This window comes from Passer montanus, unplaced genomic scaffold (assembly GCF_014805655.1).
Source record: "Passer montanus isolate IOZ18808 unplaced genomic scaffold, ASM1480565v1 scaffold18, whole genome shotgun sequence".
In the NCBI taxonomy this organism is placed as follows: domain Eukaryota; kingdom Metazoa; phylum Chordata; class Aves; order Passeriformes; family Passeridae; genus Passer; species Passer montanus.
In genome coordinates, this window is record NW_024365381.1 from 15,136,300 (window position 1) to 15,208,388 (window position 72,089).

At 42.6% G+C, this 72,089-nt stretch overlaps 1 protein-coding gene across 1 annotated transcript; it reads right to left on the reverse strand.

Moving 5' to 3' along the window:
* Positions 1 to 50,747: 50,747 nt before the first annotated feature.
* NKX2-1 (NK2 homeobox 1) lies at positions 50,748 to 60,169 on the reverse strand. The gene is made up of 3 exons (XM_039705523.1): positions 59,963 to 60,169; positions 55,341 to 55,717; positions 50,748 to 54,593 (listed from the first exon to the last, which is right to left on the reverse strand). Exons 1-3 carry the CDS (start codon positions 60,013 to 60,015, stop codon positions 53,923 to 53,925), a joined length of 1,101 nt encoding a protein of 366 aa, XP_039561457.1. The 5' UTR covers positions 60,016 to 60,169; the 3' UTR covers positions 50,748 to 53,922.
* Positions 60,170 to 72,089: the final 11,920 nt, after the last annotated feature.

Sequence of the window (72,089 nt, forward strand, 5' to 3'; positions counted from 1 at the left end):
TTTGTAAGAAACTTGTTCATGATAACCAATGATAGAACAATGCTTTTAAAAATAGTGGTGAAGAAATTTCTTGCCTTAATTTCTCTATGCACAATTTTACAAAAATGTTAAGTGCGTTCAAAAACCTGAGCATATATTTGAAATATATAATTTTGTAAAAATGTGAAAAATTTGTTAATACAAATATGCATAGATTTTGAAAAAGTGTATGTAAATGTGCAATCTTAGGAACAGAAAGTTCTTCTCTTTTCAACTGCATGGACGTTCCTTATTATCACAGATCATTTTTTCATAAACCTGTATATTGACTTGCACATTTTTGTGAAAACAGTAAAATTCTTACTAGTAAGCATATAAAATGTAATGGCTGTTCTAGACTGATTTTTGTTTGTGTGAGTAGCGTTTTTATCTGTGATTCACAGATGTAATCTGCATTAGCTTTCATTTTTTTTTTATTAATTTGAAAGTATCCTTCACTTCTTATCCAGGAATCTGGAGTAAATTGCCTTATATTGTTATAATGTTTATTGCAACAATGATAAAGGTGACATGTAGGTATTTAGGACTCAGATACTCTGAAAACAGAAAGAAATACAGCCTTGCTTTTGTCCCGGGTAAATAGTGAAGGGTTTTTTTTTATGGTGGATGGTCATATCCTGTATCTTTGGAATATGGATTATAAATTTCCAGAGCTTTCAACTTCTGCCTTGGGCAAGAGAGCACACGTTTAAGAGATGTTCAAATAAGAATCTTTGCCCAGATGCCTAAAATCTCTCAGAAACTTTGTGGTAGTGTCAATCCTTCAAGTTGTTTGGAAGCTTCTATGAATTACTAAGTACCCTTCATTTCTATTGATTTCAGTGAACAGAGGGAAATTAAAAACAAATAAAACTGAAGACTTCAGAATACATGTGAAATCTTTCAAAGTGAGGGTTTGATGTTCTAAATTGGTGACCACTTTGGATTTGTTATGAGCTAATTTACTTTGATGTTTGTGGAGGTATTCTTTCCCTGTGTACTAGTTCAACATTATCTTCATTGTTTGTTAATTCAAAATATGCTTTTTTACTTCTAAAATTATGTTTTACTCTAATCACTGATCAATGCCTTCACTTCATCCTTTCTTATCTTTTTTTTTTTAATCAGATCTGTTTAATAGATTGCTTTTCCTGGTTGTTATTTTTGTTGCATGGCAGCACTACCCAAATTCCACCTCCTCTACACAGAGTTGCATGACCTTCCCAGTGCCACCACCATGGCTGACAGGTGTTCTTCCCAAAACTGATACCAGGGGCTATTGATGAAAAGCTGGTAGGTCAGTCCAGAGAAGCAATGCCCTCCCTGAAGATATGGGGGCCCTGCTATTAGATCCCTCCAAAGCTGTCTCTTTTTCAGGTTGAACAAGCCCCAGTGCCACAGCCTCTCCTTCCAGGGCAAATGCTCCAACCTCTGACCATTTCTGTGGCACTTTGCTGAACTCCCTCTGGGTGATCATTACCTTCCATGTTACTGGTGCTCCCTTAGCTGGACAGAGTGTCTAGATGTGGTCTCTGCAGGCTGAGTAGAGCCAGTCTACTCTGCAGTCTACTGGCTGTGCTCCTGTGCCCATTGCCCTGGATGTTCTCGCACAGGGTCACACACTGAGGGCTCACGTTCAGCTCACTGCTCACATGACCACCATCTCACCTGGAGAGCAGAGGGACTGCTTCAAGGTACTCTTTCTTCCCGGGGCAGGACTTCACACATGCCCATGCTGAATTTTATAATGTTGGCTTCTTCTTCCAGCCCATCTTGGGTCCCTTCAGGTGGCAGCCCTGCATCAAGAGGTCCTGATGGCTTGGTGTCACCTCACACCTAATGAGAGGGCACTCCACTGTCTGCTTGAGATCACTGACAGAAGTGGTTAACAGGACCGGTGCCTTGAGAGATCCCTGTCATACTCCATTTGTAACCAGCCTCCAGAGAGAGCAGGACTTACTAATCACTACCAGCTGAGCCTGGTCACCCAAACAGTTATTCACTCAGGCATTTGATCAACAATCTAGACTCTAACATTCCACCTCTAACACAGGAATGTTGTAGGGATTGTCCAAGGTCCTGATAAAGACAAGATAAATGACATCCACTGCATTCCCCTCATCAACAGATCCATCATCAAAAGCAATTTGGAAAAGCATGATTTTAACTACTGACTTTCCAATAACTGCTATCTTTCTACATCCATATATTCATTCAAGGAGGAGTGATTCTGTGATTGTCCTGGTGACTGACACAAGGCCTGTACTTTCTCAGATTGCCCCTGTTTTTAAGGTGGATTCAGCATTTGCCCTTCTTCAGTTTTCATGGACATCCCCCTGACCTCTATGACCTTTCAAAGATGACAAAGTGGCCTCACTATGATGCTGAGTATAATAAAGATTCCAACAGAGATGAGGAATCATGCCATAAAAGCTTTGAAAAAATATGATTTTTTTTGCTATTCAACCCCCAATTACATAGTACAAAATAATAAATAGTTTCAGTGTAGGGAATTATTTCAACAGGACAATTTGGGTGATTGTCATTGCCCTGTCAATAGCCTGGAAGAAGCCTTTTCAATAGCCTGAAAACAGCCTTTTATAAGGAGTGGAATTATATGAAAAGTGTTAAAGAGTAAAGTCTCTTTCTGAATGCTCTTTATTCTGTCTCTCTGGATTCTTCTTTACATATGTCCATTGAGACACTGAAGTAAGTTTTTTCACTATTGAGCCAGTGCCACTATGAGAGGATGAATCCCATCCCCTTTTTACTCATACATTATCAATATAACTGTTAGGCATGCATTGACTGGAACATGTGCAGCTCTATTAGGACCAGTTTGTTCTTGCATTGAGACATGCCTCATCACGGCATACATATGTATATGCATAGTCATTCTTCAGATTAGCCACAGCCACATCTTTGTAAAATGCTTAATTACCAGAACACAAAACACAGATTACATTTCCTTGCCTAATCAACTTCAAGATAGAGTGGATTCTGCCTTGGGGCTGGAAGATCAGTGTGAGGACATCTTGAGATCCCTTGTAGTCCTATTACCCTTGTAACAAACAGACAACAAAGAAATCCAATTGCTACCTATGTGTGCATTGCCAACCATGAATGAGAAAAGTGATACTTAGCTGTGACTGCTGTCTTAAACTGTACAAGTAAAGTCAGACAAAGATGACATATGCTTTGTTATTTGAAAATATTGTCCTCAGTTACTCTTAAATCCTCTACAGAAAATGTTTCTTTTGAAAGACAGAAAGATATTCCAGTTATATCCTCCCCAGCACCACTCTTAACCAAAAAAAAAAAAAGAAAGAAAAATCAGGGGTGCATTACTTTTCAAGCAAAACTGTAGTCTAATACCAAATCTTTGAGTCTAACTTAACATTATATAACACAAATGTGTGGATGATTTGTGGATATCATGTGCATTATCTGTTATTAATCTAAACATGAAATGCACTCATTGCACAGTGTGGGTCTCAATTATCTTAAGAGTGTCTGGAATTGCTTGACTGTCTTCTGTAGCTGCAAAACGACTGTAAAAGACTGGCAGGTCAGGTGCATCACTTTGAGGCAGCTTAATTGTGGTGGAATGAATCTTGTCTTTAAAAATAATGTGAAGTTTGAAGCTGAGAGCTGAAAGATTAAGATAAGGTAATCTGAGGCACAAATATATATTCAGTTCTGAAACATCTGATAGGGGGTGGTTACCTCTGGCACGCGAAGTGCAGTAGCTATATGTATAGGCCAAAAAGCATGAAGCAACCCTAAATATACTGCAGTCATTTCAACTTATCTATTACAGCTCTTAATAATGCACCTGTAATTGCAGAGCAAAAAGTGCTGGTTCCCACTCAAGTTTGTAAAATTGTTATAATATATTATTAAAAGAATAAGAAGAAACAGCAATAATTACCCTTAATGTTTGTGTGTGAGTGCTTTCCATATACAGTATGTTCATCACCTTGACCAATATATGCCTCTGCCCTTCTATATGACATACAGAGACTCCAAAGTGTCATCTGCTCAGAGGTTTTTGCAAGGTCTAAAGGCAATCCACTAGGTGTCAGGGCACTGCACATAGAAACATCCTCACAAGATCAAATACACAATGAGTTTTCCTGGTCTACACTTTGTTTGTCTGGAGTTTCCCAACAACCAGGTCATGGAGCCTGGGAAAGATAAAGGAACTCAGGACTGGACCTGCCAATAAGCAGGTCCCTCAGCCTGATGCCATGGCATGGAGACTGTTGGCAGATATTCTCAGGCCTTACCTCTAAATCTGTGCCAAACTGAGAAAGTCACAAAGCCACCTACTCAATTCCAAAACAGAGCAGTGCTAAAATCTAACAAATGTCTGAAATCTGATAAATACAAAAAAATACAGAGTTCACCTGTGAGGGATCCCACAAAAGGAAAAGGCACAATTGACTGTATGTGAAGTGGTTATTTTGCAACAGCCACATGATGATTGCATCTCAGTTACAAATGCTTAGATGTCTTTTGACTAGTTTCAGATTCTGTTGTGTTCCAAATGCTGGCAAAACAAGAAGAAACAGTTTAGGACATGTTTCAGGATGCCATACCTGCACACTAGAGTGCTGGTACATAGTCTTAAGTCATATAGGCTCTGATGAGATAAAAGGATATGAACTACATGTCCATTGTTTAGTGGCTACTTTTGTTTAAAAAAAAAAAAAGTAGGTGAACATATATTCAAGGTTTCCATCAAAGTAAGGGCATGAAAAATTGTCCTACTTTTATTGAAAATATTAAGGATATAAGTTAATAGGTGGTTAATTTTATATTCCTTAAATTCCTGATGCCTTTCATGACTCTCTAGTCTGTGCTCCAAGGAAAAGACTGGCCTTCAGAAATCCTAGAAGATACTGGAATACTTGGATGCAGTGGCCCCAACTATTTCAGACTGGATTTCCTGCTTGCTAGCCAAGTTGCAACCCTAAGCATTGCTTGTGTCTGTAATACCAGATCAAGCTCCAGCAGACAAAGCTCATCTACTTTGGGTCTGGGTAAAATGTTAGGAACAATGAGTCATCTCTGCATTTACAGCAAAACATCAAATATGCATATACGTGCAAATGCAAAGTACATATGGTAAAATATGGAACTGTGATTATTTGTTATATTTTTATGATTACTTCACTTACCTCCTACATTTCCATCTCCTGAGCAGCCCATGATGACCTCAAAAATAAGAGACAAATTTCCAGAAAAACTCCTCTCAAAATTAAAAATTATCCTCTCAAAATTAAAATATCATCTCACTAATACTCTCTGCAGTGGGAAAGAGTATTACACTACCAGAAAGGATAGCAAGACCCAGAAAGATAAAGTCTGGCAGGCCTGCAAGACTGAACTGAAGTTGAATATCTTCAGATAAATACTTACGGTCAGTTTTAACAGCTCCAGTTCTCTGTAACAGCAGCTGTTCTAAAAGTAATTAAATCAACTTGACACTAAATATAGACTCAAAATGTTTAAAGGCTTTCTAAAATAATTTTGAAGGGTTTTTTTATCTGTGGGAAATTAGAAATTACTTCAATTAATACAAAAATATACTCCAACTGAGGCTATAAATATATACATATATATTTAGGCTATATATGTATAGGCTATATATATTTAGGCTTTGTATATTTTTATATATGCTCATATATATACACTGAAGAGTTTACAAGGATTTTTATAGAAGAATGTCACATCCTTTAAGGTCAATAAACAATATAAAGGTTTCAAATCACGACCATTAAAAATAACCCTCTTGGCAAGGTGGTTACATTTACAGGCTAAAATTGTAGGGGGTTTAATCCCAAACATTTTGTTAGTGCACTCTCTTAACCCTAGGTGTACTTGACAGTGCAGTACATTGCCCCAGCTAGAGTAAAAAGGACGAAGACCCAACTAACTCTGGACCTGTTTTTAGATCCTAAAAACACCCTTGGTACCAACTGCTAAAGGTATGAAATATTCCTCTTGGCCTTTATTCACTGTAAGCGTTAGAAGTATATGTGCTACAAGCATGGCAAGGCATCTAGTTCCCTCTCCTGAAGGTGGTTTCCTGCCAAATGACCCCATTTTGGGTACATTCCTTTCATCTCAAAGATTTTTGTGCACCACAGCAGAGGAAAAGAAAAAAAAAATTCTTTCATGAGTTTTAGATTTGCAGGGAGGAAAAAGGAATAAATAGTAAAAACTTAAAAGCTTTAAAAAAATCTCTTGAGGCCCATATGTCTATGTTATTACCATATAACACTGAATAGAGCAGGAAACAAAATATCAAAATGTCCCTTTAAACCTGTAGTTAGGGTATTAGGGGCCTGATCCAATGCCAAGGGAAGACAATAGAGAGGGTTTGTATCAAATGCTGAATGCCCTCTGAGCCCATCAAAGGGATTATGGACCATTTAGCAAATCTGTATCATCCTGTGCTGGACCACGCTAATCTTATTGTGCCATTGCAATTGTGGTAAACATACAGCTGATGCAAACATATCGAGGACTTACTTTTTTCCAAATCCCAAAGGATTTATGGAAGGAAATATAAAAGTTTCCCTCATTTTTTGCATATTTTAGCATTGGAACTTACTGAAAGATACTAAGAATTCCAGAATTTCTTCATACAAAGTCTACATCTATTCCCTTACTTAGTTAACAATATCAAACTCAACCAAATCAAACCAGATACTTGATTCTTCCTTCAGAGAAAATATTTTACCCATTAATGAGAAGTTTTCTTATATAAAGGAATTCATTTTTTTTTTTGATTGGCGTTAGACTCACAGACAGACAGAAATAAGCTGCCATTCTTCCATTTGATAGCCAGACGCTGCCAGTTGTTGCTAGGGCAGTCATGCTGTTAAATTAGGTCTAATGAACGAGTAATTGCTTTAGGTATAGTGAACCATTTCAAAGAAAACAAGGATTCTAATTGATTTGCAATTTGTTTGGCACATTGCATTGTCTGGGGCTATTGATTAGTCTTCTGGATTTCACACTGCATGTGTTTCCCTTTATTAAGGGAATAACAGGTTACTGATTACTTTCCTTCTGGGTTTAATGTAGCGGTTAATGTCTACTTTGTTCTTGTGTCATGTCACAGGCAAGGAAGGAATAATATGCAAGTGGGTGGCCCTTTGCTAAGAAACTCCCCTGCTGCTTTGAGCTGTGTACTCTAAGACATGCTGAAAAGCAGATCAAGAGAAAGGGTTAGAATAGCAGGACTCACAAGTTACGGCCTGAGTCAGGCTAGACCCAGGCTGAAAACTTGGCTTTCCTTTACTATCAAAGCACAAAACAGCATAAAGTGGTTGGCAGTAGATTCGCTCTTGTTTGATTAGATGTCTCTATATAAAGAAACATAATTTTATGTGCCTTGGTTTATATACAGCAGCATCTTAAATAAGGAAGCATACAAAATATTTGTCCTTTTGCTGCAAGAGATTTCCTCCATACTATGCACATTCTGGAGACCATGCCAATTTGCCTTTTACATCTACCTTGGTTTACAAAAAAGTGAGTCCATTTAATTAACAGTGTTGTTCCTTTCAAAGGACAACTCCCTATAACATAGTTGATGTTATTAAATTATAATTAATTTCAAATGTCTTAACATTCTTAGCTAAAAAATATATATCTTATTATATCTTTAGTAGATCTTAGTATATGCATGTATGTAAATGTATATCTTAGTATATCTTTAACAGGTATGATGGTAAAATAAAATACACTTCATTGTTCTGTAATTGGTCTTGGTTCTGGAGATTATTTAGCTTTGTATTTTGTGCCGCTGTATTGAGACCCAGTAAAAATGAAATTAAATATAGGCATTTAGGTTACTTGCAGGGTCTAAGGAATCATGATTTCTTGTCCTTGATATGTGTCTTTCACAGAGAGATCAGCCACGTATCATTCATGTAACTGAAGATCTTGACCTAAGCCTGATCCAAAGCCTGTTGAAGCCAACAGTAAATCTCTTATTGATTTTCAGAAGCCTTCCCCTGTGAATCCATCAACTTTCTTGATTCATATCTTGGGAACCTATACTTTATTTCAACAAGAAACCAAAGTTTCATTGCCAGGCGAGCCATGCTTAGGTCCAAGTGTCCTAAAGCTTCGTGTTGCACCAGTGGCACCAAGTGATCTCAAAAATCTGTTTTGTCCCATGTGCCAGAATTTGAAATTTCTAATGCTCTATTGTATTTTTTGCTGACTTATTATAAAGATGTCTACGAGTAAATATCAGCAAATTGCATGACTATGATAATTTTTTTTTTTTAAAAGGACTATGATACAACAGTGGTCATATTCAGTTTAGTCCAAAGATCAATTTTAAACTTAATAGCTCATGATATTTCATGATCTAGAAATTGCTGATCTCAAAGTTTTTGCTGTGGGATATAGAACATTTGTGACTTATCTTTAATTCATTGTGAATTTCAGGTCATCCCAAATGTCCTCAAAATGAACATTTTTAAGCAGGAGTGCTCACAGAAAAATGTCAGTAGCTACTGAGAAGTAAGATTAGTGTCTGATGATACTCCAATTGCAACCATTTATATCAGATTGGACTAAATGTGAGTAGTATAAAAACAATTCTTCTAATATGATATTACTTGAACCCTCCTAATAGCATACAGTCCATCACTTGGACCACAGTGTGCTACTGAAGAAACTTGAGATGGCTTTAATGGGGATGATCTGATATATATCAATAAAGTATACACATAAAGGTATATTAATTTTAATTGAATTTTCCTCAATTCTGAGAAATCTTCTAAGTCCTATGTATGTCTATTATTGCTATGCAAGCTTAAGCTTTTCATTTCTCCTCCCTTGTCTCCCCCAAGACTGAGATATGGCATTTAGTTCTCAACAAAATTATGTGGAACATGACAATGAAAGAATGATCAGAAATTATGTCAGTTTTTCCCTTTATTAGTAGGGCTTGCTGTGGAACAAACTCCATGGGATAACATGGAGTAAAACAACTAAAAGATACTTCACTAATGAATTCAAGACCCAACATGCTATTGTCAGTAAGTTGATTATGTAGTCAGTGTGTTCCAGTGAAATCTTCTTTTCTGCTTACTTGGGGAACCTACAGAGGGAATAGTTTCCTAAATTTTCTTCTAAATCTTACTCCCTTGGGTTCAAATAACCAAGTTTTATGCTTTAGGTCCAAAGTTGTATATGCTGCAGAGTGGCCCAGGATTCTGGCTTCTTAGCGCCCAGTAAAGAACTTGCCAAGGGCCACACCTTCCTTTTGGCCACATGAAGGCCTCTGTACAAAAGACAGCTACATGTACTCAGATTTCCATGCACACAAGGAAGTCATCGAACCCACCAAAAGAAGTAGAGCCAATGTCCCTGTGGAAAGTGTTTCACTTTTAGAAAAGAACTGAAAGTGTGCTAGGACAGAGAGAAGGAAGGTGAGATGCATGACAACTGCACCTAGCACTCAGAGTAATTCCTCAAGCTGAAGAAGTCCTAAGTCCTCCATGACAGTACTTTTGTAGTTTATCCAACAGGTATAACTCACTGAAGAACTAAAAGTCTTATATTTTCTAAGAGTTAATTTAAGTTTCCTCATCTTCAGAAGCACCTGTGAAAATGCACACTGAACTTTTACCTATGGCAACCAAATTCAAGGGCCAGAATCTATTTGAAACTTTTTCTCTCTGACACATATTTCCTGTTGAACTAGACTGGGGAAAATTGTACCAGGGAGAAGATCTGTTGTGGGACAGTTTTCTACTTTGGTATCAGAGGCAGCAATAATAGGCGTGTATCAATTCCTCGGCTACCCAACACAGCACTCAGTATGTTAATAGAAGTCCTTCTCCTTTTGGTGGTGAAACTGAAATGTAAGTTTGTGAACTTTCATTAACCCTGACTAGCAGAGTTAAAATCACACTCTCCTGTGTGTTGCCCTTCGCCCCACAGAGGCTGCAGGTGGGATATACCTACGAAGCCACTGTGAAGCTCAGCTTACTACTACTTCTGCTTATCACTGACAGCAGAAAGATTCTTAGCAAGATAAAAACAGCAATCTAGATATGTACAGACTTTTTTCCAGTTAAAATTTAAATCACTTTAGCCATGGAGTGCCTGTGGCTTTAAGATATAAACTTGGATGACTGCCATCTTTGATTTAGATACTTAAACCACCCATGAGTGCTAATTCTTTCTGAGACTCTGGAGTTTTGTTTCTCATCTGAAATACATGAAAATATTTTCATTGATGGCCACAGAGGTTATGATCATCAAGAATATTACCTTCAATAACAGCTAGCTCCTCAGAAATGGTGTACATTTTCCATTCTCATTTTCATTAGTTGTTTTCTAACACTGTAATATTGCATGGAAGTCACAGAACTACTGAGCCTAGTGTGCTGGGTAGAGCTGAAATATGCCTGACTGAGATCCTGACTCTTGTAACTGATCCTTCTGCCTTTATTGTCTCAACTAAAAGCTTGGATGCCATAGCTTAGTTTCTCTCTCCTACCTCACTGTCTTCTTCAGGAAAATCACACTGATCTCAGAGAATGTTTTTGTTGCTGCTTTCTGATTCCATCTGTGTTCAGCTTTTTTACTGAAAACTAAGGCAAAAAACTACAGTTGCTGAGACATATTGATTCAGTCTAACATGACTTTGCTGGTTAGCATGCACAGGAGGAAATCACATTTTAAAATATTTTTGAAACATGGAAGAGCTTTAAAAAACTGTTTAAAAAGCTGCTCTTGGTTTGGTGCCAGATACAGATGCCACACTGATTACAGAAGATTACATAAATTCCCTGAGCCTTATTATCCTCTCACTTACACCTATAAAATTGAGAAGAATTCCACTGGAGTCCCTGGAATTATGCAGGTTCTGGTGAAGAATATATCCTTTCTGGTTAGCAAGCTATCAGTATTTTCAGTGGGTCCAGTTATCTCTACTCATCTACTACTAATACTAAAAAATCACAAAGCAACATAGGGTATCATCTGCCAATGCAAATATTTCAGCCTTCATTGATTTCAACTGAGTTGCACAGATTTATATGTGAATTTTGACCTGAATATGTAGGGGGAAAATGCAAGTCTTCAGCATCTTTGTTGCAACACATTACTGAGATTTTCATACAATTTGTGAAACAAAAGATGACTAGAACAGGTCAACCTGAAGTTCAATCTAGCTCTGGAAGCCTTTCTGTAACAATGGTTTAGAACAAGGCGTAAGATGTTCAAGAAAAAGCCTTGTATGTGTGGATGGAGCTTTCCTGAAATACCTGACAGATTCAGTGACTTTTGAGTAAATCATGGGTACTGCTTGGGACCTACCTACATTTGCTCTTTCAGCCATTTGCCCCAATGTCCTCCCAATGTGGCAAGGAGTTCCACAACTAATTATGCATCATAATAAAAAGTTATTTCTTTCAGCCTTTTAAACTGGATAATTTTATTTATGACCCTCAATTCAGTTGGATGCCTCCAAAACTATTTTTTAAGAAGACAAAATTAATTTCCTTCACTCACTTTCTCCACACCACCTGAAAAAGTTTAAGCCACTACTGTATCTCAGTCAGGAATATTTTTGACACTGCTCAGTCTGTTTAGTTTTCCCAATTCAAATGCCATTCCACACCATAGTTCATCCTTCTCAAGAATTTCTTTTCCATGTCTATTTTTACTCTCTTTTGAGATGGCCTGCAAGACCAACATGCAGCGTTCAAGATGAGGACATACCATAAGTTTGGGTTGAGGGTGTTGGTTGGGGTTCTTTTTATTTCTACAATGCGAAACACACACTAGTGATGACTCTGAAGAATTCCTAGTAGAATGTGAAGACGTTTGTAAATCAAAGAGCTCCAGGGACAACACAACTACATTTTCACATGAAAATCATTGAGAGGTTGGTATATCCTGTGATTGTTTTTGTATTATTTAGCAGACAGTAATAATTAAGAGAATTAGAACTCTGTGACCTGCCAAGTTTCCACAGACTGCCACCAACAGCTCCACAGACTGGTCACAAAGCAATGGTTGGAAACCAAGCTGCAGAGAATCATTCATACTAATTTTTCTGAAAAGTTGGGATAATCCTCTATGTTCTACCAGTGTAAAAAAGACTCAAGACCTTCACTGTGGTCCCAAGCTCTCAAATAAGATGAGAAGTTCTTACTCTACAAAAGAATTGTGTATTTCTTGAACAATACAAAGTTGAGAATAAAAACAAATTTGTTTCTTAGAAATTGCCTAGTGAAGCAGTTGTTTCATACTGCCTGTTGAACATTTGGGTAGACTGATTCAAATGTTAAAGCTGTGTTCAAACCAGAAAAAATAAAAATAATAAGCTGTCAGAATAATTACTAAGAACATACAAGGATTATACAAAGTAAACTGCAGCCTGCAAAAAGAGAATTGCATGTTAGCTAATTGTTAATTTTAGCAATTGCAATGGCTAATTACTGTGGCACACATTGACTATTAGCATGATGCCCCAGCACCTGCTTTCTCCAATGAACAGATTTCTTCATTGCTCGTGCAGGAGCAAAATGTGTAATTATTGGCCATCATTGGGGCGATTTTTCAGTGATTCTTTTGTGTGATGTGAATGACGCATAATGACATATTTTATTAGAGGGCAAATAGCTGTTTGTTAATGGAAATGATTCGAAATCCAAGAAACTAGGAGCTAGGAGCATGTTTTCAGTATCAGCATGAATTCAAATGTATTTTCTTTTAACTCTTTATAAAAGAAGCATAGAAATCAAATCTAAACTTAGTATAATATATTTAATGATATGTGCAAACACAGCATTGATTAATTGCCTCAAATGTTTTCAATGCTACACCATTTCATTTGTTACAGCAGTCTGCTAAATTTATGCATTTCTTATTTAAACTCTTCTTTCCTGGGCATATAGTGTTAGCAAGATTATGTGGCTTGTTCCTCATTTACTGGGAAAAAAATCATCTTTGTAACTTAAGCAACAATTACGGGCTTTATGAGGCACATTTTCATTGCACGCATTGTAGAACACAGTGCACTGACATTATTATTCCTGAAAGTACATGCTTGAATGTATCTATCAAGACCCAAATGTCAGCTACTGAATAGATTATGCATAGTTATCCAAAACAGAATATAGATACATAAAATATCAGCAACAGAATACTCAATTTCTGAGGAAAGATCTTTATTAGATAATCTGTGTGATACTTTGAAGAACAATGGAAATAAAAAAATCACATATGAACCTTAGACTATAATGGTGTTTAAAATAGCAAACTGCTTTGTCATTTTTGAAGGACAGGTTATGGCTAGAGTAAGAAAACTGGCCTTTTCAAATTTTGCTTTAATTTGAATAGTGTTCAAAGCTGAGGAAAAAGAGGAGTACTACGGAACATAGTTTGCTGAATTTCACTGAAGTAAATCCAGACTTACTTGATGGAAAATGATGAAGTTTGGATATCCAGGGAAAGCAGAAGTCTCATGAATTTCTTTAAAACTTTGAACAATAAGTAGGAAACCTAAGCATCTTCTAGACCTTTCAATGCTATCTTAGAGTATGGTAATAACAGATTTTTTTTTGCATGACTCTGATCTCATTCCATTTTGACAAAGATCCAGGTAATGAATTTTGATTATATTTGACTCAATTTATAAACACACAATTTAGATTAAATTCAGACCTAATGGATACATATTAAATGACTGACTGAAGCAAACTCAGTTTTAAAAGTATATTCAAATATATTAATACATAAATAAATCACAGATATAATAGGGGTAATCAGAAGATATAGCAAAGGATCATATCTTTTGTGTTTCTTCTACAATTGCATACGACAAACTTATTGCATTTTAAAATTGCAGCTTCAAAGACCACCATAAGAAATTAAACCAACAGTACATACACTGAAAATCTGGGTTGTCCCTTATACCCATAAGGTGTGAGTTATTTACAAACTTGAGGAAGAAACTATGAATGAGCACTTCCTCTTCTCACCCAGGGCCTATAGCTTCTCTGCTGTTGCAAGATTGTAGATAAGTTTGGTATTCAGGTTCACTGTTTGACCCATTAAACTGGTATTGAGGTATAATTTGTGTGTTTTCCCAGTACGGTTGCACATAGAATGGGATTCATTTCCACAAGTTTGAATAAATTTATCCAGTTCAGTGAACCTGTTGTTAAGCTTAGCAAAACTCAGTAGGTGGCTTTAAAGTCCTGTAATTAGCCCATTACATAAAATCTGTACTTTAGATTTTTGCACATTGGTTAATAAGTATAACATGCTTCGTATATATAAATAACATTACATTAAATGATGCAACATAAAGGAATTAAAGGCCAAAGTAGTTAAATAAAATACTTGAAGGAGATCTCAAATTAGCATGTTTAATTCCAACTCATTGAACAGGAAAAGGCTTTAGCCTTACTGTACCAGTTCTATACAATGTGCAGAATAGCAGATATTTAGTCTCCGTTTTACATAAGGTCGCTGTCATCTCTGACCTCTGTGTGACTTTGGAAAAATGTTCTAATTAGCTTGTTTCTTTTAAAATCTAATCATTACAATGTCTAAATATAGTAATGAATTACCAAGACAGCACTTGCCTCAACAATTTTTCGTAGTTTGTACATAGCTAATTAATTCTTGATCCTTAATTTTTGCTTTCCAAATGAAATATGTGAGGAAAATCAAGTTACAGCTAATTAACCCATGCAATGCTTACTGTTTCATAGCAAAAGCACTTATGTTAAAGTTCAGGGGCTTTACTAGATAAAAAAGAAAAACACAGCTATGAATCCTATTGTACTAAGTCAAAGTTCCACTTCAATCCAACAGATTATTCATTATTTTAATTTTTTTAACTGCATAACCAATATCCCAGACTTCAGTTTCTCTTCATGTCTATTGATGAATTCCATTAAATGAATTAATATATTAAAACATAGTGTTACGTATATAACCATTCTCTTTTTTTATTTTACATATATATATATAATGAATGCTATGTAACATATAACCCTCTTCAGGGATTCAGAGTTGTAATTGCATGAAAAAATATATTTTAATAATAGAAGTCTTGTATAAACGCACATATGGATTCACACATTATCTGTCTATCTATCTGTCTATCTATCTATCTATCTATCACACATATGTATTCACACATTATCTATCTGTCTATCTATCTATCTATCTATCTATCTATCTATCTATCCTTATATATGAGGAAACATAATAGTGTTTCAGAGTTATATGAAATAATCAGAGTTAATACTGCAGCCAAAGGAAACATGCCCAGATTTGATCTCATGAAAAACTCAATAGTCCTTAATAGTTCGTCACAATTCATAAACACACAGATTCTAGTGGATGAACGGGTCTCTGTTTAGATGTTTATACTGAATTATGGCAAATCAGTGGTTTACTTGGTCTCAACCTGAAGCCAAATCTCATTCAAAAAGCAGATCTCACTCATTTGCAATTTTAGGATTCATCTCCAAACTCACAGAAGAAGCCTGGATACCTTTATGATGCTCCACAAAAAGAAACAAGATTGAAAGGGACAACATTCACACCTCTTATGCTTATTTTGGCATGGCAAATAAAGCTACTCCAATTTTTAGTTTTATTCTGTTTATCTTTTGCCATTTTACATCATCATCTTTGAGTGCCTTTGACTTCTTTCCCATTTAATTTATTGCATGTATTGGATTTCAAGCATTGGCTCCTCTACTGCTCTGTAGTTGTTGCTTATTTTTTCATTTTACTAACAATTTTAGTTTAAAGCTAATGTGACTGCTGCTTTACATATATATATATCTATACCCCCACATTTATATGTTGTCATCTTTTTTCTTATAACCATTCTGACACCTGAAGGACTTTTGTCCTTCAACCAGACATATCCAGTCTTGGAGTTAATTCCATTCTCTGCCATACACATACATTTCCTGCTGGTTTCATACAGAGTTGACAACATAAAATTGGAGTAAAATTTGATCTCTGGTATAAGGAAGCATATTTCTCACAGAACAGCGTATTTCTATCTGGTCTATGTTTGGAGATAAGAAAAATCTTGAAGAAAATATCACATATGGTATTACTTTATCAGAAAGTTTGATTAAGAGATAAAATGACCCACACTGATAGTATATTCCATAATTAATGGAAAATTAATCAATTTAACAGTACAATAGTTTAAAAAAGTTTAGAAGAAACTGCAGGAAGGAAAACACTCAGTAAAAGCCAAAAGACATGCCATGTAGATTTTCCTTAAATTGTTTCATCCTTCTATCTTCCCAACCCTCCATCCTGTCTTAGAGAATACACATCCTTGGGTTACCTTTGGAGGCCAGGTTAATGCTCTGGTAAGCTATTTTCCAACACCTGTTTAGACACTTTTTTCTCTGACAAATTTGAATTTAATCAGTTAAGTACACATCAATTACACTTCTTTATACTATGGATCTGCTTAAGTGAAAGAGTTAGGAGGTCACAGCATATGGGTTATTTTTGTATGAATGGAATATTTGATTCAGTCTCTTAACTGACCATGTGCATGATGTTTATTTGTGGGGAAGAGTTATACCTGAGGGTGAATCTGCAAGAACACTGAAGGGAGGCAGTTATGGACAGCATTTAACAAAGCTGTGTATATGCTAAATGCTCTAAATGAAAAATTCCTCATTAATATCTAGTAGTAAGTGAATGAACCAAAAGAACACCATCTTGCCTACAAGCCATAATTCAGTTTTACAGAAGCAGGAGCCACTAATGAATAGAGCACATTGAATCAAACAAATTTTCTCTGTGTAAACTATTTCTGTTTGCTAAGTCATTTTGTAAACATACATACTATCAGGCAATGCTTAACCACTTTCATCATTGACTATCTCTATAAAGAAGCTGAATTTAATTTACCAAATAGTAGATGTATCTTACCACAGCTGATAAGGTTTTTTGGTATTTTTTCCCAGCAAATAACTTGACCTCAAGAGAAGACATAGTTCCTTCTTTCTAGAAATGGGTAAGCATATAGAAATAGATTAAAAGTTGCCTAAATGAGACACCTATATATATATATATGTGACATTAAATAAAATTTTTCTCAAGCAGTGAGAAATGTGTGTTTACTTTGAAATTCAGATCTATACAATGCATTAGGTGACCATTTTTCATTGTATATGTGTTGCTAAATATCATGTCAGGCTATTGGCTGCCCCACATCAATTAAATATTCCTATATCTCTGAAGATTATCACTGTTATATATGAAACAGCAAAGATACAGAATTTTATTTTTGGTTGCTTTTGGATAATAAATTATTAGCGACATATCTGGAAGCACCTACCAAATTTAAGGACTTTTGCTGGTTATTGTTTAGATTAGTTTAGGTTCTTTAACTATTTAAATAAGAGAATTAACCATTGAAGTACTGCAAGGTATAAGTATCATTTTCATAAAGGTAGCTAAGGCAGGGCAAACTGAGGTAGGAAAAAAGGTACTTCCTTCACTTTGTGTATCACAAAATATGGATTTTTTTTTTTTTTGCTTGCAACTATTATTATGAAGACACTAGTTATGACTGGGTAAAGAACAATGAGTTGATCTTTTTATTTAAATGTAACAGACTACCCAAGAGCAGTCTAGTATATCCAGTCATCATCACACTCCCAGCAACTGGCACAGACAAAAGTAAAATAGAGGAGGTATGCTGCATAGTTTATAAATTTACATTTTGAATTATAGAAGTTTTAAGCATTCTGGGAAATTTTTATAATTTACTGAGTCTGCTGTCTTGTCTATCTTCTACTAAGACAAGCTTGCTTTATACTGTGAATCTGTTTATCTATACCTTGAAAAAACTGAAGGACATATTGCTCACATAGCAAATAACTCTTGATTTCATGTAATATCCTGGGATGGCTGAAAGCTAGAAGCTAGTCTCATGGATTCCACCCATTGAGACAGCCAAAATTTCTATTTGCAGAGTAATATATATCTCTGGGAGACAAACAGTTTGTTTGTGCAAAATAAATGGCTTAAGCGAATATAGTTCAGCAGAGAACCTAGCCAGAGATTTTTTTTAAGCTTTCATGCAATGTGAAAACAGCAAACTTAGAGGAGTGACCACTCTCCAATTCAAATGAGAACACATTGCTACTCAAACAAGCACAAAGTTTGAATTAGACTGGATGTATTCTGTGGTAGATAAGCTTCTTTAAAAATCCAAAGATTATCTGAATTTTCACAGAAAATATTATTGTGGTCAGGCTGCCAAAATTACATGGCAAATGTGACACTGAAGTGTAATTATTACCATCACTGATGTGGAGGCTATGCTATTACCAGTGGAATTTCTTTCTAATATCACTGAGTAAATTAAGAGGAAAAATTCTGTATAGCGATATTGTAATAGCAATACTTTTGATTTACCAAATATTCATTCTAGAAGCTATGTTTTTGCTTATTGGCAATTTCTACTTTTGATCTACTCAGTCTGTGGTCTAGTTGTTCATCTTCTATCAAAGAGATCCATTAAAAAGACATACTACAGAAGACAAAAAAAAAAGAAAGGTTATTAAAAAGATAATTACCCCTTTATAGAGACTGTGATGTGAGTGTGTTTCTTATGGTCACCAGCAAATTTATTTTTATAGTAATTCCTTCTAAAGACATATGAAATACAAACTGACTGCGTTGAACTCAGGACTGTAGCCAAAAAACCTTGGACATAAGACACCTTAATGAAGTGGAAGGAGTTTTGAAACACACACAGACTGCAGGATCACACCTAAACAAGATACAAGGATTGCATCTTTAATTTTAACCCATTGTTGAATATAATACAAAAGAAATTATATTTATTACTAAAAAAATTTAAAAATTTCAAAAAGAGCCCTAAACACTATCAAAATATAAAATTTGTGGAAAACACTTGCTATTAATTTAAGTTCTGTGAAAGAATCCTTATTTTCTGAGGCCATTCAATTATATGGACTAGGTAAAAGAACCATGCTTGTCTTCAGACTATGTCATTTCACTGCCCAAGAATTCAGACTTTCCAGTTGCAATCCTGCTAATGTGCATTTTAGAGAAGGAAGAATAAGTGGCAAAGAGGAAATAAGTGTGCAGGGAGAGAACTCACAGCAGAGGAAAGTTTTAGATCAAGTAAGCAGAAGTCATATAATCTAAATTAATTATCCAGGCTTTTCTCTTGGTCAAGTGTTTAGAGAGTTGGACTGGAAGTTCCAATATTCAGGGTATAAACTTCCAGCTCGGCTCTAGGGAAATGCGTGCTGAAGCTTATTAATTCTTCTGAAACAAACTGTTCCTAATAGGTTCTAGCTGTCAGAACTTCCCATGCTTTCTCTGAAAGTGTTTTAATTTCATATTCACAAGACTTCTCCCACGTTAGCAAGTGAAGCACAAAAATTTCAATCCACTTAAAACTCAATGCAGGAATCTGGAAGGCCCAAGAGAAAGAATTTTGCATCTCTCTTTTCAGAGCACAAAACCTTTAAAATGTGTAAATAAAGCTCCAATTAGGTTTACCATTCTAGAGGATAATGAGAAGTGCCCATCAAATATGCTACATTCTTAAAATGTTTTGATTTAGCAGGCAAAATTCAAACCACTGTAGTAGCTTCCAGAGTAAAACCTGATTGCACTTGCATGTCACACGCACAAAAAAGCAACCAAAAAAAAAAAAACAAAAAAAAAAAAAAAAGGATCGACACCCCACCACCTCCCCAACACACACACACTCTCACACACACACACACAAACCATACAGCTCTAATTGGAAACCTTCCATCATCTGAGTACTTGCTTCCTGGCATACATGAAATGATCAGTGGGGAAAGCAGGGTCAATCGAGACAGACTGAGAGTGAAATTAAAATAATAAAATGTCTAAACATTTAACTGCAAATAGGAAATCTTTATACCCACCCACACCCTATTCTGTAGCATAAAACTAAGGCAACAATTATTCATATACCTCCAAGTAATTTGCAGGCTCCATACAAAAATCTCATTTAAAATAAGAAATTGCTATTTCTGCACATTTATTCTCCCCAAATGCTGGCTAATTGCTGCAATGGCCATTATAAAGAATAATTTTCGCTTAGTGAAAAAAAAAAAAAAGAGGAATGAAGAGAACATTTTCTGGTTTTGTTCCTCTGCGGAGGCTCTATTCAGCGAATCCTGAATGCACAGCGTTTCACTGCTACATTTATTATGCTGAGAGGTCAAGTATTACACAGCATCTTGTATTACGCTTTGCATGCTAAGTATTTCACTTCACAAATTGACCCTTCGGTGTACTTACTACATAATGCTCTAAAAACCCAGCTAAAACGCAGGACAATTAGCAATACTTTGGCTCACGCTTAACAATGGGGACACCAATGTAGGTGATTGCATTTACAGTGTTGCTTTCTTCACAAAACATTTTTGACACATTAAAGGTACTTTGAAATTGTGCAGTACCAGTCGCCTCTCTGGTGAATGGCTTTTCCAGCATGTACCGAGAGAAACAGTTACTGTAGTTTAGGGCTTAATTGAAAAGAATTCAGACACGGCCCTATGAAGCACCAATTAGAGAGATATTATATCATAAAAAGCTGTAATATCCATTTTCAGGCTTGTTCACCTGCCAAACAAAGTAGGACACGGCTTAAAAAAGGAACGGATCTGCAACTCCGGAGAGCGGGATGTTTAGGGAGGAGGAGGAGGGCGGCGGCCGACTGCGGGAGCAGCGCCAGGTGCGCCCGCTCGGGGGCACGGAGCCCCGGCCCGGCCGCGGCCCCGGTGGGAGCGGGAGGCGCGGGATGCAGTGCCGGGCTTGGCGCGGGATGCAGTGCAGGGCTTGGCGCGGGATGCAGTGCTGGGCTTTGGCGGGGGATGCAGTGCCGGGCTTGGCGCGGGATGCAGTGCCGGGCTTTGGCGGGGGATGCAGAGCCAGGCTTTGGCGGAGGGTGCAGTGCCGGGCTTTGGAGCGGGATGCAGAGCCAGGCTTTGGTGCCAGCTCCTCCTGAACGACAACGGCGGCGGCGGCGCGCAGGAGAGCACGGCCGGGGGCAGGGCGCCGCCGGGGAAACTCCCGGGGCAGGGAGAATGAAAGCACCCGAAATTGTCGAGATTTTTTTTTTAACTATTATTATTTATAGCTGTAATCATGGAAACAAACAGAACCCTCCATTACCGCCGGCGGCTCGGCGCGTCCCCGTGCCTCCCGCTTCCACCCCCAATCCCCTCCTCCCCCCCGCCTGGCACTTCCCGAGAGCGGCAATTTCTTTTGGTTCATTGTGAGCAGAAAACAAACAAACATAAACTTATCGCCCCGAAAATTTTGTATTTCTCGTGTCAAGCTGCTAATAAAGCGACATTAATGGCTCAGCTCCGCGAAGTGTCTCTTCACGGCCTTTAAAGTATCTTTCGAGTGCTTTGGGGAAGCCGGGGCGGGCCCGCTCCCCGCCGCCGCCGCCGCCCGCTGCGGGCACCCCCGCGCCGCTCACCGGGCGCCCGCGCGGCCCCACCGTCCCGGTAAACGGCGACCCGCCGGCGTGGCTTGTAATTCGCTGGCCGACAACAAATTTCATTTCATTCATTTCATTTCATTTCATTTACCGCGAAGAAACGGAAAGCACAGCCGGGGAGCGCGGGCAGCCCAGCAGCCCTGTGCGGTGCCCCGGCCGCGGTGCCACCGCTCTCTCCCGTCGCTGCCGCCGCCACCGCCGGGCCTCCGCCCTGGCCCGGGCGCGCTCCTCCGCGGGGACGATGTTATCGCCTTAGCGCGGCCCGACAGGCGCCATTCTGACGGCTGAGCCAGGGCAACACCTCACGGCCACGGCTGTGCTTCCCGGCATAGGTGGCATTCCCTCACCGCACGGCCTCTCGGCAGCCGCGGCCCTGCCTCGGGCACACCGGGACCACGCAGCAGCCATTTTGCTGCCTGAGGCACGGCCCATACCTGAGCAGCACCTCAGAGTGACCAATGTACTACCCCCGGCAAGGGCGACTGCCTTCGGGGCACCATGACCAAACCTCGAGGAGGGTGAGGGACATGTGTAGGGGTTCCAGCCATTTCTGAGCTGATCAAGCTGATTAGCAGAGCCCCAAACTTACAGTGTCCTGCACAGAAGAGTGTTCTCTCCCAGCATACCCTTTTCACTTACTTGAGTGTGCGGTGTCGGCTTGAATCACTGTCCAGGGCTAGAAGAGAGTGCTGGAGGAGCCTAAAGGCCATTCTAGTTCAGTGTTCCCTGGGACACTCACTTTTGGACTGAGCTGCTGGAAGGGCATGTGAAGTCATAGGAATTTCCCTTCATTCAGCTCTGTACTACTTGTCTGCACCTGGAGGTGCCGGGAGAGCATCCTTGGGGCCAGCCCTGCAGTGAACCTGTCTTTGGCTTGTGAGAAAGGCACATTGTTACTGTAGCTACATGATTTACTAATCAGACCATTTCTGAGGTTTACCAGGATATTTCTAACCCATTAATCTCTTCCTATTTGGTGGCATTTAAAAACACGGGAGAGAGAAAACTCAGGTGTAGCATAATTAAACTCCCTTTAATACACCTGGAGTGAGGTTTTTACTGGTGTATGCAGTGTATCTCCTGCCTGATCTTCAATCCATGCTCGGAGCAGTGTGTTCCTGCCTCCTTTGCAGCCAGCGTTGAAAGGGTGAAGTCCAGTGCCAACACAACTGATGCAGGGAAGATTTTCACTGTGGCTTCCTGAAAAGATGGTGAATGGGTACCTCAGGCTGTGCCCCTGTGAAAATACATGTCCTCAAGAGGAACAACAAAGCCTGCTGTAAAGGAAGGCAATGCAGAATTGCAACACATCTGATGCCTCTTCTGTCAGCTTTTCTCAATCCACATATTCTTTTCCTTTCCCCTTTTCCTCAAAGCCTGGCATCAGGTCTTTAGCACTGTCCTGGCAACACAAGTGGTGCTAAGATCATGGTATGAGGGAGAAGGACTAGTAACAGCAGGAAACTAAAGCTAAATGATGGGGAGGGAGGGGAATGCTGGGGGCAGGGAGCTGTTGGATGCATGTACAGTCTGGGCAGCACTATCCATCTTCCTGCAATCCCAGCTCCTGCTACTTCATGTGCTTAAGAGACATCCTGTAAATGATAAAGCAGAATGTTTCCTCTGAAGTGAACTGATAAAATAGCACATTTCAATGGAATATGGTTCCATCAGTGCTCCTCTGTCTTGCTCTTGAGACAGTCTTCATGCATAAAGTACTGTTGTTTGTGAAGAGCAAGAGCTTCGAGGGCTGACAGCAGCTGTAAACTGTAGTGGCCCTGCTTTAGCAAGTGCAAAGTCACATGTTTTCCTCTAGTAAGGGCTTTTTGGAGCTGCACATTGCAGTGAGTCATGCTTTTTTTGTCACACTTAAGTTTGTGACGGCTCACTTCAGGTCAGGCAACTTAATACTTTCGTATGAATGGTCTGTGTGGTTCAGTTTTGGCTGTGCCAGCAGCATCTGGCAGCAAACTTTCAGCATTTGCATATAGCCCTACCTGTCTTAACCCTAAATTAAATATTTTGGACAAGTTACACAAATATAAAGAACCAAACCTACAAATCTGGCTGAAAAGTCCTTTCTCTGTGGCAAATGATAGTAAGTGATGGTGTGGAGGAGTTCTTGATGTGTGTGATGATGATTTTCATACTCTGCTTAATTATAAATTAAGTACAAATATGTGATATTCATTGTGGCCATAGACTGCAGCTGTTTTGACTCATTCTTCTTAGTGTAATGTTAGGTAGACTATTCCAAGTGCATAGCAGTTATGTGTTTCAGCAGTCAAAGCTGCTCATGCAGAAATAACCCAAAGTGCAGCAAACTGGGCTTTATGTTTGAGATTTTTATGTGTGGTAAAAAAATAGGTACTCGCAGAGACCTGCTGCAGGACTCCTGTTGGGAAGCCTATGTCACATGCAATAATTCAGTGGAGTTTATCAAATGTGACGTAGCTGGCATTAACCAAAACAGGTTTTTCATGTGCCTTCCAGAGGAAAGCATTTTTCTGTAGCTCAGTTAATACAACCCCATAGCTGATGGTATGTCTGATTTTTATGGATGTCAGTATTTGATACTACATGAATACACCTCTGTCACTCTGGTGGCCTCATTGCACCTTGTCTGAACTTTCATGTCCCTTGTTTTAAAGCAACAGTTGATATAAGAAAAAAGAAGAATCACTTAAATATTGGTAAGGGTTGGTTTTCACCATGACAAGCTAGCTAAGTCAGCTGCCATAGCCACAACGTGGTGTTGAAGGGATAAATGCCCAGCGACACAACACTTGACAGAATGATGCACGTGTTGATTAGTCCAGTGAAAAGTGCTCTCTAATTGTACCATCAAGCTTGATGAAACCATGATGAAATATTTTTGCAAGACTTTTTTTTTGTCTGCTATGGTAGAATCAAGTTTTAATGGATATGCAAGATAGACTCTGAACCTTATGTAGACTTATCCTTCTTTAGCCATTACGTTATGTTAAACCAAACAAACTAAAGAAAAAAAAAAAGGGGGGAGGACAAAAATATCCAGTAAAGGAATTCTAGGAAGGAAGAAGCTTCCTACGATCAGCATAAGTAAAGAAAAACATAGAGGATTAAGTATCATTGTACAATCAATCAAACTTCTATATTATGACTATATTGGTTGGTTGCTAAGTTTGCAATTTTTATTTATAAAGTATTTCAATTGCTTATAAAGAATTACACAGCTAATCAGTTAGAACTGACATACATTTTGGCTAAATACCTATAATTACAGTTGTTTCATACCTGAGCCCCTGTTACTGATGTTGTGTAACAAGCAGTCCTGATTGCTGACATCAGCCCACTTAATGTTCCTGCATTTATGTGATAATTAGATAAAATCAAATAAAGACTTTCTAGTAACTTCATAAAATGAAGTAAATATATTTACTGGGATTAGTAAATCTAAAATATTATTTACAGTTTAATCTTTTTCTGACAGCAAAAAGGAGCATGAAATACATGAGTTTTATCTAGGCAGTGTTACTCTATAAAAATAACAATGTGCATGTCTGCAATATGTGAAGTGAGATTTGCCAAAATATCATCTTTGATTAGACCCACTATTTAGAAAAATACCGACAATTCAAGGTTTTGTGCTTGGAAGGTCTCTGCTTCTCCCAGGTCTCTCAGCTCTTTCTTGCACCCTTAGGCCATCACCGCTACAGCATGAACATTTCATGTTCATGTTGACCTAAAATATACAGAGGAGCAAACAAAGCTGCCCTTCTACAAGAGCATGTGGAAATGATGGTCTGTTTAGAAATTAAGCTTCAAAGATATTCTAGAGCATTAGCTTATTCAGAAGATGCTTCAGGTTAGAAAAGCTGATTTAAAAAAAAGCCTTTTGTCAATCAGAGTAGCAGATTTGGTTTGAGTTGTAGATCTTTTCCCCAAAGCATCAGTTATTCAATACATGCTACAAGTAAAATGGATGGGTAGTATACATGTCACAGAAAATCACTTTAAATGTTAGAGCAATAAAACCACATTTGTTTACCCCATGGTAAAAGTCATTGTAGAGCAGAGGGTCTGCAAAGGGATTTTTTTCCCTGCATTAACTTAAAAGTGCAGATGTCCAGTGAGCATGGGCAAAGTGAATGCTCTACAGCAGTCACTCCATGCCTAGTGGAAGTCAGAAAGAAGGAAGCTCTAGCCTTTGGCCGTGCACACCCAAGGTGACCACAGGAACAGTCAGCAGAGGCTTGGTTTTTCTCTTGCTTTCTGTAGTCTAGAGGAGATCAGCACTGGGGTGTGTCAGGCTGCACATAAACAGGCAGTCAAATTTCAGTTCTCCAAGCTTTCTGCTCTCCCCTGTTCAAGTCTTTATTTCACTGATTCTAAGTCAGTCCTACTAAAGCTCATCCCATTACACACTTTGTGGCTGGGTCATAGCCTTGTGGATCAGTTTGCCCTTAAGCATTCCTCAGTCTGAGTAATCTGCAGCACTGCTTCTTTCCCTGGCACCTCTGACATATATCCTAGGCATCTACTTTTCATCTTCAATCCCTTTACAAAAATGGGTTCTTGATGGCCACCTGCCATAAGCCAGCAAGAGCAGCTTTGGCTTGCCAGGCTTCTCGTTAAAGTGAGTACCTCAAGCTCCAGCTTTCCAGGCTCCACTTTGTCACTTCTGGGGCGTATATAGCAGTAAGAAACACAAAGTTTGGGAAGATTTTGAAATCAGTCACTCTGTACCTGGGCAGACAAAGAATAACAAACTTTTACAGGTGTTTCTTTACCTCCTCAGTCTTTCTTTGCCCTCCACATTCAAGTAAGAGTGCCTCTGCAGAAATTTTTGTCTTTCCTATCCTGCCATCATAAGCTTTTCTCTGAACTGTAGAATTTTCCTTCTGTATATCTGTTTTATTTTCTTTCATCTGATCTTGCAGTTAAACAGAACCATTCTGCTTTGGAAGTATGCCCATCTGTTCTGCTCCAGCATCCTTTGTCTGTCTGCAAGTTACCTTCGAGTGACCCTGCAGTCTTTCAAACTGTGTGGTTTAAAAGCAGTCCTGTTAGCTCCTCTTCTCTTTCAAATCCTTCAGAAAGGCTGGAAACAAGTGGTTTCAGCCATTTCATTTCTTGAAAATTAGTTTTGATTGTTTCTCATTAGTTGGATACATGGCAGAGCCATGATGAAAAATAGCCAATTCAGAAGCTTTTAAGATAAAACAATTGCATAGGAGTTTGATAAAATTAATTGGAGTTTTTCATTATATACAGATTCTCCAGGTCATCACATGGACATTTTCACATCTTGTGATATTATGAGGAAACTCCTAATATTTAGGTTTATTCCAAATTTCTGTTTCCTGGAATCATGTGGCTACACAAAAATGCCAGTTTTCATTTTTTCAGGGAATTCTTATATGAACATAACCAGAGAGTGGCTTTGTTGGACTAGATCTAAGTGATCAAGGGTGCAATGTTTGACAGTGTTCAATGACAAACTCTCAGAATCTAATAGAAAGGGGAAATACAGCATGATACTACTGTGTTTTCCCTTAGACATCTAAGAAATCAATGGTTTAATGATTTCTTGATCAGAAACTTGCACTGAGGTCATGTTGACTACATGAAGAGTTTAATTACATAAATTTGTCTAAGGCATTTTAACCCCCTTGTACTTCTGGCCCAATAAAACCCTGCAACAATGAATTTCACAAAAAGTTTATGCAGCATTTATTTTTGTTACTTTTCAACCTACTACTTCGTCCTTTCACAAGATGCCCTCTTGTTTTTCCTTATTCACCTTCCTCATGTCATTCTTTAACAGTCTTTGCTTCCAAGCTGAAGAGTCTCAGTGTAATGAACTAAGACTTGGTAAGAAACTATGTTATGCTACTGATAATTCTGATCTGCTTTTCTTTTTTCTTTTTTTTTTTTTTTTCCCTGAATCCATTTTTTTATGGATTTCCTGAATCCTTATTTTCCTGTGTTGTGGCTTCAGTGTAGGGGTATAGTCTACTGTGTGGCTGCACTATGAATTTGTTCATTGACACAGAGATACTTTCTGTTTTCTTCTCTATCTCCCCCAGTAATCTCTAACATGTCATGTTCCTCATATGTCATTACTGACCATTGAAATGATATTTTCAGAGGACTATACAAAAAGATGGCCAAAAGCTCCTTCCTGCACCACTGGTTAATTTAGATCCTATCTTTGCATATGTAGAGCTGTATGTAAAGGGATTGTTTTTCTTCAGATTTGTTACTTTGCATACATCAACATTAGGTTCAATAGTCACTTTAGTGGCCACTTACTCAATGTGAGATCTTGAGATCTTTCTAAAATTCTCCATAATCAGCTCTAGTTTTGAAGAGTATCAACAACAGTCTCTCTTTACTCATGGCACCCCCACTTTCTCGCTGTTTAGGAGTATTCTGAACAGAGTTTAGCTAGAATGTACTGGTAATGTACTTCCATATTTTTCAACATGGTAAAACCTAGACATTTATTCCTGTCCTCAAAGCAGAAAACTTACCATCTTATGCCAGAACAGTTTAATTTCAGAGTATTTGATGAAGAACTTTCTTAAAAACTTTTTTTTAAATCTACTATACACTGTGCAGTCAATATATAAGCATGGATTTTTTTCCCCCCAAGTTAGTGCTGAAGTTGCTAACAGCTGTTTGCTTAGGAAAACTCTGGGGTAAACCAAATACAAATTAATAAGTGCATAAACAGGATTTTACACATGTATTAAAAATTGTTATCTTAAAGCCTGTTTTGTAACTTTTCAATGATTGGTGTTGGCAATGCAACTAATTGCAGGTAATTGGTAGTGCTTTAGTATTTATTTCCTTTTCCCTTCTGTACAGCTTTTATTATGCATGGCTACTTGTAGTTAGGGGGAGGTACCTCACTAAAAACCTGATTCATGGAAATACACCCTAAGATTTACTCTGAAACTGAAGGGGATTTCTGGAGTTCCTAGGCTTTGCATTGGTGTGCTGCAGAAGGCAAAGTATCAGGTCCAGTAAGCCAAAGCCACTTTTCCTAAGGAAAAAACTGAATGGTGTAAAATGCTATCATTAATGGGCACTCATAGTATTGAAGATAAATGTAAAGAGGGAAACTGTAAGCATACTTATAAATACAGGAGGCTTAACTTACCATTAATCCACAGTTGCCTTAATTGAAAAAGAGGGTGTGGGGTTACTGTGCTTCCAAAAGTACCAGGCAGTATAGCTGCTAACCACATGAACCTTCCAGCAAGAGATTCTCTGTGGCCATAAAAGGCTCCAGGTTTCCCTTATATAACATACAACACTAAGTAAGATGGACAGAAATACCAGGAAAATGTAAGGAGTGAGGTGGTCTCAGTTACTCATACTGAATCACTAATGAGAGTAGTCTATGTGCTGTGTCATTGAGTCTTAGATATGAAAGTAGTGATCCTGCCATTATTTTAGTAAGTGGAGGTGCAGAAATGTCATAAGAGCTGTAACATGTATTTTTAGAAGCAGTCCTGAAATTGGGGTATAGAAAATAGGAGGTTGCTTTCTTAGTGTTTGTGTCCTCTCTTCTATTGCTCTTGTATCACAGTTTAAATTATCAATATCTATACTTCAGTGCAGCTTCCTACTTTGATAGAGAAATGTACTTGACTCCCCACAGTTATTGCAATTGGAGGGGGATCTGATTAGGATGCTTTTCCTAATTAAGTGATATCACCTAAAGTGAGTTTCCCTACCATTGTCTCACTGCGGTGTAAAAATAACAACAGAGGAGAATCATTTGGTTATTTTATTTTCCTGATTAAAATGTCTTTACTAATTCAAATTTTACAGGGTAAAATTCCATCTTAATGAAAGACTGAGGGTCAGTTTTCTAACACAGCTAATTATGTGTCCTCATATCCCAATCACAGTTAGGGCTCAATTCCGTTGAATTCAACAGCAGCACGTCTCAGTAGATCCATACATAAGGAGAAAGCCCAAGGTAGATACTCAGCCACCAGAGATCAAACAAAAGGTCCTTCAGAATGTTTTCTGCCTGCAGTCAAGTCTGAGAGAAAGGTATATATCATGCCCCCAACCACATACAGCATAAAAGTGAGTTTACACTCACTTTTCAGTGTGCCTGAACTTCTTTGACTTCAGCCGATTCAGTAAGAACTGTGTATTTCAGATCCAATTTTTATGTTCTTGCTTTTGCAGTAAACCACGCTTCCCAGGGGAAACATTCCGCTAGAGTCTTCTCCCTTTCTGTACTACTTTTAAAGGTTCCTCTGAACCCCTATTTGACCAAAACTCTGCTCTCCTGGTGCAAGTAGCTCCTTTGAACTGGTTGGCCAAATAAAGAGGATTTGGACCATCTTTCTGTACTTCATGTTTGTTAATAACTAAAAATATGATAGATGAGTTTGTATTCTATCAACACTTTCTCTTTGTTTCCCTGCCCTATTTAGGCATCTGTTTGTGAGGTTGCTTAAGAAATCTTTTTTAGACCTTAAAAGTTAAATAGGCATGGTCTTAAAAAATATATTTCTCCCAGAAAAAGAAATAGTTTGTTATGGATAAGATTTGTTTTACTTAATAAAGATAGAAGTTAAATATATTCATTTGTATTAAAGAATTGCAGGCATAGCAGTTGGATCCTGCAGTTCTTACATCTGAATACCATATTTATGGATCTTTCCCAAAATGTGTTTCAGTGTCAGGCCTGCTTAGATAGATTTTCTAAATAGATTACCGTGTAATCCTCATTCATTCATTTATTGTATGTTTACTTTTAACTCTAAAATATATGTTGCTTCAATCTTTCTCATAATTGAATGCAGCACACTTTAAAATTCAGTTTTCTTTATACTAATGTAAAAGTTGAAGCAGGATTTCATATGGCTTATTCATTTCATTTTGGCTAGGAGCACTCTGTAAAGAATATTTCATCCCTGTGCTGCTGTTTTCTATGCCTTTGTGCCTGTGTGCTTAGCCACCAAGTAGTTTTCTTTCTTCTACTTCCTTTCTCAGTACTGTTGTTTTTATTGATTCTATTACAATAAGTAACACACAAAAGAGAAGATTAGGACAGGAAGATTTCCCCAGTCCATCAATAAATTTCCAAGGCTTCATTAGCGGTAATTTCATGAAAAGACTTAGAGTTACATTTACATTATGTAAATAAAATGTGTAATCCAAGGGATCAGCTCTTTCTCATTCAATAATGTATACCAAAAATAATTTAGCTGAAGCCAGTGGCTTAAATTTGTACGAGAGTGCAGAAAACCAGGCTGGTGTACAAAATGGCAAATTCTTGTCACTTCTGCTTAGGCAAAAATCTAGAGAAAGACAGCTGTGAGAGTTTTGTCCAAATAAGAATTTTGATCCTCAGCCAAGGAGCATGAAGAAGACCAGAATTAAGTGCCAGTATTTTCTAGATAGAAGTGTTTGATAGACTGCTTTGTGCTCGTGATTTTTTTTCTTTAAAAGTTTTTCTTTTCAGTTGTACACAGCACAGCAGATTCTCTCCATATTAGTGGAAGATAATTTTGCTGTTGAAAATTATGACAAAGTGGTTGAATTTTGTCTTTTAAAATTTCTCACACAGTATACCTTCCTATTCAGCCAAAGTCTAGTATCAACTTTCTGTAGCTCCACAACTCCCTTTATGACTTCATCTATCAAAAGGATTCAAATATTTTTGCCTAAACCATTTGACCTTTCCCTGAGATATATTTGCTTTAAGAGACAATGAGTTCAGAAACAATTCTGTGACTGCTTTAATACTCACAGTCGGCACTGAGGCATTGACATTGTATTTACTAAAAAAATGGGGTCAGCCATGTGATTTTTCATTAGCCACTGATCATAAAATCGCCAACGTGTTAAGAACATTGCAGTCTTTACAAGCAAAGTGTCTCATTCACAAATGTTTAATTGAAACATGAACATGAATGGCACAATTGTCCTGCTGGTCAGTTTTGGATATCTCCTGTAATAGATGCATTAAATAATTTGAAGACATATGCTCTATTGCAGTAGTTTGTTAAATACAAATGAGACTTCAGAGAAGCTTAAGAGCGGTCTTTGAAATTTCATTTACTTCTATTTTCAATTCTTATTTAAAAGGATTTGAGATTGTTTTTTACTATTTGTTTCTTTCTTCCTTTTTTTTTTCCCAAAGCAATCAAACTAATGATACAAGGTAGTTTTCTTTTTAGTGTGAATCCTTACATTCCCTCTTCCTAATTAATCCTATTGCCAAACCCCATTCACTTTTGTAATGAAGGTGGCCCCTTTTCGGTTGGGTCTGGTATTTACAATTGAGGGACAGAAAATATCTTAGTACTACTCATTTGTTGTTACAACATGAAGAGCAGTGGTGAACAAATAATAAATAATGTCTGAGGAAAACATGTTGCTAGGATTCAGAAAGTTCATAAAAAGAGCTGTCTCGCTTAATACTACTTTTTGCAAAATATTTTTTTGCTTTCTGCAGTCTAGTATGTATTCTTGTTAAAAAAAATTATTCTGAGTTTGGAAGCATTGCCTCTGACCTCAACAAAAGTACATGTTTATAAATATGTACACAGTGAATACTGAATCCCAGATTTTAAAATAATACCTGTTAAAGCAAATACTGTATTCTGATGTTTTAACAGATGTTAGTCCACAGACAAGCTTTGGCATCCTTCGCTCTGAAGTTACAGCCACATTTTGGAAAGAAAGCATTTTAGACATTTCATCTCAGCTGTTACGTAAAATGGGAAGCTGTTTAGTGCCTTTTTGAAATGCATGATGCAAAGAGTCTGTGTCTTTTAAATACACACGTTGCACAATCAAAATTAAATTACATAGATATAATGCATTAAATAGGGTGCTTCTCCTTTGAAAGTTGTTGGCCTTATACAAGCTAACTCTGCACCCTCCTTTAGGCCAGAATATCAGTTGAATAATTGCAATAAGAAGAAATATTAGATGCTATTTAAAAGCATTAAGCAAAGTGTAGACATTTAATACAGGTGACTCAGCTGTGCATTCAGTTAATATGGAAATAATTATTATAATGTAGCACTTCATTATTTATAATGCATTAAATGGAGATTTTTATATGACGCCTTTACAAATGATTCTCTTGCATAACAGATAACTGAAGTACACAAAAATTAAAATAAGTGCAGAAAGGCTAAAAGATTTTTAAAAAGCAATATATATTATTTGATGATTAAGAACAGATATTAACACACACAAACAGAATTAAAAAATACATTGTTCAGTGGTTTAACCTCTGGTTTTATGGAAATTTTTTAAAATGTCTTCTCTGATACACAAATACTGTCTGAAATAACTCCATCATTTGAATTAAAAACCTATGTACTTTCTAGTTATTTTCTTTGTGTAATAAATGTTTTGTTTATATGGTAAATGTTTATTTTAAAGCTCAGGTGAAGAACTGATCTAAGAAATGTTGTAAAGCATTTCATGTTGACTGGAGCTAATTAACAGCAATGCTCTAGTGTTATTCTCAGTTTTAAGCAGGAATACGCAGTACAATACCTTTTATTTTGCTGTTCAATAGATTTTTGCTTAAAGCCAGATAAATTCAATATCCTTAAAATTTTAACTGTTTTTTTTTTAATAAATTCTTGGTGGATACGCTAGGAAGATTTCCACTGACATATTGCTTTTTATGTTTTAAAGTAAAATGTAATTTGGTGAATTTGTGTCCTTCTCTAAGTACAGTGTGTATGCGAAACATACTGCTTTGTGACTGCATTTCTAAATCAGAGCTACATTTTTGAGGAAGATGTACAAAGAAAGCAAGTCCAGACATAGAGAAAGCTGGAAGAAAATCAATTATTTCTTTTCCCTTCTCTCATACACAAGATACATCTTACCTTTACCTCTGTTTATCTGTGGAGATACATACATTCAGGAAGTTAAAAACTGGAATAATAAAAAGCTATTTCAGTGCTGTAAAAGCAGGCATTTTCTTATTTTGTAAATCAGGCTGTTTAAATATTAAAGATGTGTGGAATGTGTAAGAATTCATCATCTGACTTTAGCTGGTGCCTCTGGAATTCTAGTATCTAGAGATATGCAGCGCAATGTATTAAAACAAACCACCACTTCTAAGTAATTTGCTTTTAAACATCTGATGTTTCCCATTAACTACACACACACACAAAAGAAATCTGTAATTTTCATCTGACTGCTAATTTACTCATCACCTCTTCATGCCACTTTTCAAATTCTTTATTCTTGTTTCAAAAGCACTGGTTTATTTTTCCTAGAAAGTGTCTTCATTCTTGTCCATACTGACTCTAAGTCAGAACAAGACATTAATCAAAACCCAGAAGGTCTAAAACTAGTAATTTGAAGATTTCAGGTTCAAGAACTTCAGCTCTGCATCATATAGGAACCTATCCCCATTCTGCAATGGGAGCTCTATCTCCCACTTGGAATCTGCATCTTTTGAAGTCGTACCTTGTGATCAGTCTGTGCTCACTGCTCTCACTGACCCTCTGGGCCACCAGATTCTCCTATGGCTAAAATATGCAAAAACAAACTGCAGAGTGCAAACACCAGAGTGAAGTCTGTCAGCTGTGGGGTTGCAGAAGAAATCAATACCAACTGAAATACTGTGTATATTTTATGCTGACAGTAGGTAGGACCTACCTTTTCTCTCCACCCACTGTTATGCCCCTCAGACAACCATGACATATTCTTGGACCCCTATGAAATCACACTTCTATAAAGTGGAATTGGAGCTGAGAGGCCTCTTCAGGCTCAGGGTCAGTGAGAGTGTACTACATCTTTTGTTTCTGTTATGCTGCTCCTGCTGCTTCTAGGGATTTGAGAGCAAAGAGAATAAGGGGAGACTTGTGACTGAGATGTTAGCTGCACAGTTCAGCAGGCTATTTTCTTGTTCCCCCTCATGCTACAAATTTCCAGAAGATCATTGAGCCTATTTCTTCTGCTCTCTCTAACCTGTTTTCTTGATTTGGGTAAAACTCTTCTCTCACTCTTTTTCCCTAGTTGAAGCTGGGCCTATTTCTGGGGTTTAGATACTGCAATGAGATGATTAAACTCCTCTTAATCTATACATCATCATCACCTTTGCACCAGAAACGCCCTGTGCGTGACAGTGGTCACCCATGCAGTAGAGAAAGCATAAATCCGTGACAGTTCAGAGCATGGACAGTTTTTCACTCTTTTTCATCCACAGAAAAATACATACTGACATTACAGCTTTTGGTAGGTTTCCAAAGAAAATAGACACTGCTTGTAATAAATCAGTATTTGATCACCTATTTGTATTAAATGCCTTTCTGTGGAACTAAGTATTCAAAAAGAAGAATTCTCTCCTTCAGAACAAGCAGTATATAGTCCAATTCTTCCATATCCTCCTATTTCCTCTGGCTTTATGATTTTCCTTTGGGTTTTTTATCTTCCTCTTCCTGTGCAGCCATTTGAGTTCCCATTATTACCATCTGCATTCCCCCCACTTTGTCTCCTTCGTGTCATTACTTACTAAGACTTTGAAAACAAAGTAGCTAAAATTGAAATGTTTTCTGAAGGCATTAACTTCGTTGTTATGTTTATACTTGGTTAACTCTGAGAGTTAGAGACATCTGAAAAATGTGATTGCGATTCCTGTACAGTCAGAATATATCTCCTGGGTCACTGAGATATATTATATAGGCCATATATCTAACATCTCAGGTCTCCAAACCATGTGCATTTTTAAAAAATAATATTGGTCTATAGTGCTTCACATTGAGAGCAAATCATACTATTCCATTAGAAAGTACCATGCTGTTTTTTTTCTGGCAGTCCCCTTATTGGAAGTATTTTGGTGGAGCAAAGATTTCTAAAAGCAACCCTCAAACCTTATTTCAATTGTACTGTACTGGATATGAAGTTAGAATTGAAAAGTTAATCTGATTCTTAGCATAAAAGTGAAAACCATGTTTCAGATTAATTGAGATTTTTCCTTTTCCTGACTGTGTTGGGTTTGAAGAAGCCCTTTCACTTGAGGTGTTAAAGGCTTATTGCAGCAGCCTGTCCAAGTACATTCTTCAACCCCAGTTAGCTCCTGATACACCAGCACGAACTGGCAGTAGAGCTGACTCCTGTGCCCTCTCATTCTCTCTTTCCCTGCAGAAACACTTAGACTGGAAACAGAGAAGATACATAGGGGGCAGAAAAGTGGGGCTATGGCAGTGAGAAAGAGAAGTATTAAATCTAGTGAAAGACAGGTGGTAAAGGCTTTCTGGGGGCCTCTTCCTCTTGAGTCACATACCCAAAGAGCCCAAAACAACTGTACCTTGGATAGAGTCATGAAAAATGGGTGCCCATGGGTTTCCATCATGTGACTGCTTTCTCTAGACAGACTGAAACCTTCAGGGAACTTGTCTCAGGACTGAGTATGGGAGCCCTGTAATAACTGATCAATACCACGCACTATGGATTAGTGGGGGTTTTAGTGTGGACTTTTCAGTGGAAATTAAGATTTCAGTACATTCATGTGCCTGTGTGATGGCAGTTTGTCTTGTTTTGTTGAGAAACCCATGTTCCTGAGATTGAAAAGACCCCAGGACTTCAAATGCTGTGTATGGGATGGACTTGTCAACAGCCAAGATGAGTAAGTAATGCCACTCCCTGAGAAGGGAGGTGGCTGGAATTGGTTCACTGGCTTGTTGAGACTACACATGGGATGGATGACACAGTAAGTACAGAGAAGCAGTGTTTCCATGTATACTGAGCATAAACATAGAGACAAGAAGTACTTTTCTCCAATGGAAACATTTGTTCCTATTCGCTGTTCCAGAGTTTTATAAGGATAAAAGCTTTGCAAACTTCTCTATATATTGAATTCAGGTTGGGTGTAGCATAGATGTAGATGTCAGGTTATCAGTGTTACCTCTGTAATTGAGTGGTTAACGGTCTTGATCTCCAGTAATACCCTTTCTGAAAAAGAGAGCATTGAGACCTTTCAAGGACAAAGAGGCTTTGTTGGTATAGGATTCCTCAGAGTTACTGAAACTGAGACAAGAAAGAGCCAGTGTGTATCTTGTGTCTTACTGCCTGCACACAGCAGGTGACCACATGTCACCCAGAAGTTTCTACATCAGAGTTCTGTGTGTGCTGCAGAAAGATGTACAACTTCAATTTAAAGTGATGGAGGATCTATCATTCTTACACCTTCACTGGTAAAGGTTTGCACCTTATTTCAGCTGGATTTTGTCTAGCCTAGGTTTTCAGCTCTAAGGTGTCACATTTCTTTCTACTTAATTAAAATGACATCTACTATAGGAATTTTTTTCCTAGTTACTGTGTCACCTCAAACTCTTTGCTACTGCCCTGGAAAAACACACTTCACTGATTTCATATACAAAAAAAATTGCTTGTATTCCATAAATAAATATAACTAAAATGACACTTCTGAACTGGAGTGAAAATAGAGTACAATAGAGAGAACAAAAAGGAAGATACCATTTGTATTTGCAAAGATTTTTTTTTTAAATCCCAATACTCCTAAGAGTATCATATAGGAAGAGAAAAGAGTTTGGATTGTGGGATGTATTTTTGTTTCCATTTGCTATGTGCAGTAAACAAGCAAGTGGTGATTGCTCCTATTATGAAAAAACTCATAAAATCTTGTGGTTCTTTTTCTTCAGAGGACATACCAACTACTCAGCATAACATTTGTACTGCTCAAAATAGTGATGTATATAGCTCATCCTCTAAACTATATAACACCGAAGAGGACATTAGAAATAAGAGAAAACCTTTGGATCTTACAACATTGCTTACTGATTCAACAGGAAAAACATGGTTTCTACAGGTTCCTCCAATTTCTGCAGCTTCTAGAAAAAAGGTGCATGAACATCATGATGGAACTGATTCCAAGATAAAAAGTACTATGAGAAAGAGGAACCCTAACTTTAATATAACACCACAAAAGAAGTTGCCCTATGTAACCTGCCTCTTTAAGAGCTCAGAAAAAGTGAGACCTTGAACAGCCAAATGTGAATTGTCATGGTTCAAAGGTGTTGATATTCCTGGTACACCCAGATACACCTGGGGAAATCCAAGAATTAATGAAGTTCAGAAGGCTTCCAGACACAATTCTGATAGCACTCTTTGAAGCCAATTGTTCTATACTTAACTACTTCAAACAGCACTCTTTTAAACCAATTATTCTATAGTTAGACACTTTGAACATCTTATTTTAGAAGTTATAGGTAGTACTGTTGTCCAAGGAAAGGGTACTGAGTTATATGAGCTACTGATCTGATTTGGCTTTGCCTTTTCATATAATTGTTTCTCTAAGCCTAACCATTGCTCTATGAATAATGTTCTAGTTTCTATGAACTTTTGAATACTCACACCATCCCCATTTCTTTCCTGTCCCTGCAGTATTACCAGGATTTTTGTCTAAACTGTAATAGCCTCATACACCTCCATGAACCTTACCCCTTCATTAGACCCTGGGTTTTATTGGTGCAGCACACTATTGGAAATGAGTGGCAGAATTTTTCTTCACTTCAGTTAGTGAAGATTAGCAGAGAACTTCCAGAATACACCATCTCACTTTCCTTATTCCTCCAAGCTTTGGTACTAGTGTATATTACAGTGCAAGTTCTTCATTGCCAAGCAGACTCTGGATCATTCACTTTTTTTCCTGACTGTTTTGGAATAGGCTGGCCTGACTGAGACAAGGCACCCAGAAAGAACGTGCAAACACATTTTTGAAGCCTGTTGTCCTCTTTAGAGACATCTACCTTTCACGGTTCTTGACAAAATTCAGATTGTGACCAAAGCATATTTTTTCTACTCAAAAATGTGAAAAATAGACCTATTTCATTGCTCTGGGCACATTATCTTAAAACAATCAATAATAAAGATTGCATAGATCATATATTGAAAAGTCAAGGCTTACAAATAATGTGTTTCCATTATTTTTACGGCTAGAGGACATGTTTGTCCTGCAGCTTATGTTTTAGAAAGCAGTCTTGACATCTGGGTTTCACTTAACTAAATTGTTAGATAAGAACAGGAAAAAATACTGAAATGCTTTTGTCACTGAGGTCTTCCTTTCTACAGACAAATTTTTCACTGTTTCATAAGAAATCCCAGTGCATTGAATCTGTAAGCCAGAATTGGATGCATCAGGTTTCACTCCAGAATAGATCTGTCCAAGTGACTACAGCCCTAAAAAAAAAAGGCAGGAAAACTCATCATTTTATTTCTTTGCTTAAGTATACCTGTAACACAGAGGACTTCAGAATAAAACAAAATATAAAAAAAACTCCATTAAAAAGTGTTGTTCTGTGTGCAGCGTTGAGGGTTTTTGACTGTTACTGGCTTCTGTAGAAGTCAAATCTCACCTCTGAGCTTCCCAAAAATACTCACTAAAGGAATAATGTAATTACATCTTTAGAAGCCAAGAAAGATTTTCCATTAATTTCAGCACAAGGAAAACAAGGCCACTTCTGAATGTTTTGAAGGCCTTTCTCAAACTTCTCTACAGATCTGGTTTTGATAACACTGGGTCCACCCTTTCTCTAGTGGGAAAGACTTCCTCCACATCCTAGGAAGTGGTTGGTTGCAGGTCGTATTTCACTTTCCATATCAAAAGAGCCTGCTGCTATGCCTCTTAGCATAATTCAGACTTCTCACTTAAGGCTCCTTTGCTCCCTCTTCAATTTCAGCACACAACTTTTCCATGTTACTGTGATGTAAAACCCCTTCCTCCATGGAGTGTCAAAATCATCCAAATAGACTGAACTGAGCTCACTTGCTACAGTCTGATCAGCTGCCTCCTAATTCTAATAAAGTCTGGAGTCTTTTGGAGAACAGGATGCCATGCTGGTTTTGCAGAGCTTTGACCATGTTAGCATTGCTCTGGCTTGTTTCTTCATGCTTGCTCTCCATTCTTACAGCAGCCTCTCTCATTATCCTAATCCTGTATGAGATAATGCTAGAAGAAAATACTTCATTCTCCCTGGTTTTTTTCCTTTTCTTTAAGCATTTTTCAATACATGCATATTGAGAAAAATGTCACCTCTACCTCCTAGCTTTAGCCTCTCCTTTATTGCTTCTCTAGTTCTTGGTTCTGTCTCAAGCAAGGATAGTACTGAAGCTGTCAGTTTATTTTGTCGAAGTAGAACCTTTGCTGTTTTTACTTTGCTATAAGTCCAGATCTTTCTGCCTTCTGTGAATAAGCCACACACACAGTCACAGGTGCTGCAAGCAGAGGAAGGAGGAGGGACAGAAGAGATACAGGGTTACTCTTGGACTGATACCCAAAAAAGTCTTGTCATTTGAACTATTTCAGCTCAGTTCAAGCCTAATGTAAAACAGATTAAGCTGTGGCCTGAGTTGCTTTCATCTGTTTAACAATCTTTCAAGGTAAGAATTGGCTATTGCTTCAGGAAGAAAATGTTTTTGCCTGCATGACACCATTTTAATACGAATAATTTTTTTAGCACTAAAATCAGTTGGTTTGGAGCATCCTACAATCTGCAGAGAGTATTGTTGTATTCTACTATTTTATTTTCTTACAGCACTGATTATTTGGTGAATGTATCTCCACATTATAAGAAAGGTCTGAAGAGCACTTTATTATGGAGAAATATATATAGATCCTTTCAAGTAAATATCAAGTTTTGTTCGGAAAAATTGTGTCTGTGGCTATTGGACTGAAAGCAAAAGACAAACTGTAAATTATGGGATGTCCAAGGAAGTAGTAAAAAGCTGAGGTTTAGCAATAATCCTGCAAGAAAGAAAAGTCAGACTGATATCCCTCTAACAGCCCTGAAACAAAGTTTTTAAAGTGATAATGCCAGACTACCCCAATGCTCCCTGTAAAGAAATTTTCAGGGCAAATGGAGCAAGCCTAGCAGCACACTTATGGAGCAGGGTATACATGGGAACTCTTGCACTCCAGCATTTCGTTCCACACTCAACATTACAGCAAAGGCTATTCAGAGGGTAACTCGCTCATTTTTAGAAAGATGACAATTTGAATACTTCAGCAGTCACCATCGGGCTGAAACGTTCTGAGCAGCACAGGTTGATGGGGCTGAAAGATACAGATAGAGAGATTATGTTTTACTATTATTAGTTATTAGACTTCCTAGGGCAAAGAATAACAAAAGAGCAGTGAGTTATTGGTATCACTGCCTGTGGGTTATTGTGGGTTGCAAGAGGTGATAGAGAGCTGTTTGCTGTCACCAAGGAAATGCAGGATAAATTTAGGAGAAGCAATATCATTGCACCTGACAGGGTCAAGGTTATAATGGTGGTTGTTGGGCATGTGCTGATGCTATTAAACCTCTATTAGCATGGAAGGGCTTGATCCTATTCTGCTAAGAGGAGGAGGAGGTCTCTCATTGTAACTTCAGCTGGAAAAGGATCGGGCCCTGACAGTATACCCATGGAAAATATTTCTCTCACTGGGGGGGGCGGAATTTTAAACAGAATTTTAAACAGAATAGCCTCAAATTTTAAATCTTTTTGAAAAGTTTTGAGTTTAAATCACAGAGATTTGATAAAGACTTTTCGAGAAGCCCTAATGGTTGGGGGGTTGGGGGGGAAAAAAGAAGAAAGGAATGAGAGGATGGCACTTGAAAACCGTAATTATGTGAATGTCAGTAGTAAAAGCATCCCTCTCGGGCTGTCCATATGAAACCTGAACACAAATAGAAACTTGTCGTACGAGCGAGGAAATAACTCCTTTGAGTGTGTGTTTTTCCCGTTTCACCAGCGTGTAGCCTGCCAGTAAAAGTCTCGGACAGCGGCAGGCAGGTGGCGCGGCTAGGTGTGGCCTTGCAGGGGGATGTGCTGGGGCTGTCCGTGCCAGCGCTGCCGCCGCGGGGCGGGGTGGGCAGCGGGACATCCCCGGGGACCCGGCCCGGCCGCGGCCGGCACCGCTCCAAAGGCGGCGAGCCCTGGGCCCGTCCCGGGGATGGCTCACCCCCTCCCGCCACCAGGTTTTCCCTTTCGCAGGCAGAGGGGTCCTGCCCAGGGGCAAGCCGCTACTCCCGCCGGCTCCTAGAAGAAAGGGATGCAGCAGGCATCTTCTCCCCTCCGCGTCGCAAGGAATTTCAGCTTGTTTTTTCTTTCCTGCTGTTTCCTATTCATTTTCGCCCGGGAAACCCGAAGAGTGCTTTGCACTCCAAACCGCCGAGCGATGGGGCGGTAAGGATAACATTCAGGGGTTGAAAAAATTAACTATTGCCTGGACAATATCACTTAAAAACTGCTCCGAAATATTCTGTAGCTCTTTAATTGAAGTAAACAAAGTGCAATAAATTCTAACTCAAATATGATTGCACTGAGATTAAGCTCTAATTGCTTAAGGCTCAGGTGGAATCTGCAGGCTAAAGCCTATAAGAACAATCTGAATTTCACAATCATTCTGTCAAAAGCAAAGAGATGAGAGCCCACACGCTTCCTAACAAGTCATTTTTAACAGTTACAAGCTCCTTACAAAGACCACACAGGGAGTCTAAGAGATGCAAATCTAATCCCTGGTCATTCTGCAGGCCTTCAACAAAGATGTACTAAAGCCTAATAGAAAAGAAATCAGTTCTCTGTCACCAGCTCCTACTAAAATCTATTAGAGAAAGTATGGATCTTGTATTTACAGCAGTTCCTTTTAAAGGTTAAGGACAAGTACATATAAAAGGTATAATTTTTTTAAATGTGAAATATTTAATGAAATCTATCATCTGCTCTCTTTTATTCCTGAAGATGCTTTGGTATTTAGTTTGCATTCATTGACCATAAGAATTATCCATCCCTTTGTTCTTTGAAATATTAGCAACAGATTTTTTTCTTTTAATGTTAGTCATTTGGACGAGTGCCGTTTTGCTTTCTTTTTTCTTTTTTCTTTTTTTTTTTTTTTTCCTTTTTCTTTTCCTTCCCGGTTCCCTCATTTAAAAACCCGTGCAGGAACCTTAAAACAATGGTCGGTATCTTTTCAAAATACCTTGGAATATGTCCATCCCATCGATAGCTTGACCACTGTCCAGGAGTGAATATGTAAATCAAACGAATATGTAAATAAAGAGGAATAAAAAGTCCGTCTGCGCTTTGGCAAGAGATGCACAGAAATACACAGCCTTTTCTATGACCCTCTGATAAGTTTTGGGTTTAATGACCTCTTTTTTCCCCTCATAGCTCTCTGTATACTGAATTAACCCTATCTCCCTGCAAATCTCACCCTGATTTAGTGCGGCTCTCTATTGTACCTTTGAATAACTCAACAAGAATATAAACGCTTTTCTACATGAACACACTCTCGCGAAGACGCATCTGCGCACACCTCAGCGTACATGCATGATTTTGCAGAGGGTCTGCATTAACACGGGACACACACATACACTTGTAGCACGACTGATTTTTAGGTCACTTCTGTTCCTAAAACGTTCGCCTGTTCCTTTTGCCGAAGCGCGGTTGACATGGGGGTAGGAGTAGTTCTTAAATTACGACTGGAATAAGAGACTGAAAGCACGCGATGCTTCTGGGGGTGGCGCGTCTTTCTAGTTCGGAACTGTTACCGGTGTGGATAAAGTTTTGACCCCCGATATACCTCTGTATCTTGGTCACATACACACACACATGCACGCACAAAGAACTAGACTGTTCTTTGGGAATTATGTAAAAAAGGAAATCGGATCGGAGTCGTCTCCCTGTTCTGCTGAGAGCCCTGGAATGTTTTTCCCAGGTGACGAGAAATTCGGCGCGATTCAACTGGGCGTCTTGAGGAGAAGGGAAAAACACGTGGGGCCAAAATCTACTTCTGGCTCCCCATGATTATCACATATGTTTTGGTGGGACACGTCACATGAATAAAACCATCGGTGTTTGTGCTGGGAAGTAACTTTTCCTAAGACTAGTTGGTCCTTTTCCTTTCTCCTTTTCCGCACCCCATACCCACTTGCCCACACCGTGGTCTTCGTGGGTGAATCAGCTCCGGCCACTGGGCAGGGGGAAAGCAGCTCTCCCTTGGAAACTGCGGTGACAGCGAAGCCCCGCTTGGGCGCACAGGGTGGTAATCCCCGCGGAGCGCTGCGCTCGGAGCCCCGCGGCGCCCCTCGCCCGCCGGCTCCGAGGGCCCCTTCCTTCTAGAAACTGGCCAGCAGCTTCCCCCCGCGACCAAATTTCCATCAGGAATGTGAAGCCGGCCCGGAGGAGCTCCCTATCCCTGTTGCTCGGCTGGTCATAGGAAGGGTCCCACGAGTGATCAGTGCCCAGCCTTTTTTTTTTTTTTTTTTTTTTTTTGGAAGAGGGACAGGACAGAGCAGGTTTGTCACTGTGAAACCTTGGGCCGGGCAGGACGCTCTTCAGAGCAGCGAGCGCAGCCGTTCGGGGCCTCCAGCACCCGGCCCCTTGCCGGGCTGTCTGGCCCGAGTCCTAATTAGGGCTCAGACCTAAAGAGCTGGCGCGGAGGGAGGAATGCGGGTCTTCCTTGGCGGGCTGGGGTAAGCAAAGTAAAAATCCCAGTGGAGAGAAGTTTCCCGGCTCTTTATTGCACGGGAGAAGGAGGGGCTGCAAGTGCGGGGAACGGAGTGAGAAGGGGCTGGGTGAGCAGCGGGTCCCGGAGCTCTGTCCGGTGCTGCCCCTCCCGCGGATGCAGCGAGCGGGGGAGAGCCGGGCCCGGCGCTCCGCACAAGCGCACCTGTCATCCCCGTCAGTGTGTGTGTGGTTTGCAAGTCAGTAATAACAGTTTGTGCCTCTTGTTGGGCTAATTCAGATTTCTATGGCATTGCCTTATTTATTCAAATATTTATTTATTTACTATATCCGCCCCCCCGCCCTTCCCGACAGCTGATTTGGTCTTTTAAAGTGGAAGAGAATAAAACAGTGTGGCGGAGGGTGGGAGCCCGGGAAAGCAGGACTGCTGTGACTGGGACGGGGACGCTATTTAACTGTAAGAAACAAGTGTCTGCCTTCAAAATCCAAACAGAGAACAGGGCGAAGGGTAGGGCCGGGCCGGGCCGCTGCCTGCAACTCCGGCGCACTGTCTGCGGTGCGCACCGCCGCAAAAACACGCAAATGAGGGAAATGGGAAACGCCAATTAATTCACTGTGCGCGGGGCTGGGAGCCCACAGGCGAGCCTCGGCTTCCTTGCCCGTTTCTATCGGCGGGATAATTATGGTGGAGGACGCGCAGGCCTCCTGGCTTTCTCCTGGCTACGGGTACTTGAGGAATAAGAAAAAATGCTCTAGAGCAAGAAGAGGCGGGGAAGTGCGGTGCCTGCTTGGAGTAGGGATGGCTGCGGGAGGGGTGGGGGGACGAGGCGAGAGAGGGGGTCTGCCCTCCTTGACGCCATATCACCCCCAAAGCTTTGCGGTCTGACTTTTGGGCATCCTTTTCCTCACCCTCTCAGCAGGACGGGTCGCGGCTCTCGAGGGCCACGGCCGCGGGGAGTCTCGGTTTGCCTCGGCACCGCGGGCGGGTGCGTGCGCTGCCCCGGGCCCCGGCCCCGGCGGATGGGCTCCTCCGGAGCAGAGCCGGCTTCGGCGGGTGCTAGCTCCTCTAAAGACCCCCTGCACCTGTCCCTCCTTTGGGCCTTTTTAAAAAAATAAATTACCATTTCCTAGGGATCATTTACCTGGCGAATTTTTGATTAAATGACTGTTAACCCCAAGCGATTGATAGGACAATCAACAGGCTTTTCCAATCACCATTTTTGCTTGGTGGGCTTTTGTTTTGCGTGTGTGTTTTCCACTGGGGCTCTCTCTGTAGGTCAAAACCTTGCTTTCTAAAGCATTTAAGGGATATATTTAAAAAAATAGATTAAAAATACTTTGTGATTAATACCATCGTGTAAAAAAAAAAAAAAAAAAAAAAAAAGGTTTGCAGCAGGAAGAAAATATTTGGTGCTTGTCTGTAGATTCTCTCACCTACCACCTACTCTGAATGCGTCCTGTATCTTATAGCGTGTCCGGCCCTCATGATTGCAAATAGGCCTGTTTTCAAATGGAAATAGGACTTCCAAACTGATTATGTGTATTGAATCGGAATCACTCGCTAGATCCTCTTGTATAAAATGTATTGAAAAAACCATGATGGTTGCACAGCTCTGAAACTGGCTCCTTCTCATCTCAGGGAGGTCGATCTATTTTGCAACTTTTTGCCATTTGTGAATGTTTCAGCTAGATAATTACGGTACCATTGTGGAAAGGCGATGCACTGACACAAACACACACACACACACACACACTCCCCTGCGCGCACACACACACAGCCGCCACCGCGGAGCCTACTCTGTGCACAGCCCGTGCCGTGCCCCGACTTCCACGACAGGAACACGCCCGGCCTCCCCACGGCAGCGCCTCGCCACTGCCACACGAGCACGGCGTGTCTCAGCGCTCCGGCACCGCCGCGCAGCCTCCCCGCGACAGCGAGCACAAAATGCACCATCCAGCAGCACCCTCCCGAGCCCCACAGGACAGCACGGTGCCCAGGTCTGGGTTCCGCCTCGTGAGCCACTATTTAAAGACAGGGAGACTGTGTATGTGTGTGTGTCCGTGGAAAAGTCAGAGCCAGGGAGCGACAGCTATTGCTCACACACTGAAGAATGGGGACAACCTCCATGCAAAGGTTTCGCTTATTGATATGTAATGAGAGCTTTAAACCTTGTCATATCTCCCGAAGAATATCCATTCGAATTCGAAAAAGTAATTAAAAAGCGATGAGAGAAAAGCCAGAAAAGCGGAGAGCTTCCCTCGCCCTGGGGAGAAAAATCGGTGTCAGGAAGAGGGGTTCCCCCGCCGCGCCCCCGTGGGGGGAGGGGAGCAGCCCTGCGCGTCCGCGCTGCCCCGCTCCCACCCACCATCGTCCCGCCTCTGCTCTCCCAAACTTTCTCAGGTGCTCCCTCGGGAGTTGCTTTCCCCCACCTAAACCAACCAAACGAGACCCGAGCTGGGATGGGGATGGGGTGCCCAGTGCTCCTGGCGGAGCGCGGGGAGCCCCCGCGGCCGGGCTGGCCGGGCAGACGGGGCTCGGGGCCGCCTTTCCGTCGAGCACCGCGAAGGCAGCGGCGGCCCGGTACCACCCAGCAGAGTCCCTCGAAAGTGGCTGTCTCAGGAAACTCCTGGCAGCGCAGAAGGTGACAGTGCTGGGACCTATCCTCCGTCCTTGCCGCACTCGCACAGTACCTTTGCGAAGACGTAAATTCGTCCGCCGCATCCCGTCTTCGATCTTTTTTAGGTTACCTGGAGGTGCCACGCACTTCCCTGCAATTTACCCCGCTAGGCAAGTGTGGTGTGTGTTGCAGTGACGGGTCCCCGAGCCCCATGCCACTCGCCCTAGCTATGGCGAGGCGCCATAGGCGGTCAACACCTTGTCAGGGCGTTTGGGAGCAGCGCTTGGACGAAAGTCAAAGGGGTTCCTGGCCCGACGTTTGCAGCCCTCCCGCCTGGGCATCGCCCCAGTGCCAAGGACGAGAGGGGCGGTGGGTGCGCACAGCTGGCTCTGCCCGACAGCACCTGCAGCCTGGCAGCCTGGCAGTGCAGGCAGAGCCTGCCATAGCCGGCATTAAGAGAATGCCGAGGAGACAATCCCTGCTCCCGACCGCCTGCAGCCCCCGGGAGAGGAACCCCGCTGGGCTGCAGCCGACTCCCGAGGGCAGCAAAGCCTCGGGGCTGTGTGCGAGCCTGTCCTCGGCACGCAAGGGACCCCGCGGCCGGGGTGCAGAGCCCACGGGCGAAGGGCAGGATCGCCCCCGTTCCCCTCGACGGGGAGCCGAGACCTGAGCACCGGCGGCAGCAGTGGCCGTGCGGGCATCCCTGGCAGGCGGCGGGGAGGGAGCAGGCACGGCGGGCGCCCCGCGGGCTCCACGCGGGGCTCGGGGAGCCCGCCCGGCTCCGGAGCTGCGGCTCCGCTCCCGCCGCGGGGCAGCCCCCGCCGGCCGAGGCGGAAAGCTGCGGGAGGGTCTCGCAGCTGTAAAACTGAGAGCGGAGGGCAGACACAGGCCGGCGGGCAGTGCTTCTTCAAAGTAAGAGTTTTCCTGCCTGCCTCTGCTCCCTAGACTCCACAGTTATTGCCGTGCACATCAGCTCCTAGATACACTTGTCAGACGTACACATCTATAGATATGATGCGTGTGTAGACACACGTGTAGACTAAGCGCTCCGCATCGGCCATCCGTATGGGTTTTTTTCTCTCTGAAGTGAACTAATGCAGATAGAGGTGCAGAGGACGAGCTCCGAGCACCCTAGATCGAGCAGCAACAGTACTTTTGTCAAGTAACGCCCAGTGTAAGAGCAAAAGCAGAGACCAACAAGATGGTGAAGTTAAAGATATTATTTTAAGAGCTTCTCTGAGAAGCAGCAGCACTGAAAACAAAAAGTTTAACGAACAAATGCAGCGAGAGGAACTTGGAAAAAATTGTGTCCCAGATTCACATTATTAGGTCAGTAACACGCTGAAATTATTCAGCCACTTCAGTAACACCTTTGATGTGAAGCAAAAAAGTCTGCTCCCCTTACGATCCCAGGTGTTTATAAGTTTGTCGCCTTATAGCACATTACTACTTGCCTAAATATGCTTGATCGAGAAGAACTCCGGTGAACAAATGGAAGTGACGAAACTTTGTTCAGTTTTCTAAGCAATGCAACTATCCCTTAATTTAAAAAGGACCCCCCCCCCCAAAAAAAAAAAAAAGAAAGAAAACCAAAAAAGAAACCCGAAAAAACCCGCAATCACAAACCCAAATAAACAAAGCTCCCTTTCCTCCCCCAAAACCCCGCAAACCAACCCACCTCGTGAACACACGCTTTATTCTTTTCCTTTACTCCTTACACTTTAAGGAGCCCCTGTACTGATGAAGCGCTACTCAGAATGATATGGGGAGTTCTCATTGAATCAATTCAATAAGTCATGTACGATCACTAAAACTTGCCATGTCAATTCACTTGCTAAAGCACAACCTACAAAGTAATTTTAAATTACTCCGAAAGTCCCGCTGTGTTTAGTGAATAGAAATATTTTTCAGAAAAAGTTGTCATCTCATTCAGATATAGTTGTTAGAATGAGATATACAGCCAGCCAGTCAAAACAGACTTAAGTATCTTGGTAAATATTTTTGGAATATACATTTTCAGCCTTTTTCCGTTTCTATACGACAGCTCAGGACAGTAAATTTACACCGTCTTTCAGAAGTAATGCATTCGGCCATTTGTAAATGTTTTTCCTTCTCAATCTGTCTCATGGTAAAAAAAAATGCCGATTTCCCTCTTCGCCCTCCCTCTAACAAAAGCCTTTACATCGAAGATTAAATGTCTTATTTTACGTTTATCATTTATAGGTTTCCCAAGAATTTTTCTGTGTCATAAGTTGTTTTGAGCTGCAAAACGAATTTCAGTTTCTTTTTACATCAATACATCTTATACACCATCTTATTTATGATGCTGACCAGCAGCCTTTGAGACAAAGACATAGGATATAGAAAACTTTGACCTTACCTGCTCCCTAATGTGCTTGCAGCCAGAAAAGGTGGGGGTGGGGGGTGGGGGGAAGGAAGAAGAAAAGTAATTTCATATTATTCACCATTTTGCCAGGGACAGTCGTCTCTCTGCCTCATAGGAGCAGCCGCACTGGGTCAGATGTCTGTACACATTTGATACATATGAACAGTATTATCATTAACTTCGAGTTTTGAGGGGCTTTTTCCCCCCTGATGGGGATCATGAGAGGAACAGCGGGTCAGACAGAGAAAAAAATTCTCAGCTCTGCTCCCGACACGGCTATGAAAGGACTTAAATTCTTCAGAAGTCACTCAGTCTTTAACTCTAGATCCCCTTTGTAAAGGCTAAAGGCAGCGGTCACGAAAAGTTGAACAGGGGCTGCCTTCCCGGCGAGGCCCCCTTACCTGTGCTGCGCTCGCTACAAAACTCCTAAAATACTTTTTTTCTCTCCCCTCCCAGCCGTGGCAACTTCTCCCGGTGTCATCTCAGGGCTGTCTCAGATTACATTGTTTGGGATCTGCACTTTCAACACCGTCTTAAGGCCCTGCAGTGCCTTTTGAACCGAGATGCAGGCGATGTAGTTTTAGACCGGCTCGTCCCCCCTTGCACCGTGGCTGCGGTGACACCGCGCCGCTGCTGCCGGCGCCGCAGCAGAGCCCGGGGCAAGCCCTGCCAACCCCGGCTCCCCCGAGCCTTCCTCCCGAACGTCCCTTTTGCTAGCAGGCTGCTGTGAAACAAACAAAAAACCCAATAACCCGCAGCCCGTTTGGATATGAAGCAGCCCATACAAAAAATTCTTTTGCTGTTGTTGCTGTTGCGGCCGTAGTAGTGATGTGGTTTTGTTAGGGTTTGGGATAGTTTTGTTTTGTTTTGTTTTGTTTTTGTTTTGCGTTTCGTTTGGGGTTTACTTTGGGGTTGTTTTTGTTGTTTTTATTGTTGTTGTTTTTTTTCTTTTTTCAAATTTTTTTTTTTTAATTTTTTCCCACAGCCTGCTGTGCCACTTCACGCACACTTCATGGAACTTAAGAATGAATTCCTACTTACAGCAGGGAAAAAATGCCCTCCGTGATTCTTCTACGCTTACTAGCAGTGCCAGGCAGTGGGGGAGTGGGAGGGAATAGCCATTCTTCACTAGATCCTTTTATCTCTTAAAATACGGGGTGCCCATGGTCCAGCGTGGATAAAGCAGTTATATTGGGAAACGTGCATCTCTTCCATCATTTCAGATTTGAATCATGCTGCCCCTCCCCTCTGCCATCCCATTATCCAAGTTCTGCATTGATTACCGGGAGACTGGAAACCAGCATATCGGAAGAAGCAGGACTTTAGACGGAGGAACGTATTTTAATTTCAATTTTTAAAAGCTATACAGTAACTAAGTTCTCATGAGTGTTCTCAAGGGAGACTGGAGACTAAACTGTATTTACACCCCTCCCTTCAAATATCTTCATCCTAATCAAGGCATAACTAGTTTACTAAAAAAAAATATATGATAAAAGGCAGTATCACAATGTCATAGAAAACTCTATAAAAATTGTTAAAGAGCAGTTTGTTTGCATTTCTCCTGATTGATATGTAAATACAGTTTGAACTGTGTTTGCTCGGTCTCTAGTGCTTAATAAAGAGATGAATTCACCTTTCTGTGGAACAAGTAAACAGACTTTAAACTAAGCCGACATCAGACAAAGTGGAAACGAGTTTATTTAATCGAAACTAAATCTAGTTTAAGAAAGATAAGTCAGTGTACATAATAATCCATTACAGTAATTACACCCACCACCAAATATGTGTTTATGAGGTTGTCGAGACACAATAAAATTACTTTATTTTCCCCGAAGTCTATAATGAAAAGTGACTGACTGGATCTCTATCAAACATGCTAACTCCAGTATTCGGGGGCGGGGGCTGTAATATTTCTCGGCTGTATTAATGCCTTTCTGCGCTCCTCACTTTTGAACCTTCCTAGGTTTGAAAGAACTCACATTAATTACGTATGAAGGGGAAATGTCGACTTAACCGGAGCACTTTCCCCTCCTTTCTTGCGTATAAACTCCGGGAGAAACTAACCCTAATTTTGAAAAAAACCCTTAAAGTTAACCCTGCTCTCGCTTCTTCCGCGGAAGCTGGCAGCTCTGCACCACAGACCAGGAATCCCCAACACTTTCTTCTTTTAGCAGAAATAACAGCACTAAGCTCCAGACACTCTGCCGCCCCCCCACCCATCCCCCCGCCATGCTTAACACGATGCTATAGATCTGAAATAAATATTCTGCGCAGAAGAAGAACAAAAAAAAAATTTTGAATAATCTTTGGGTTAGTTAAGAATGTCGCTGTATAAATCAGGACATAACCTAAAGAATGAAAGGTCTCGAAATTCCTGTTGACACACGTGATGTCCTCCAGTTAGAAATAAGGGGGAGGGGGTCAGAAAGAATCCGATACTTTTTTTTTCTTCCGTGTACTTCCCTTTTTCTCCATCCAGACTAGCACTCGGTGTCCGACTAACACTGGCTATCTTGTATAAATAAAGAACTGGAGCTTTCAAAAGCTGCTACTTAAATTGGAAGTTGGGTTGTCTCCATCCCAGGCAACCTGTTTTCTTTCACTTCAAAAATATGATTATTTCGCAACACCTCTGTGATTCAGAGGTGTTTCAATGACTGTGGTCGCTTTCTATGGATTTGGAAATAAAAAAACGAAACCGAGCATCAGATGCAAAAGAAAACAACGCTACGAGGTCTTTTAGAAGGCGGATACTTCTTATTTTGCTACACTCACAAAAGGGATATTTGGGACCTGAAAAATAGAGAATTACAGGGATTTCGAACTCGTCAGATACGAGCTGTTCAGCTTCATATGCTTTATATATTTACAGAAAAGTTACGGTCTAACCGCCTTGCCTTACCGATAACATTTCCGCTCTGTGTCTAAGCCCGGCGCGCACCTATGCGCACCCACCCACGTGCGCGCACGCACTTTCTCCTCGTCTCCCTCTTTACAAACTTCCCAAACGGCTGCACCAAATAACCCTCAACAAACCAACCAGCAAACTAACAACCCCCCCCCGGCTTAGAAAAACAATGCGACACGAAAAACAGCAGCCAGACCCTGCGGCCGAAGCCCGGGCTGTGTTCCAGCGAGCCGCAGCCTGCGGCTCACCTCGCCTGAGCAGTGGGATGGGCTGTGCAGGCGAACCTGCGTGGCCGTGTGCGGGCGTGGGGTTGGATATGTAGAAAATTAAATAAATATGTCGAAAATTAAATATGGAAATGTAGAAAATGAACCATAGCCTGATAAAGAAAGTTAATTCAAACTACATGTTGTACACAATAAACTATCTTTTTATTTTGATTATAAATAAGGTGACTGTACTTCCCTTAAAATACAAGTACATAGGAAAACCTGGTAGAAATTATATTTTTTTTTTCTTACAAGGTATTAAAACTGGACACTTTAAACCGGACTCACGTTCTATACTGACAGCAGGTTCTTCGCTATTTTATTTTTTTCTAATGGCGTTAGACTTTTACCTTCTTTCTCCTCCGTGCCTTTGGCATTTGAATTTCTAGTCCCGGAATACTTTGCTTTCTCTAGCAAGAAATCGCTGAGGCGCCCCCCGCCCCTACCCTCATTCCCCCAAAAATAATCGGGCTAATGAATTTGGACTCGATTCCTTCGGTCTCGAGTTCATGAATCCCACGCGTTTGCTTGCCCTGTTTGCACGCTGAGGATTGATCCTGTATCCCGTTAACCCTCTGGCGCAGCCCTCCTTTGGGAATAGGGTCTGGGCCCTGGGAGGGGCCGGGGCCTTCCGGGGTCTGACAACATCCCGGGTTGTTTTTCCACCAAGAAGAAAAAAAAAGGGGGGGCGGGGGTGAAGGGGAAAAAAAGGAGAAAGATGTAAGGAAAGGAGCGTTGGGAGAAGAAACCAAAGGGGGAAATAAAAAAAGAATATTCGTAATGTGTATAATTTATTAGAAGCTTCTTAGGAACTATATTTAAGCCAAATATCTACATAAGTTACAACAGGAAAAGGCGGCGTGCGCAAATAACAAACTGCCGGAGGATTTACGACGGGGTGATCAGTGTCCATAAAAAAGGTGGGGGTTGGTTTGGTTGATTGTATTTTTTTCCTTTTCTTTTTACAACAAAATATACAGGCTACTAAAAACTATGGGTTTAGTCCAACTTTTGACAGCATTATACAGCTACAGGTTCACATCAAACGTAAGGAGGAAAATAAAAGCCAAGCCTTTGATGACTCCACGTCTCCATCCGCTGGCCCTGGCGGCGGGCTGGGAGAGACCGGGGAGGGGGAAGCTGCTTCTTGTGTCTGGGTGACGCGAATGCGTTTTTTGGGGGGAAAACCACCCCATCCCCCAAAATCTCTGTATTTACATGCAAGTCCTAGACGCTGGCAAAGTGTACATCTGATATCCAAGTCTTCAGACCACGTCTAAAGATGGTCCCCTTTCTGCAGACTGCTCCATGGTTATTAGTCTGAATATTTTTATACACCCCATAGGACAACTTTGGGGGAGAAAAAACATAAAGACCCCAAACCATCAACAGTAACAATAAAATGGAACAAAAAAAGTGTCTCTCTTTCTTAGAGGTCCGCAGAGACCACTCAGTAAAACAGGGGAAAGGGAGGAGAGCATTAAAAAGAAAAAAAAAATGAAACCAAAAAAAAAAAGAAAACAAAAAAAAAAAGAAAACAAAAAAGAAGAAAAAAGCACACAGTAGTTTGAAGAGGACAGAGATTTGTGTAACTGGGAAAATTTGTTGGGTTTTTTCTTTTTCTTTTTTTTTCTTTTTGCCTTTTTTTTTTCCTTTTTCTTTGTTTAATCCTTTTACCAGGTCCTACCGTATAGCAAGGTGGAGCAAGACATGGCAGTGCCATAGTCAGAAGTAGAAGAGTTTAGGTGAGACAAACTGGAGACTTGGCTCTGCAGAGAGGAAGGGCTGGCCGAGTGCTGTCCCATGTCTGGAGACTGCCCCGCACTGTTTGTCTGGTGGCTCTGATGCTGTCCGAGGCTGTTGCCATTGGTAGCCACTGTGATCGTCGTAGCTGCCTGCTGCTGATGGCTCTGGATAGCTGCTGTGGGTGTGTTGGAGCCTGCTTGGCAGGGCTTGCCATCCTTCACAAGCACTGGCACTGCCACCCTTCTGGGAGACTGCTGCTGCTGGCAGGAGCCGTTCTCCTGTTGCATCTGCTGCTGCGCAGCCTTGTCTTTGGCCTGGCGTTTCATCTTGTAGCGGTGATTCTGGAACCAGATTTTGACCTGAGTCGGGGTGAGATGTATCATGCTGGCTAAATGTTCCCTCTCCGGGGCGGAGAGGTATTTTTGTTGCTTGAAACGTCTCTCCAGCTCGTAAACCTGGGCCTGCGAAAAAAGGACCCTCCGTTTCCTCCGCGGCGTGCTCTGGAGCGGGGCCATGCTCTTGCTCACGTCTCCCAGGGAGCCGAGGCTGCCCATGCCTCCCATGTTCATGCCCGAGGACGGCGCCATGAAGCGGGAGACTGCAAGGGAGAAGGCGGCACGTTTTAGGCGGCTCGGCTTGGCCCGGCCCGGCCCGGCCCGAGCGGGGCCCCGCGCTCCGGCAGCCCCCGCCGCCGCCTGCCCCCAGCGGAGCTCCGCAGCCCCCCGGCAGCCCAGCCCCGGCCTCGGGGCACCCGCGCTTCTAAACAGCGGCTCACGTCCCTGGGCGAGCGGCGGCCCCCCTTCTCGCCCGGCCCAGCCCCGGTGAATAAGGGCGACCACTCACCCCTCGTCCTGCCCGGGGCACAGCCAGGAAAGTGCCTAAAGTGACAGCCGCGGCGGCAGCAGCCGCGGACAGCGGCTCCGCCGAAGAGGACCCTGCCGCTCCCCGGCCGCCTCCCGGGACGCGGCCCCGGCGCCTCCGGCTTCCCCCCTCTCCCGCCCGGTGCCGGGCGGCGCGCAGGCGGACGGGCACCGCCGGCTCCCTCTGGGCCCCCAGGCCGCGACGCTCCCGCCCCGCTGGACGGCGAGAGCCAGGCTCCCGCTCCCCGCCGCAGCCGGGCTTCCAACCCCCTTGCCCCGCAAAAGCAGCCGCGGGAGGCTGACGTGCGACCGGCCGGGGTGGAAAGACCGGGTACGATGCTCGGGCAGGAGGAGGAATTTGGGGTTTGGGGGGGTTTGAGACCGACTTTTGCCCTGTCGCGGACCCCCCGTGCCTTGTGCCCGCGGTGTGTCGGGGCAGTTGCGCGGCGAGCCCCCTTCGGCCACCCAGCCCCGAGCTGACTTACTTGAGGAAAAGCGGGGGTCCGGGTTGGTGCCGTACCATCCTGTCGCCGAAGCGCTGTTCCTCATGGTGTCCTGGTAAGGCGGCAGCTCGCTCATGTTGCCCAGGTTCCCATTGCAATAGCCCCCCATCGTAGCATGGGAGAGCTGGGGGACCCCTGCCGCTGTCATATGGTAGGCGGCAGTCACTGTTCCGTTGTGGCCCATGGGGTGCTGCTGCATGGCCGGCTGAGAAACCTGAGACTGTCTGTAGGCTGACAGGGGAGCCCCCAAGTTACTGGCCTCCATGCCCACTTTCTTGTAGCTTTCCTCCAAAGGACTCAAGATGTCAGACACTGAGAAAGGAGTCGTATGCTTTGGGCTCATCGACATGATTCGGCGGCTGGGGAAAAAAAAAAAAAAAAAAAGAAGGGGGGGGAAATTTTTTTTTTTTTTTTTTTTTTGCCAGATATTCTGGTGTTGCCTTAACGCCGATCTTGTTGGATGTACACGTAACCGAGTGGACGAAGTCCGCCTTAATTGGATTGAGTGGAGGCTCAGGGCTGCCTTTCGTTTGTTTTAGCCAGACGCCAGGTTTTAGGCTGCCACCAGAGGCGGGGCATAGGCACTAAAGCAACAAGACAATAGAAGCCTACATCTTGCCCAAGATAATTAGCTTACATGCTGATGACAAGGTAAACACCTTTAAGTCTTACTTGTCAGAATTTTTTTTATGTCTTTAGGAAAAAAAAAAAAAAAATTTTTTTCTTTCTTTCCTCGGGGTGACAATATCGTGGACGGGAAATGGAAGGCAAAGCAAAAAAAGACCACCATTTGACTGGGTGAAAGGATTTAAAAACAGCTCCCGGGTGGCAAGGCTGTCAGCCCAGCCTTTGTGAGAGCTGGGGAAACGGGGTGGAATGCCAGTAAGCCAAAGGACAGAATCTCCCTCTTCCCTCACTAAGTTTGGTCCGGAAGGAGCCCCGCCGCCGGGAGGACAACTCTTCGGAGGGCAGAGCTTTCTCTCCGGGCCACAGCTCCCCTCGCCCCGCACTCCCCGCACTGGCTTGTCAGATGCCCCGGCCGGCTGGGGCTGAACAAGCGCTTGGGGTTCCGCATCTCGGGAACACTCTCTATGTCTCCTAAGACACTCAGTGCAAGGATGGTTTGTCTCCCTAAAGCCACAAATTCCTTTCAGCTAGGGAATTTTTTTTTAAATATCTCAGAGAGGGGTGAAAAACACAAGTTTGCAATATCAATCAGTAATTTAATCGCCTAGGACGAGAGACCGATGAAAAATAGGTTAGCGCAAAATGTCGCTTGTTATTCTCAAAGGCAAAGACTCTCACAGTCTCTCGTGGTCCCTCTGAAGCTGAAGCTGCGTTCTAAGGTTATTTATACAGCACGGGAGCTGGATGGAGAAGACCTCTCCGGTCATCTGCTACACGACCTTGCCAATGAATTCCCTGTAGTTTCCAATAAACTGCAATTTCTGGCACTTTCGGATCTGTTCTCGGATCCGGTGTGAAAACAAAAGCGATCCATTCACAGCCACACGCACACGCACAGGCAGCCAGTAGCTAATGTCACTCGGGTCTTTGAAGAAATCTTCCAACGCCTTGTGTCTCCAAAGCTTATATTTCGGGGTGATCCGGGTGGAGGAGAGAAACCTCCCCTGAGTGTTTCACACCCCGGCCTACGGCCCTGGCAACCACAATTTAATACAGCGATTACCTGAATATTAAGAAAATTACAGCGAAGGTACAGTTAACCCTGGGACTTTGAAGTGTCAAGTAACTATTTAGTAATTGCACTTGTAAATATGTTTGTGCTCGGCTGGTTCGTGCTTAAAAATGCAAAAGTGCACTTGCTACCCGGGAATAACTAAATATCTTTGTCTAAAGTGGCAGCATAAATAGCCGGTCGCTTTGTGGCTGTGCTTGATATTAGTACATAAGGATCATTTTGCTTCAATTGGGAGGCTCTCATTCACTAGGCAAGAAACCGTTTAGGAGAAAGTAGGTTCCCGTATGAGAGTTAACATCCTTCAAGTGTAAGCCTCAGTCTTGATTACACTTTAGAGCTCTGCAAGAGGTGAGCTTTTCCACACAAATATAATCGGGGGAACTTTCCTTCAATCAGGCCTCCAGCTCTCTTACATCATCTCAGCTGCTTCTTTCGGCACCAGCTCCCTCAAGGCTGAATATCCCGAAGTGGGCTGGTTGTGAGTCTACTGGGTCACCAAAGGCAGAAAAGGGCGACTTTGGGCTAGAAGGGCGTTTGGTTTTTACCTCTTCTTTTTCCTCTTTTGTTTTAAAACCTTTCAGTCTCGTCTTTCTAGATCTCTGGAACATTTTTTTACACTACACCCCCCCGCCCCCCGCCCCCCCTTCCTCGCCCCGTTTTTTTCCCCTTTCTGCTCGTATTTTTGAGTATGGTCTTTGGTTTTGTTCCCACAGAGAGGGAGACACGACATTGCCTTAGTGGTTTGATTGCTTGGGGTTTGTGGTTGGTTTTTTTCACCCCGAATTCCAGACACTCCATCCCCATGCCTCTTTCATGAGCCTTTAAAAGAAGGAGGTGGATGGAAGGAAAAAAATTTAAATACTGCACGATCCACCAAAACGATGGCTCAGTCGGTTTTAATCAGGGCCGAAAGGCGGCAAGTGACCCCGCAATTTGTGGGGCAGGAGCAGAGACTCGGCTCCCCCCCAGAGGAGTGCGAGGTGGGGCAGGGGTTGGCCCGGCAGCGGCTCCGGCGGCGGGAGCGGCGCGGGGCTCCGGACGGAGCGGAGCGAGCCCGAGAGACCCTTCGGCCGCCGGCTGCGCCTGCCAGGGCTTATTTATCCTCTCACTCGAACGAGCGCGGCTCAGCCGCCTCCGAAACATTGCTCGGTTAGGTTATCCCGAGCGAGCGGGGCCTTGGCTCTGCGCGGGGTCTGCTAGAGGGAAGCTAATGCGAGAGCGCTCCGTTCACCTTTGCTGGGAAGCGGGTGAGGCTCCCTTGTGCACGCCTGGCCGCTGAGTCAGGAGCGCAGCGCCGCGCGCACCTCCAGCTGCTTTTAGCCGGGCTGGATGGACGCGGTGCAAAGGAACAGGTCAGCCTCCGCTCCTGCTTTCCCGCCCCAAATGAGCTACAACGGGGCAAGTCAGACCATGGACAACAGAAAACTTCGCTGGTGTAGTGTCCCTCCGCTGTCCCTTTTCCTCCAAGCCCTCCACCGGAGTTTCGTCTGCCAGAGATGGCTGCTCCCAGCTCGAGGGGAGGGTGGCCGTCCCGACAGAGTCCTGCCTAGGCTGCCTTTAGCGAAATGTTCGTTTACCTGGTGAGGCTGCTTAGTAAAACACTCCAGTTAAAAAGAAATGCTAAGGAGGAGAGCAAGGAAGATGAGATGCGTTCTGCCTGGTGGAAGCATTTTCATGAGAAAGGCACGGTTTTCACCCCGTGTTTGCAGAAATGCGGCTACACGGACGTCCCTTCAATAGCTTCTGACCCCACACAATCCTTTTGATAACACTCGAGAGGTGGAAGAATGGGAGACTTTGTCAATCAAATGGTGCCAATCCCAATGGAAACGGTGCCACCAAGACCGCAGAGCGTTTCCTCATCAACTGGATTGCGGGGGCTGGGAACTCAAGAATAAGCTTTTGAAAGTGCGCACAGGGCTCTCCAAAGACAACAATGTCTTTTTTATACGAGCTGCTGTGCCCCCCCAAGGGGAATCAAATATGTTCGGCCAGGCAGAGCTCGGAGGACTCGAAGGGCAGAGGGTAAGGGTCCCACGCAAACCGCACGCAAATTCTTTCTCAACAAGAAAGACGCTTTCTAGGTGTAACTTTTTGATACAAAGCCATCAGGTGCTCCGGGCTCTCTCTGGGTCAGTTCACGGGTGCACGTCTGGCTGCAGCCCCTGCCCAGCCCCTGCCCTGCCCCTGCCTCTGCCCCTGCCTCTGCCCTGCCCTGCCCTGCCCTGCCCGCAGCGCACAGCCCGCCCTGCCGCTCCCAGAGAGGTCCGAGCCAGAGATGGCAAGAGCAGATCTGTGACACAGCTCTTCCTTCGCGTCTGGCCATCAGTACAAGTCTAACACATCCATCGAGAGATGGAAATGACCACCTGGAAAAATGGCACCACCGAGGCAGCTTGCCGCAACTCGCCCCTCTCGACCCACCCAGAACGAGCTCATAGAAACCTCATCTGACTGCTTGTGCACGTCGGTGTAATACACCCTCTGTTTCCCCATGCTCCCCAGAATGGAAGATGTGCCCAGCACACCTACGCCTACGGAGGCGGAGGTTTCCCTAGTGATAGTGCAGGGCGGACTTGTGTCCCTGCCGGCCGCGGGCAGGGCGCTGGGAGCCGCTCCCGCCCGGAAAGCACATGCTTGGGCGTGTAGGAAGGCAGGAGTCCTCCCAGAGACGCACCCTGCGAGCGCTACCTAGGCACGGAGCGCTCTGGGTGTGTGTGCGGGGGGGGAAAGTCTGTTGTGGCTCATGGGGACAACTCCTCGCCGTGGGAAAGCCCCCCTGCCCTGGTTATCTCGTTAGGGTGGGAGAAACCCCTCAGTGCAGCGGGCGAAACCTCTCCCCCTGGCGTGGGAACCTAAGGCAACCAGCGAGACCACCAAAGGCTAAAGCGAAAATCCTCACCCCTCCGCAGAGCACGCACAGTTGCTCCTCCAGCTGCCCAGGGCGTGGAGCATCTCGCAGCTGGGGGTTCTCGGGGCCCCTTCGCCACCGCTGCCCGGCGGCCCCACTCGCAAAGCTCGGTGCGAGCGAGGGCAGCGTTGCCTCCGCTCAGCTCTTTTCCCTCCTTCCCCAGTTGCTGGAGGACGGCTGAGCCCTCCTGCCCTAGTCCTCGACACCCTCCCCGTCCTTTCCTTCGCCGGGCCGTTCCCGGCCAAGAGGGCCAGGGTGGGGCCAGGTACGGGGTGCCAGGGCAGGGCTCCCGGAGCCGCCGTGCCAGGGCGGGGGCGGCGGGGCCCCGGGGCGGCCTCGGCCCGCAGCCACACCGCGCCCCTGCCTGGGGACCCGCGGGAAGGGGCTCTCTGCAGGCATGGGGGCTCGGGTGGATAGCAGCATCGCTCGCTTCCATGTGTGAACTACTGTCTGATCGCCTCACCCGATATTATCGGCAGTTAATAGAAGCCCTCCACATCTGGCTTGCTTAGTGTCAGTAGATCGTCACTACCGCAACAGTGTCAGTACACACATGCAAGACTTATTGTTGCCCTGAGGCCTTTTTCATATACCCAAGACAGCGGTGATTATGCGGAGGATTACTTGAAGGTTGTTGTTGAGACAATTTGCTAAAAGTTATCCTGTAGAGATAGTTAAAAATATAAGCACCTTTTATTTAGATATAAAATACTTTGAATCGGTATATACCTACAAACAGAATCCCGACGGGATCTATCTATTTATCTGCTTTTAGGTATAACTACTAGTATATTACTTTAGCTACCTTAGGAGTTATGCGCTTTTGTATGTGCTCCCAGACATGCCTACACACACACGTACAAGCGTGGGGCTGCATACCTCCGGCAGTGGGTATGCATGAGTATATATTTACGCATACATTCACAGTCCTCAACCCTGTCGTCTCTTAAGTGTTTCAAAAAGGAACTCAGCTTTTAAGTGGGTCACCTCGCCGCCCTCCCTTCCCCTTCCCTCGCCCAGGCCTGCGGCCGCGCCGGCGCCGGGAAAAGGGGCTCTCGGCTCCCGGGTGGGGCTGGACGCGGAGGCGACGGACATGGAGGTGCCCGCGGGTGCGGAGTGGAGCGGCGGGCTGGAGGTCGCCCCCGGGCACTTTGATTTTCCGCAGACCCTTTCTGTTTCAGCGCGGCGGGCGGCGCGGGGGTTCGCTGCTCACTGCCCCCCGGTTCAGTGTCGGGGCTCTCCCCGTGCCTCCGGACCGCCCCGCCGAGGGCCTGGGCAGCCGCGGCCCGCCCGGTGCGTGCTGCGGGCGGGGGCTCCGCGCCCTCGGGGCTGCGCGGACGGCGCACGGCGCCGAGCCGGGGCCGCTGCCCCGCGCCCGCCGGGAGCATGCGAGCTGCCGGACTGGCGACCTTTCCCCCTCGACCTTACCCTGGGGGTAACCAAAGCTCCCTTTTATTTCCAATGTCACTTCGGAGTTTGCCTTTTGTTCTCCGATACCTCTCGCTTCCAGGGATACGGGTGGCTCCCCGCTGGCTCGGGGAAGGGCTAGCGGTTGCAAAGATATCTCATTTAAAAACGACAAGGGAGTCCTTTCCACCAGCCCGTGTGGTGCCCGAGCTTTATTTTCGTAACGGGGCGAATAGAATTGCTTGTTTTGCTTTTGTTCTCACAGCAAAACTCGAGGGCAACTTACAGGAGGGCTGATAGGAACCCCGGCCCTTCCTCGTTGCCCTTGGGTGCCCAGCAGGGCCACCCAGCCGAGGCCCGACGCCCCCGGTGTTTGAGCACGGCAGCCCGGGATCCCGCGCAAACGGCGCGGCTTCAGGCGGATCCGTCCGCGGACGCCCTGCTGCCACTGATGTCGGAGTGACCGTGTGCTCTGGTTATTGCCCTCAAATTATTTTCTGCCTCTCCTCTAGTCCTCCGTCTGCGGCTTGACCCGAGCTCCCCCAGTGGCTTTAATTGGGAAGGAAGCTGCCATCTGTCTCATTGTGCCCTTGGCTTTTTTACCTGGGCAGGGGCCACCATGCGAGGCGGGCGCTGCCGGCCGTGCGGAGGGACCCGCGGGGCGCAGGGACCCGCAGCCGCCTCCCTCCGCTGGCCGCCGCGGAAAGCGCAGCGCCGGGCCCGGCCGCAGGGCTGGCCATCGCCCGGGCCTGGAGGCTTGCTGCTGCTGCTGCTGCTGCTGAGATTCCACCCTGGCCAAGGCAAAATCATATAAATGAGGAAACAGAACAGGAATTTGCTCAGTTGCCCTTGGGATGTAGTTACTTGGATCTTCATCCATTTTTACTGTGTGTTTCTCCAAATCTAAGAGGAAGGATTAGCTTCTTTTACTGTTGCTGCAGCTCTTCCTCAACACCTTCCTATAGAGGTAGCTCTGCCTCTAAGCAAGATTCTTCCGCCTCCTGGGAAAGCGAAATTTGTCTGTTCCTGGATCAAGAGGAACTGTTTAATAATTTGTGCCTGTTCCATGAGCTTGCTTTGCAACAGCACAGTCAAACAGTTTCAAATTGTGCTCTTGCTAGTTGATGGTCATATACACAAAAAATTCTCACTCAAAAAATGTCTTTTGGGAGTGACTCTGCCTCTCCCCCAGCTGCTTCCTACCTTCTGAGCTTGTAGCCCAGGAATCCATCCAGGGCTGCTCTCTGTCCCTGCTCTGCAGGAGCAGCCCAATTGCCCCACACTCTTCTCTGAGTATGGGAACTGAGGATGCAAGTGGCATCCAGGGCTGATGGAGGCAGAGCTGACAGGAATCCGTGAGCTGGCCTGGTAGGGCCAGAGTGACCCAACTGCCACTCAGAGTGGTAGGTGGTTTGTTTATCTGACATGCGAGCCTTAAAAACCAACATTTCCCAAGTCTTAAATAACCCAACCAACCAATCTTCCAACCAACCAACCAACCAACCAACAACAAAAAAAAAAAAAAAAAAAAAAAACAAACCCGAAACCAACAATCAATGTTCACTCTGCCTTGATTTTCTTCTGTTCCTTTCTTGGAAGAGAGGACACAGAAATCTCTTAAGCAAAGAAGTCCATTTCAGAAGCCCAAGGGCAAACCTAGAAATGTTTCAGAAGCTCATTTTTCATTTCATGGGAACCAGTGTCTCTGGGAAGATCATGCCCTCAGTCTTACTAGTACAACTAGTAGGTCTAGTTAAAAGCTGATATAAAAAGCTGCAGCACAAAGGACAACATTTGTAGCTAAACTCAACAATGAACTTTATTGGTGCTGCTACCAAACCCATTAACAAAGCTCTACACTCTGCAGCATTGTTTCTGGGGCTGGGTTTTGTTAACCAGTTACTGACGTATGTGTATGGCCCAGGGTGCTGATTTAACAGGTACATTCCTCTTGCCAGGAGAGGGTTCAGTTCAGTTACCAGTTTCAGCTAGTTCAGTTTCAAATATCAGTCTTTCAAGTGTTTCCTGCTGTAAATAGGGTCTCAAAAGTTTATTGTGCAGTGGGATGGATATGTGTATGGCATACATGTCAGGAAAGGCTCTTCTTGAGCCGTGAGACCTGTGCCAAGAATTTGACAACTCTGACAACAGCTCCCATCATCTCTAAGTCTATAGGTCAGGCATCTCAAACCAGATAAGGTTCCATCAGCAGGACTACCCTGCAATAGTCCATCTTCCACAGAGTCTGCTCTAAAAGCTGTGTATGTGGCTTGCTCAGTCCAGCACCAGTGGTACCTGTAATGTCATGCATAGCGAAGTTCCTGTATTTTATTCAAGAAATGGAAATGAGGGATAGTGAGTTAGAAGTATTTGCAGCACTGAATTACTTCTGGGATGAATGGGCATCTGTGTTTTTCTGCAACTGCATGTGCCTCATATCTTTGCTCAAACTTTGTAATTTTCGCTCATATAAACAAATACATTTGTTTATATGAATTGCATAGTGTAAAATATAGGATGTTTTTCTTGCCAAGGAAGGTGAAGCAATGGGTTCATCAAAATGTTTCACCTTTTCCTTATCCTTGGAAGAACCAGCAATCCAGAAAAGAAATTATAGAATTGGAAAGAGATCTCTCACCCTTGCAGCTATGTGAAGAACAGATCTGCTCCTAGAGCAGATGTAACCAGCTGTAACCAGCTGATGTCCATGTCTTCCTCTCTTGTGTCCCAGCAGCAACCTCTCTTCCCTTTGGTTATCCATTGGCAGGATTCCTTGGGTCCCATACTTCTAGGGGATGGATAGTACAGTTCCACTTGCAACTGAGGGTTTATTGGAATGTTTCCCAGATTTAGCAAAAGGTGAACTCAGCCTTGCAGAATCTTTCTTCATGGAGTTGATCAGCAAGAAGGAAAGAAAGTAGTTCAGCTTGAGGTTCAGTTGGGTTGAAGGACCAAGGGCTGGGAGGCAAAACCAAAGCCTCTTTGTATTGTAACCTAAAAAATGCACCCAACAAATTTCTGAATGTCCAGAGGTATCTTATCTTTGAATAAGAACAGCACTTTCTATTCAAATAGAAATCCTGAAACATATGCTAAAACAAGTCCTTGCTAGCAGCTCTATTTTCTGTTTTCCCAGACATTAGTCATTATTAGCATTGTAGTACAGAAGAGTCTCCATGCAGCAGGATTATCTTCTAAATTACTTTGGATGATGGACATAATGAAGTTAAAAATTTCACTCATCTTTGCCCTGTCATAAATGAAAGCACATATTATACTTACTCAAAAAATAGCTGACCATAGAATTAGGTTCAAGTTACATTTTCAATGTAGAAATGTTTATGCTGAAAAAGCCTAGATACTTTCTTGAAAGTAGTTTAATCATGTAAAATAGTCCATTAATGGATTTTGACTACTATTCAGTTTTTAAAATAATGTCCCTTATAATTAGTTGTTCTATCATTCCTTTATGAGCCTTGCTTATTTTGAATTCCAGGGAAAGAAGACTGCTAAGCTGACATAATGAGATAATATCCTTCACTGGCATAAGTAAGGCTACGAGATGGACTGCTACCCACATTGATAATTATACATGCTCCATTTCCACAACTGGAACCAGAATGAATGCTCTACAGCATTTTACTCTCTCTGAATAACATTAACTGAAAAAAACCCAAGTGAGTAACTTGTTTACGTATTAGTGTTGGAGGAAACAACCTGAGCTGGCTGTTCTTGAGTCTGCAGAGTCAAACTCATTCAGCAAGCACTTAGCACAGGACTAAGGAGGAAGTCATTTTACCGCCTACATACAAAACTCGTGTGCCAGCTCTGCCATTCCACTGAGGTGCCAGCTTCAGGTTCTGTATGGCCTGCGAAGGGACCAGACAGCAGAGAGAGCATCAAGGATTTGTCCAGTTGTGAGATGCAAGCTTCACAGGTGAACAAAAGTGACACTTCCATCCCATCTTGTTTGTGTGCGCTCAAAACGCTCTGTGAATCTCAGAAGTTTCAGGGTGAGAGCCTATTATGACATGTTACAAGATGCAAAGATGTAGCCCATGGTCATATGGTCCAGATAATTTTATAGAAATCTTTTCTGACCAATGCAGGGATGCAAATCCACACATTGCCTATCTGGCCACACTGCCCTCCCTGGTAGCACAATAGCACAGTTTGCTGTTGAGATTGAGAGGCAGAATTTCTGGTTAAAAGTACATGTACAGTCAGAGCAGCTCTGTCCTCAGACAAATGAAGCCCTCAGTGGTCCCTGTGCCTGCCCTGGCTACAAAGCAGCTAAAAACATTTTGAGAGGAAAGCCACCATGGTAGCCCAGCAGTTCCACAGTCCCTCCTTGTGTGACTGCAAGCAGGGCTGCCTGTGGTGCCTCAGGAGCGTGTACACTGCCATCATCTGCAGCCAGGCAGGGGTCCACCCGGCCATTTGGCCCCCTGTGGCCCTGGACTCTGCTGGAGGGAGAAATAAGGAAATAAAATCAGTGGGAAGAGTCTCAGGTACTTACAGCATTTAAAGCTGCAGAACCTATCAAAGAGTACTTGCTTTTCATTATAGAATTTTGGTGCTTTTGCAGTGAAAATACTTGGTCCTGAATACAGCCTGGAAATATCAAATGGAAATACATATTACATGAAGCAGGGGTTTCCAAACAGATCTTCCTTTGGGTACTGCTTGCTGCAGCAGCCCCTGCTGATGGCAGGGATGGCAGCTGAGGCTCCTGGCATTAGCTGTGGCCAGGGTTCCTGACAGCAATTTGTGGCTGCCAGCACTGACTTTGTACCAAACCCATGCCTCATTCCACCTCCTGCTCCTCCGCCTCGCATCAACGCTGTGCCAGCACCAGGATGACAATCATCAGCTTCCTCATCTTTCCCCAGCCACAGTGCATTTCTTCCTCTTCCTCCTACCCCCCTTTCACAGCTGACCAGTGCCAGAATTGTACTGGCAAGAGCTGCCTTTGGTGGCAGAGGCTTGTGACAGCTTGCAAGCAGGTACCAGCCTCACAGCTGAGCACCGTTCCTATGTGACACAGAGCACTGTGAGTACCAGCAGTATTACACAGGCTGCAGAATCGTCATGCCCAGGAAAACTATGGATTAAAGCAGCCAACCACATCAGAAAAAAAGAAAAAGGTGTCCGAAATGTTTGTACATCTGCAAAATTTTGGTTTCTGTAGAAACTTTTCAATGGATTTTGGATGCTCAGCTCTCCGTGGCCTGTTCCTTGCAAGGCACAATATTTTACTGAATGTGCAGCCCCTTCAGTTGCTGGGCTTCTCTAAATTTTCCTTTTCTGACTAAGTCATTATGCATCCTGCATTTATCAAAAATGGCTAGAAATACAGCACTTTGCTTTTCTCTCAATCTGCATGTCATTCCTTTACAAAGCTTGAAAATATTTTTCCTCTGGTATTTATTAATTTTGCTGTGCTGTATGTCCAATTAGACTATTCTGCTGCATTCAGAAATGAGAACAGTTCCACCTCCCTCACATCCAGCTCCATTTCTCTTCAGTTTCATTTCCCTCAGGGTCACTGTTAGGTGATGATATGCAGTAATGTCCCCAGTGAGGTGCTGTTTCCATTAGCTTTCCCCTTCAGAGGTGGTCAGAGGTCTGAATTCTTATATGATTTGTTTTCTTGGCTACTTAGAAGATAAGATTCAGTTCTGATCCCTCTTCTAAATGGGCATGCTTCATTTTCTGTATTTCTTCCTTTTCTAATAAGGCAGTGTCTTTTACCTCTGATTTTAAAATAGGAAGTATGTTTTTGTGCATGTTTTTTAATCAGCATTCAATACTATTTATATAAAATGGCTATAAAAGAAGGAAGAAATCACATGGCAGAACAAAACATGCTCCTCTATACACACATACTAAGAAGATCACGTAAAATGCTCTCAAACACATCTACATAAAATGCATTGAGAAAGCAAAAAATACCTCTTTCTGTGGAGCACAAAGTGTCTTCTTTAGATGAATAAATGTGTAAGCTCCATAATAAATGATGCAGTCTGTTCAACAGGTGTAAACTTTGCTGAATCAAACATAATCCAACATCCAATGTGCTTCAGGGGAAGAAGGAGGATGACAAGTCAAACAGCATTTTTCCATTCTTCCCTCAACAAAGGGTAATTTGAAAGTTCATATTCTGAAATGGCAATGTTTTTCTCATCATGAAATTGTGACATGTGTAATGCCTTGTTGCACTTTACGTGGCAAGGGTGGCTATCTCCCTAAAGTTAGTATTGCTTGTGTAATTGCTTAGTATTACATCACATTTCACAGCATTTGAGGGCCATGGCAGGGCTTTGTGGGAGAAGCTGGAGACACATGGCTCTGTGCTTCACTATCATGGACCTTGAATAAACTGTTACAGAAGTAGGTTTGGAGACAAATTAGGGCAAGCATCTCAGGGAATCTGTGGCCCAGAAATATGGAGAAGAAAGTTTGGACATGCAGTGACTGTTACCGAAAAATCAGAGTTATTGTCCATATAGTCAAACCTACAGATAAGCATCATATCTAGGGTGAATTTCAATCACCAGTTGGATTTATTTCACCTAGTTTTGTTGATCTTTCTATGTGTTCATTGTAAATTTTATTTCCTACATTATGTGTTGAACTGACTGTGGCTGGATGTCAAGTACCCATCAAAGCTGCTCCATCACACTCCTCCTCATTTAGACCTGGGTGAGAAAAAATACCACAAAAGGCTCTTGGGTCGAGATAAGGGCATGGAGGGATCACTCACCAATTACTTTCATGGGTGAAACAGATGATTTTCACCTTGGGGAAATTAACTGAATTTCTTACCAAGCAAATCAGAATAGAATGGAAAGTAAAACCAAATCTTAAAAGATTATCCCTGCCCCTCCATCTTTTACAGGCTTACAGGCTTTGCACCCAAGCTCTCTGTCTTCTCCTCTTGAAGCATCAGGGGATGGGAATGGGGATTACAGTCAGCTCATGACTGCTGCTGCTTCCTTCTCAGGGGAAGGACTCTTCACACCCTTCCCCTGCTCCAGAATGGGGTCTATCCCACAGGAGACAGTCCTCCATGAACTTCTCCCAGGTGAGTCCTTCCCACAGGCTGCAGTTCTTGATGAACTGTTCCAGTGTGGATCCTCCACTGGGTCACACGTCCTCCCAGCAAACCTGCTCCGTCGTGGGCTCCTCTCTCCACAGGTCCTGCCAGGATCCTGCTGCAATGTGATCTTCCCACGGGATCACAGCCTCCTTTGGGCACCCACCTGCTCTGGTGTGGAGCTGCTCCAGGGGCTGCAGGTGGATATCTGTTCCATCATGAACCCCTTGGGCTGCAGGGCACATCCTGTCTCACCATGGTCTGCACTAGAGGCTGCAGGGAACCTTTGGCTTCAGTGCCTGGAACACCTCCTGCCTGTCCTTCTTCACTCACCTTGGTGTCTGCAGAGTTGTTGCTTTCACATAATTCACATCCTCTGTTCTCTGGTTGCAATTTCCTTCTGCCTTTCCTTAACTTTCTTTCCTTCTTTCTTAACCATGATGCTCCAAAGTTGCTACCTCTGTCACTGATGGGCTTGACCTTGGCCAGTGGTGGGTCTCCCTTGGAGCTGGCTGGCACTGGCTCTGCTGAGCATTGCTGGAGCTTTTAGCAACTTCTCACAGGAGCTCCCTCTGTAGCCTCTCCCCACTCCCTGCTACCAAAACCTTACCATACAAACCCAATAAAAGTTATCTACATTTAACTAAATAAAGACCCATCAATAGATATTACACTATAATTAAAGAGGGCAAGTTTAAAGCTGGATTAAACCATATAATTTTCAGCAGATTTTTTTTTCTGAATTTTCATCTTTTTATCTTGAGCAAATCTAATTTAAACTCCTTAGGGGTGTTGATTGCCACATTTTTGTCTGCCCTCTGGTGCCTTAGGTAGATATCATTGCCCAGGTGTGTTGTTGATTAAAATCTGATGTCATAAAAAATAAAGTTTTGTCTCCCAAAAATCTTCTTTTCTCTGTTTCAATACAGAAGTGAAGAGAGTCTCAGACGTTAAGGTTTTCTTCAGAGGCAGGAATTTCACCAGAACTTCGTGGTTTAGATAAATGGTCTGAATGAAGCAGGAGTAAATTATCTTCTGTGGAAGAGAAATTTCAGTTGCAATCCTCTCAAATAAAAAAAACCCCACCAAACCAAAAAACACAGGAAAAGTTTTCCATCAACTTTTATGCTGAGAATTATTCTTTGTATACTCCAATGTCTCTCTCTGGATTAGTTATCTGAATAGACAACTAACAAGGATTTTCAAACCTTCCAGTCTTGATATGCATACAAATCTTCTACTCATTTCACAGGTTTGAGAACAGGTAGAGACCTGGAAGTGACCAAGGGATAGTGAAATAGTCATTCTTTTAAATGCCACTGTGAATCAAATTTCTTCTGTCTCTGATTGTCTCTTCCTTTATGTTTCTTTCTGTTCCTAAACCTCACCCTTCCTTTGTCATCTGCATGGATGTTCTCTCTCTTTTTTTTTTTTTTTCAGAGAGAGCTGAGGAGACCAAATAATAGTCCAGGAGAAGACAATTTTATGACTGTGAAGGACACATAGATGTCAAGTATATTTCTGTTCCAAATCCAGTTGCATGTCCGCTTGTAAGAAATCTGCAGAACTGATGAACTGGGGAGAAAAGGAATCAAGGAGAAAGTGGCATGTAGGAGTGAAGGCTGGTTTTTAGAGGCACAGATTTGTTTTGGCTACTCAACGAATGCATGAGTTGCTCAAAGAGTCTCTAAATGGTCTGGAAAGTAGAAAGCATGGAGATTTCTCTCCAGCCATTTGTGCAGGGGGGAGGGCATCCGAGGAGGTCTCTGTGCTGACACAGGCTGGAGAGACAATGGAGCATGGTAACATGTGTGTCTCTGGCATGCCCCATGTACCCCCCAGGGTATTTATTCCCCATGGGTACCTCTGATGTACAGCTTTTGGACTGACCCCAGGTGAGGTAGCTGCTATTTGTGTCCATTCACCTAAACTCCAACCCAGCTCTCCTCAGACAGCCTGGAAAGCTGGTCATAAACACCTCATTGTCCCTGTCACACTGCCCAGGAGGCACAGGATGAGGTCAGGAGATGGCATGGCTGACTCTCAGCCAGCACTCTGATGAAATACAACTTTTAACAAACAGCGGTTTCCACAGAGACTTAGGGGACAATACTCCTTTTGGTTGTTGTTTGTCAAGACAAGATTTTCATGGGGCCCTGGGGGAAAATGTGCCTTTTCCATTGTCTAAGACGACTCGGTGCAGCTGATTCTTTCCCTGAGTGTTTGAATAAAAAAAAAAATATCTCCAGTATCCACCTACATGATAAAATCCCTGTCAAAGTGATTGTATGAGAGAGGAAGATGGAAGATTCTTATGTTTAAATAACCTATATTCATGTTTCTTTCAAGGTTAGTTCCTAAAGGGTAGGTGCCTGCAATATAACTGTATTGACTTCAGTAGTTACTCCAGGAATGCTTGAGAAAAAAGTAAAAAGTCAGGGACAAGCTATTTTTAACAAAGCAAAGCCTATTGTTATGATTCTTTAGAGCTTTCTGACACTATATGTGATCTGTCAGGCAATGTTAATTTTTAGAAAGTAATGGTTTGTTGTTTGCAACCTCCTGCCAGCTGGGAACTTTGATATTTTGTGGGATTTCCCCTTCTCATCACCTAGTTTTGCAACTCTTCTCTTCACTAGCCCAGACTAGGAAACTCTCCTGAACAACTGCTTCTGGTAGCTCTGATGGTCTCCTGTGACTACCTAATTTATCTGTGTACTTATAGATAAATCATGAATAAGATAAAACAAATCTGAATTCTGTAATTTCCATTTGCCCAAATATGTAATTTTAATGAGCAAGAAATTTGCTAGAAAATACAGTATCAGTTTGCATTATATTATCCTTGTGTAAATTGCACAAAATAGCAGAACTAGGTGGACAACAAAACTGGATTGCCTTCTTTTTCATTAAAATACAGGACTAAGATTCCTGTGGGAATCTGAATGAGAATACTACTCCCAAAGGCTAGTGCCTTCACCCCATTGTGCCTGTTAGACAGCAGCTCACTTCTTCCTTGGCCACTTCTCAGACTGTCGCTCTATTGAAGAGGAGATGCAGGATGGAGCAGGGGCAGCCAGAGCCCAGCACAGCAGACCCTCCATGACAGCACAAGCATGGTCACCCAAATATCTGGTTCTGTTGTGTGGCTTACACCCAGTAGCATAGCTTCAACAGTGGAGGATTGATTACTCTTTCTCTTATGCTTTATCTTGTCTTGGATGGGTTTGTCATTGCTTTCCCTGAGGTTTTTCTCCCTCCTCTAATTTTACTTCTTTTTTTTTTCTTTCTACTGCAAGTAACTGCTTTTATTCACACATCTGGTTATTCCATCAGTTTTAGCCATACATGGTTCATCTCTCACGTTTGTGCTGCAGATGCCCTTGTTTGCCCTAGTTTACCTACTCTGTGAGGAGCTGACTCACCGTAGAAAGACTTGCTTCCCTGTATAGACTGTGAAATGTAGTTTATGTAGTTGTCTCTGAGTAAAACTCTACACACTGGTATTGCCAATTAGGTATGTTGAATCTAGCTCTTCTGGCCATCACCAGCATCCTTACACAATGGCTGCCACAGGACACAGCAGTGTTTTGACATTCTCTTTCTCACAGT

Bases quoted from the DNA above. Each gene is read 5' to 3' on its own strand.
- NKX2-1 (XM_039705523.1), bottom strand. From the start codon at position 60,015: ATGCTCCACGCCCTGGGCAGCTGGAGGAGCAACTGTGCGTGCTCTGCG. The intron at 55,718-59,962 runs GTGAGGATTTTC...TTTTTTCCCCAG, and splicing joins TGTGCGTGCTCTGCGGAGGG to CCGCCGAATCATGTCGATGA. The intron at 54,594-55,340 runs GTAAGTCAGCTC...TCTCCCTTGCAG, and splicing joins GGACCCCCGCTTTTCCTCAA to TCTCCCGCTTCATGGCGCCG.